At 40.5% G+C, this 72,089-nt stretch overlaps 3 protein-coding genes across 3 annotated transcripts; 2 read left to right on the top strand and 1 right to left on the bottom strand.

The window, feature by feature from the left end:
- Nucleotides 1-28,645: 28,645 nt before the first annotated feature.
- Nucleotides 28,646-28,957, top strand: LOC306868591 (histone H4; the record flags this gene model as incomplete). Its single annotated transcript, XM_079414844.1, has 1 exon — nucleotides 28,646-28,957. The coding sequence occupies one exon, from the start codon at nucleotides 28,646-28,648 to the stop codon at nucleotides 28,955-28,957; it is 312 nt and encodes a 103-aa protein (XP_079270970.1).
- A 134-nt stretch (nucleotides 28,958-29,091) lies between these two features.
- On the top strand, nucleotides 29,092-30,169 carry LOC306868590 (histone H2B-like). The gene has a single exon (XM_079414843.1). It carries the CDS (start codon nucleotides 29,752-29,754, stop codon nucleotides 30,124-30,126), a length of 375 nt encoding a protein of 124 aa, XP_079270969.1. The 5' UTR covers nucleotides 29,092-29,751; the 3' UTR covers nucleotides 30,127-30,169.
- Nucleotides 30,170-31,027: 858 nt separating this feature from the next.
- LOC306867956 (filamin-C-like) lies at nucleotides 31,028-53,832 on the bottom strand (the record flags this gene model as incomplete). The annotated part of the gene is made up of 47 exons (XM_079413914.1): nucleotides 31,028-31,560; nucleotides 31,653-31,865; nucleotides 32,089-32,307; nucleotides 32,420-32,596; nucleotides 32,717-32,849; nucleotides 33,583-33,698; nucleotides 33,796-33,933; nucleotides 34,040-34,309; nucleotides 34,403-34,639; nucleotides 34,775-34,897; nucleotides 34,999-35,151; nucleotides 35,813-36,016; nucleotides 36,099-36,260; nucleotides 36,367-36,540; nucleotides 36,680-36,808; nucleotides 37,562-37,702; nucleotides 37,795-37,894; nucleotides 38,110-38,354; nucleotides 38,507-38,530; nucleotides 38,625-38,814; nucleotides 38,899-39,055; nucleotides 39,155-39,278; nucleotides 39,397-39,564; nucleotides 39,718-39,878; nucleotides 40,005-40,167; nucleotides 40,999-41,175; nucleotides 41,260-41,857; nucleotides 44,958-45,220; nucleotides 45,311-45,428; nucleotides 45,536-45,705; nucleotides 45,781-45,871; nucleotides 45,951-46,111; nucleotides 46,189-46,312; nucleotides 46,441-46,584; nucleotides 46,800-46,913; nucleotides 47,009-47,202; nucleotides 47,284-47,420; nucleotides 47,526-47,652; nucleotides 47,760-47,897; nucleotides 48,765-48,965; nucleotides 49,048-49,210; nucleotides 49,310-49,387; nucleotides 49,495-49,613; nucleotides 49,856-50,006; nucleotides 50,555-50,652; nucleotides 51,721-51,969; nucleotides 53,460-53,832. The coding sequence occupies 47 exons, from the start codon at nucleotides 53,830-53,832 to the stop codon at nucleotides 31,373-31,375; spliced, it is 8,097 nt and encodes a 2,698-aa protein (XP_079270040.1). The 3' UTR covers nucleotides 31,028-31,372.
- Nucleotides 53,833-72,089: the final 18,257 nt, after the last annotated feature.

Genomic DNA, 72,089 nt, shown 5'->3' with positions numbered 1-72,089 from the left:
CTCACTTGTTTCATTTCTATAAGTTTTTAACATTATTAAAGCCCTTTATTCCAAACATACCACAAGCCAGTCAGTGTATTCAGGCGTAATGTATTGTAAGTTGCTTCAGAGGCATAAGACATTTTAAGTATTACATACAGCAATAATAAAACAGTGTGTTGACATAAAAAAGGTAATTTACTTTTGGTACTTAAAGGGGTAGTTCACCCAGAAATGAAAATGATCCTGCTATTTACTCACCCTCAAGCCATAGGTGTATATGACTTTCTTCTTTCAGACGAATCCAATCGGAGGTCTATTGAAAATTGCCCTGGCCCTTCTAACCTGGCCATTGCAGTCAGCAGGTGTTTGTGTTTCACAGGCCAAAACACGTCAAATAATGTGTGTGAATCCATAAAAAAAAAACATCCCTCACAGTCTCTGGGGGATGAATAAATAAATTGTGTGTTTGTTGGGTCTGTGTGCTGTGCACACGTCAGACTGTTACCTAAAACTGTGCTTTATGCTGGGCAGTATTTATTCATTTATATCCTCAGTTGTTCAAATCGCAGTAACCGAATACGGTTTTAATGATAATTAAAATATGAAACGGTAATGGTAACCATGGGGAAATTTATCATGATTTATTGTCAAATTCCCGTGGGCTCACCACCTACAGGAGGGACCGTAAGGGGCCGGTGCAAAGAGGATCAGGCAGCAGTCGAAGGCGGGGGCCTCGACGACCCGATCCCTGGACACAGAAGCTAGCTCTAGGGACGTGGAATGTCACCTCGCTGGCGGGGAAGGAGCCTGAGATTGTGCGGGAGGTTGAGAGGTTCCGACTAGAGATAGTCGGGATCACCTCTACGCACGGCTTGGGCTCTGGAACCACACTCCTCGAGAGAGGATGGACTCTTCACCACTCTGGAGTTGCCCATGGTGAGAGGCGGCGGGCTGGTGTGGGTTTGCTTATAGCCCCCCAGCTCAGCCACCATGTGTTGGAGTTCACCCCGGTGAACGAGAGGGTCGTTTCCCTGCGCCTACGGGTAGGGGATAGGTCTCTCACTGTTGTGTGTGCCTACGGGGCCGAACGGCAGTGCAGAGTACCCGGCCTTCTTGGGGTCTCTGGGAGGGGTGCTGGAAAGTGCTCCAACCAGGGACTCTGTCGTTCTACTGGGGGACTTCAATGCCCACGTGGGTAGCGACAGTGACACCTGGAGGGGCGTGATTGGGAGGAACGGCCCCCCTGATCTGAACCCGAGTGGTGTTCAGTTATTGGACTTCTATGCTAGTTACAGTTTGTCCATAACGAACACCATGTTCAAGCATAAGGGTGTCCATCAGTGTACGTGGCACCAGGACACCCTAGGCCGTAGGTCGATGATCGACTTTGTGGTCCTTTCATCTGACCTGCGGCCGTATGTCTTGGACACTCGGGTAAAGAGAGGGGCGGAGCTGTCAACTGATCACCACCTGGTGGTGAGTTGGATCCGATGGCGGGGGAGGAAGCTGGACAGACTCGGCAGACCCAAGCGTACTGTGAGGGTCTGCTGGGAACGTTTGGCCGAGTCTCCTGTCAGAGAGATCTTCAACTCCCACCTCCGGCAGAGCTTCGACCGGATCCCGAGGGAGGCTGGAGATATTGAGTCCGAGTGGACCATGTTCTCCACCTCCATTGTCGAAGTGGCCACTCGGAGCTGTGGTCGTAAGGTCTCCGGTGCCTGTCGAGGCGGCAATCCCCGAACCAGGTGGTGGACACCGGAAGAAAGGGATGCCGTCAAGCTGAAGAAGGAGTCCTATCGGGCCTGGCTGGCTTGTGGGACTCCTGAGGCAGCTGACGGGTACCGACAGGCCAAGCGAACTGCAGCCCGAGTGAAAAACTCGGGCCTGGGAGGAGTTCGGTGAGGCCATGGAGAAGGACTATCGGCTGGCCTCGAAGAGATTCTGGCAAACCGTCCGGCGCCTCAGGAGAGGGAAGCAGTGCCCTACCAATGCTGTTTACAGTAGAGGTGGGGAGCTGCTGACCTCGACTGGGGATATCGTTGGACGGTGGAAGGAATACTTCGAGGATCTCCTCAATCCCGCCGTCACGTCTTCCATTGAGGAAGCAGAGGCTAAGGGCTCAGAGGTGAACTCGTCCATCACCCAAGCTGAAGTCACCGAGGTAGTCAAGAAACTCCTCGGTGGCAGGGCACCGGGGGTGGATGAGATCCGCCCTGAGTACCTCAAGTCTCTGGATGTTGTGGGGCTGTCTTGGCTGACACGCCTCTGCAACATCGTGTGGCGGTTGGGGACAGTGCCTCTGGGGTGGCAGACCGGGGTGGTGGTCCCTCTTTTTAAGAAGGGGGACCGGAGGGTGTGTTCCAACTACAGGGGGATCACACTTCTCAGCCTCCCTGGGAAAGTTAATGCCAGGGTACTGGAGAGGCGAATACGGCCGATAGTAGAACCTCGAATTCAGGAGGAACAGTGTGGTTTTCGTCCGGGCCGTGGAACACTGGACCAGCTCTATACCCTCTACAGGGTGCCGGAGGGTTCATGGGAGTTTGCCCAACCAGTCCACATGTGTTTTGTGGATTTGGAGAAGGCATTCGACTGTGTCCCTCGCGGCGGCCTGTGGAGGGTGCTCCGGGAGTATGGGGTCCGGGGTCCTTTACTAAGGGCTGTCCGGTCCCTGTATGACCGAAGCAGGAGCTTGGTTCGCATTGCCGGCAGTAAGTCAGACTTGTTCCCGGTGCATGTTGGACTCCGGCAGGGCTGCCCTTTGTCGCCGGTTCTGTTCATAAGTTTTATGGACAGAATTTCTAGGCGCAGCCAGGGGCCGGAGAGTGTCAGGTTTGGTGACCACACGATTTCGTCTCTGCTTTTTGCAGATGACGTTGTCGTGTTGGCTTCATCAAGCCAGGACCTTCAGCAGGCACTGGGACGGTTTGCAGCCGAGTGTGAAGCGGCTGGGATGAGAATCAGCACCTCCAAATCCGAGGCCATGGTCCTCAGTCGGAAAAGGGTGGTTTGCCCACTTCAGGTTGGGGGAGAGTTCCTGCCTCAAGTGGAGGAGTTTAAGTATCTTGGGGTTTTGTTCACGAGTGAGGGAAGGATGGAACGGGAGATTGACAGACGGATCGGTGCATCTTCTGCAGTAATGCGGTCAATGTACCGGTCTGTCGTGGTGAAGAAAGAGCTGAGCCGCAAGGCGAAGCTCTCGATTTACCGGTCAATCTACGTTCCTACTCTCACCTATGGTCATGAGCTTTGGGTCATAACCGAAAGGACAAGATCCCGGATACAGGCAGCTGAAATGAGCTTTCTCCGCAGGGTGGCTGGGCGATCCCTTAGAGATAGGGTGAGAAGCTCGGTCACTCGGGAGGAGCTCAGAGTAGAGCCGCTGCTCCTTCACATTTAGAGGGGTCAGCTGAGGTGGCTCAGACATCTGTTCCGGATGCCTCCTGGACGCCTTCCCGGGAAGGTGTTCCGGGCGCGTCCCACTGGGAGGAGACCCCGGGGAAGACTTAGGACATGCTGGAGAGACTATGTCTCCCGGCTGGCCTGGGAACGCCTCGGTGTCCCCCCGGAAGAGCTGGAGGAAGTGTCTAGGGAGAGGGAAGTCTGGGCATCTCTGCTTAGACTGCTGACCCCGCGACCCGGCCCCGGATAAGCGGAAAAAGATGGATGGATGGATGGATTATTGTCAAACCTATGTTGTGCCGAATTCTGACCCCCACCAGAATGTCTTTATATTTCTTAAAAACATTCAGTAAAGACGAGACGTAAACACTCTAATGCAGTGTTTCATTTATAGTCTGAAACGGCCTCATAGTACTAACTTACCAGTCGTAGACGTGCAAGAATCCAGCTATCTCTGTAGCCAAAGCTATCGCTACTGTAGCTATAGCTATAAGCTGAATAAAAAGAAACGTGAAGTAAACACATGATTTTGATTCACATGAACATTTGATTCTGAATAATGCAGTGCTAATTGATAGCATTTATGACACTTGGCAATAGAATAGGCTATAAAATATATCTTCTGCCTTATTCTGTTATAAAAATGGGGAGGGGTCAAGTCAAGTCATCTTTATTTATATAGCGCTTTTTACAATGCAAATTGTGTCAAAGCAACTGCACAATATCAAAAAAGGAAAATAATGTGTCAATAAGTTTAAATAGTGTCTTTGCAATGAGGTCGACGATATCGCTGGAAATGAAGCGTCCCCAACTAAGCAAGCCAGAGGCGACAGCGGCAAGGAACCAAAACTCCATCGGTGACAGAATGGAGAAAAAACCTTGGGAGAAACCAGGCTCAGTCGGGGGGCCAATTCTCCTCTGGCCAAACAAACCAGCAGTTCAATTCCAAACTGCAGCAAGTCAGATTGTAAGGGCTCCGCTGGTTCCAGTGGTCTTTTCCGATGGCTGTCTAAGTGGCGGGGTCCTCAATGGGGATCTGTCTCTGGCTCTCATCCAGGTGTCTGGCCTCCGCCTACGATCAGGGACACATACGTCATCTCCCGGCGCTGGTCCTCCATCTCAGGTGTTCGGTCATCTCAGATCATGTAATGGTTGGATCCAGACTGAAGTTCTGTAATTCCTAGCTACCACGGGATGTTAATCCCATGGCAGAAACGGAGAGACAAGCAGAGACATGATTAGCGTAGCTGCTGTTCCATCTAAGCAAAAATGAATGTTCAACCCAAGCTAAAGAATAATAATAATGTATGTCTGATCAGATATAACTGCAGTACAAGATTATAAGATGCATTATGTGAATGCTTGGCTAAAGAGATGTGTCTTTAATCTAGATTTAAACAGAGAGAGTGTATCTGAACCCCGAATGTTATCAGGAAGGCTATTCCAGAGTTTGGGAGCCAAATGTGAAAAAGCTCTACCTCCTTTAGTGGACTTTGCTATCCTAGGTACTACCAAAAGTCCAGAGTTTTGCGACCTTAGAGAGCGGGTTGGATTATAGCGTGGTAGAAGACAAGTTAGGTACGCAGGTGCTAAACCATTTAGGGCCTATAGGCAAGTAATAATAATTTGTAAATGATACAGAACTTAATAGGTAGCCAGGGCAGAGATTGTAAAATTGGGGTAATATGATCATATTTTCTTGACCTGGTAAGAACTCTAGCCGCTGCATTTTGGACTATCTGTAGCTTGTTTATTGAAGATGCAGGACAACCACCTAGCAGTGCATTACAATAGTCCAGTCTAGAGGTCATGAATGCATGAACTAGCTGTTCTGCATCAGAAACAGGTAGCATGCTTCGAAGCTTAGCAATGTTCCTGAGATGGAAGAATGCTGTTTTTGTAACATGGGAAATATGATTTTCAAAGGACAAATTGCTGTCTAAAATAACACCCAGATTTTTGCCTTTAGAGGACGTTACAGTGCATCCGTCTAGTTGCAAATTATAATCCACGAGATTCTGTGTAATGTTTTTTGATCCAATAAGTAATATCTCTGTCTTATCTGAATTTAGTAGGAGGAAATTATTGGTCATCCAATCTTTTACACTTTTTACACAATCTATTAGCTTAGATAATTGAGAAGTTTAATCTGGTCTTGTTGAGATATATAATTGAGTATCATCAGCATAGCAATGAAAACTTATCCCGTGTTTTCGAATAATATTTCCAAGGCGCAACATGTAAATTGAAAATAGCAGAGGACCTAGGACAGATCCTTGTGGTACCCCATACTTTACTGGTGATAAATGAGATGACTCCCCATTTAAATGAACAAAGTGGTAGTGATCGGACAGGTAGGATCTAAACCATCTTAAAGCCTGTCCTTGAATACCAATATAGTTTTGTAATTGATCTATGAGTATATTATGGTCTATAGTGTCAAACGCAGCACTAAGATCAAGTAATACTAGCAATGAGGTGCAGCCTTGATCTGAAGCAAGTAGTAAGTCATTCGTAATTTTAACAAGTGCAGTTTCTGTACTATGATTGGGCCTGAAACCTGACTGAAATTCTTCATAGAGATTTTTTTTGCAAAAAGGAGCATAATTGAGTAGACACAACTTCTTCTAGAATTTTAGACATAAACGGAAGATTTGAAATGGGTCTGTACTTTGCCAGTTCATTTGAATCTAGTTGTGGTTTCTTAATAAGAGGCTTAATAACCGCCACCTTGAATGGTTTTGGGACGTGACCTAAATATAACGATGAGCTAATAATATTGAGAAGCGTTTTTTCTGCTACGGGTAACAACTCTTTCAGTAATTTAGTAGGTACAGGATCTAATAAACACGTTGTTGGTTTAGATAACAAGCATATCTATAAGATATTCTTCATCCTGCCTCCTTTTCATCATGGTTTTATAAATTATATGAATGAGGATGATGAAGTAAGTTTTGTGGGAAAAAAAAATATCCATGAATGAAATAAACATAAACAGATGCACTGATAAGTTTATTTAGCTCTTCCTGTCTTATAGTTGTAAAGCACTGCAGTTTTTCTTTGGGTGCGATGAATGAAGCTGAAATACTAGACGCAGTAGAATCTACAATTGATATTGTATTTCTGATGTTATCTATTTTATCAGTAAAGAAATTCATAAAATCATTACTATTAAACTGTGGGGGAATATTTAGATCGGGTGGCGTCTGTTTATTTGTTAGTCTAGCCACTGTGCTAAATAAGAACCTTGGATTGTTTTGGTTATTATCTATGAGTTTGCGGATATGCTCTACCCTGGCAGCTTTTACAGCCTGTCTATAGCTGGACATACTGTTTTTCCACGCAATTCTAAAAACTTCTAATTTAGTTTTTCTCCATTTGCGCTCAAGAATACGAGTTTCTTTCTTGAGAGAATGGGTATAACTGTTGTACCATGGCGCAGTACGTTTTCTCTAACCTTTTTCAATTTGAGGGGGGCAACAGCTTCTAATGTATTAGAGAAGATAGTGCCCATGTTGCTAGTCATTTCGTCTAGTTCATGTGTATTTATGGGTACACAGAGCAGTTGAGATAAATCAGGCAGGTTATTTGTGAATCTGTCTTTGGTGGCTGGAACAATAGTTCTGCCCGGACGATAACGCGGAGCCATATAACTAATATCAGTAATAGGCAGCATGCACGATACAAGGAAATGATCAGTAACATCATCATTTTGAGGTACGATATCTATATCGGTAAGATCAAGTCTATGCGATATAATTAAATCTAGCGTATGATTAAAACGATGAGCGGGCCCGGTGACGTTTTGCTTGACTCCAAGAGAGTTTATTAGGTCAGTAAACGCAAGTCCTAACGCATCATTTGTATTATCAACGTGAATGTTAAAATCTCCGACAATTAGCAGCTTATCAACATTAACTAGTAGATCTGAGAGGATAATGTTATATGGCATAATGTTATTGCATTGAAAGTCGAGCGAGATCACGGAATAAAAAGGCGAAAAAGGCAAGGCCCTGTGTGTGTGTGTGTGTGTGTGTGATCTCAGTCTGGGTGTGTATATATATATAAAAACAGTATGTCCAGCTATAGACAGGCTCTAAAAGCTGCCAGGGTAGAGCATATCCGCAAACTCATAGATAATAACCAAAACAATCCAAGGTTCCTATTTAGCACAGTGGCTAGATTAACAAATAAACAGACACCACCCGATCTAAATATCCCCCCACAGTTTAATAGTAATGATTTATATATAAATCTGCAAATTCTTTTAGGAAATCTGTATATGGCCCTGGCGGTCTATACACAGTAGCCAGAGCAAGAGATAGGAGAGATTTCTTTTGCATATCTAACAGTGTAACATTAAGCAGAAGTAGTTCGAATGAGTTAAACCTCCTGTATCCTGTTTTCTGAGAAACATTGAGAATATCACTATATATTGTTGCCACACAGCCGCCACGACCAGTCGGGGCTCATGTTTATAACAGTAGCTTGGTGGAGTAGACTCATTTAGACCAAAATATTCATTTGGTTTCAGCCAGGTTTCAGTCAGGCAGAGTACATCAAAATGATTATCTGTGATCATTTCATTTACAATAACTGCTTTGGGTGCGAGTGATCTAATATTTAGGAGCCCAAGTTTTAAAAATTGTTTTTGTTCATTTATTTTGCGTTTTTCTGGTTTAATCACGGTCAGATTTTTTCTAGATCCTGCATTAAATTTATATGTTGACCTCGCTATTCGGGGAACAGACACAGTCTGTATAGATTGGACAACGCAAGTACTTCTATCTTTTAAGTGGGTAGAACAAAAGTCATCATAGCAGTTATTTGAGAATTGGCTTACTAGTCAGATGGAGCGTAGCGTCCTGGAGATGTTGTCCGACAGGAGTTCCGCTCCGACTCTGCTGGGGTGCAGGCCATCAGTACGGAAGAGCCTAGGACGCTCCCAGAAAAGATTCCAATTATTAACAAAGAGCAGTTTCTGTTCTTTACACCATGACGATAACCATTCGTTTAAAGCAAACAGTCTACTGAACCTTTAGTTTCCTTGTCGATACGTGGGAAGCGGTCCTGACACGATGATCGTCGCCGCGGGCGATGTGCTGTGTACCGTCTCGATCAGGCTCCTGTAGTCCCTCTTCAGTGTCTCCGTCTGCCGCAGCTTGATGTTGTTGGCCCCCGCGTGCAGCACGACAGCACCGATGTTCTCGTTGCCCTTCAGGATCGCGGGTATCTGCGCAGAAACATTGAGAACACGAGCACCGGAGAAACAGTGAGTGTGCACTTTACCTTCAGCTGACGTAGCACGGACGTGCCGGACGATGGAGCTTCCCACAACCACAGCATCGCGTTCCGTCTCGCGGAGGGGGGCGAAGCGGTTCCGGGTGGAGATGAAGGACATCTGGGAAGATCGCGTTCTGGGTGCACAGGATCTGTGCAGAGAAACACACAGAGTAGAGGTGGTGGGTATGTTAGAAGCGTGTACTTTACCTTCAGCTAGCGTAGCACGGACGTGCCGGACAATGGAGTCTCCGACGATCACAACATCGCGTTCTGTCTCGCGGAGGGGGGCGAATTGGTTCCTTGTGGAGATCTTGAAGACGGGGGGGGGGAGAAGTCGTCACCCGAGGCCTGGCTCGCATCCTCCGCTGCTGCAGCACCCAGGGTCCGTGGTGTCCCGGCGCCGGAGTGAAGGACATCTGGGAAGATCGCGTCCTGGGTGCACAGGGTCTGTGCAGAGAAACACACGGAGTAGAGGTGGTGGGAGTGTTAGCAGCATGCTGTATACCTACCCCGGATTTGTGAGCGTCAGCCCGGGATGTTTCCAGCGCGGCTCTCCGCTGTCTCAGCTGGGCCTGCTTCTCCACTAGGTCGCGGATCTGCTTCTCCACGGCTTCCAGCTCCAGCTGCACCGAATGCAGCTCGAACGTGTCCTCACCTGCACTCAAAGGTAGACACAAATCCGCCATTTAAGCAAGTAACAGTGAAACGATAGTAATGTGTGTGAATAGAGGATTTGCAATGTAAGCGAGATTAGCGGCAGCCACGCTGCCGATGCTAACGGGCTATAAGCTAATAGCAGACTCGAGAATCAGAATAAAACTAGTGATAACAAGGCGCTCTGATTGGTTTTGTTCTAGAACACTATAGTGGATATATTCACACGTTATAGAAAAAACCGTTTGAATAAGGCAGTCGAAGCCCCACTGTCGTCGTTAGAGCAGGTTCAGTGGCAAAAGGTTCCGTATGGCGTACTATCTAACAACCCGACCATACGTGCCAACCCGTTTGACTAAGGCTGTCAAGCCCCACTGTCGTCGTTAAAGCAGGTTCAGTGGCAAACGGTTCCGTATGGCGTACTATCTAACAACCCGACCATACGCGCCAACCCGTTTGACTAAGGCTGTCAAAGCCCCACTGTCGTCGATAAAGCAGGTTCAGTGGCAAACGGTTCCGTATGGCATAATGTTATTGCATTGAAAGTCGAGCGAGATCACGGAATAAAAAGGCGAAAAAGGCAAGGCCCTGTGTGTGTGTGTGTGTGTGTGTGTGTGTGTGATCTCAGTCTGGGTGTGTATATATATAGGCTAAATTATGGAATTACATTTGTGGCCATTAAAATTAATATCAATTTTCAAGAAACTTATGTAAATATAAATTAAAACGGAATAAGTTAAGTTAAGTTGTGACATATTGTCAAGTATGGTGACCCATACTCGAAATTGGTGCTCTGCGTTTAACCCATCCAAGTGCACACACACAGCAGTGAGTAGTGAACAAATGCACACACACACACACACACACACACACACACACACACACACACACACACACACCCGGAGCAGTGGGCAGCCATGCTGCAGCGCCCGGGGAGCAATTGGGGGTTCGGTGCCTTGCTCAAGGGCACCTCAGTCGTGGTATTGAGGGTGGAGAGAGCGCTGTACATTCACTCCCCCCACCTACAATCCCTGCCGGCTCGAACCCGCAACCTTTCGATTACGAGTCCGACTCTCTAACCATTAGGCCACGACTTCCCCCAAATGTCTATGTAAATGTTTCCAACTGTTTTCTCCTCTTTCATTCGCTGATCTGTATTTACAAACGCACTTCCAGAGATTTAATTTACTCTTCTGAAGTTTTCGTTTATGCTTCTGAAGTTTCCGTTCGCTATTCTGGCACAAATCTCTCGTGGGGGCGGGGCTAACAACAGTGTGTTCTCATTGGCTAATGAGTTTTTGATTGACAGCTTTTTGACCTGGAAGTGAAGGCGTCAGTATTTTTGCGCCTGTGTGGATGTGAGTGTCTGTTAGCGGCTTCCTATTTCATTTTAATGATATAAAGTTAGGAGTTTTGTTTTTGAATTCAATATGTATTCATCTGTTGCCAGTACTCTGTCAACATAAGCTTTCAGGAGCACAAGAGATCAAACGGGAGAGAAAAAGAAGGTAATATTGAGGTTTAATTATTAAAATACAGTATATACTAATGGAAACATTGTATAATGTCCAATGTTCTCGTAGGATATTTGTTTATTACTCTTGATTATTTGTAGGGTCTAATTAGGTTGAGCTGTTACATTTGAAACATAACACTATCATATTTACGTTGAAGATCAGTCGTGCCGCTGCATTCTGAATCATTTGTAGAGGTTTGATTGTGTTTGATGGCAGTCCAGCCAGAAGAGCATTGCAGTAGTCCAGTCTAGAAACAACAAGGGCCTGGACAAGAAGTTGCGCAGCATGCTTTGTCAGAAAGGGCCTGATCTTTCTGATGTTGTGTAGTGCAAACCTGCAGGATCGAGCAGTCTTTGTAATGTGCTCTTTGAAGGTCAGCTGGTCATCAAAGATTACACCAAGATTTCTGACCGAAGTTGATGTGGTAATCATTGATGAGCCTAACTGAATCGTGAAGTCATGCTGTAGAGTCGGAGTGGCAGGGAAGACCAGAAGTTCCGTCTTTGCCAGGTTGAGCTGTAGGTGATGTTCTTTCATCCATGCCGAGATGTCCGCCAGGCAGCCTGAGATCCGTGCAGCTACCGTTGGGTCATCTGGTTGAAAAGAGAGATAGAGCTGTGTGTCATCGGCGTAGCAGTGATAGGAGAAGCCATGTGCATGTATGATGGGACCCAGCGATGTAGTGTATGTGGAGAAGAGGAGGGGACCAAGAACCGATCCCTGAGGAACTCCAGTGACCAGTTGATGTGGTTTGGATACCTCCCCTCCCCATGCCACCCTGAAAGACCTACCGGTGAGATAGGATTCAAACCAGCGAAGTGGAATTCCAGTGATGCCCAGTGATGAGAGTGCAGACAGGAGAATCTGATGATTGACAGTGTCAAAAGCAGCAGAGAGATCCAGCAGAATGAGGACTGACGATTTGGAATCAGCCTTTGCAGTTCGCAGGGCTTCAGTGACTGAGAGTAGCGCAGTCTCTGTTGAATGGCCACTCCTGAAACCTGACTGTTTAGCATCCAGTTTGTTGTACTGTGAAAGAATCCGTGAGAGCTGGTTGAAGACAACTCGTTCGAGTGTTTTCCCTACGAATGGAAGGAGAGAGACAGGTCTGTAGTTATCTAAAAGAGAAGTGTTTAATGTAGGTTTTTTGATCAGTGGGGTTACCTGAGCCTGCTTGACATCTGATATATTCAGATGTCAAGAAAGTCTCATTCAAGCCAGGAAATCAAACTCATTTTATTACATATTCCACACAAAAAATGTTCTTGCTGTCAACTGTTGATCATTTTTAGTTATTTTATTTAGTTAACATTATCATCTAACATTTAAAATGGAGACGGTGGGAATGTTTCACCATATCTCAAGCTTAGCCAAGACCGTGGCAGGTAAGTTGCACTGGTTTGCTGTGTCCTTAATTGCCAGATTTCAACTTTAAGTGCAGGTGTTAAGTTACTTAATGTAATGATACCATTATATTTTATACATTATTATATTTATGATATCATTATACATAATGATATTTTGTAAAACTACAAAATACACACACACACACACACACACAGCAGTTCAAATGCTGACATCTTATAAAAGTGCGATTTTATATAGTTTATCGTCTTGACCATGGTGATCATCATACATAGACAAGTTTGCAACACAGATTTTTTTAGCCAGTTAAGCATAAAAATAAATCTGTGAATAAAAAAAATAAATACAGCATTGTACAGCTCGATGTTCAGTAGCAGCTTTCACAGCTGAACAGTGCTCTGTTTGGCCGGTCCCAGTCCTTCGGATGCAGCCTCTGATATAATTAGCAACAATTTGTTAATATTTTGACAATGCATGTTGTTAGTTTCATTTTCAAAATAATCAGTGTTGAACTGTAAGGAAGTACATTTGTTAAGTATTCTCATTCAAATGTGAAGTACTATTTTTTATTTATTTTTTCTCACATGACAGCAACACTAAAAATCACAGCGTCATCACGAAAGCTGTCCCAATTCAGGATGCACCCTCCAAAGACCGCAATCGCACTTCAAATATGCACTTTGGAGTCCACGCACTTCAGTTTGGGGCACAGCTAGAATGGGTCTGCCTCCTGAACAACACTAGTTTTTTTCAGAGTTTGGGCACTACATAGGAAAAGGATCTGCCACCCGCGATTGATTTTGATATTCTAGGTATTATCAAATGGCCAGATTGTTGCAATCGTAGAGGTGCTAAACCATTAAGGGCCTTATAGGTAATTAGCAAGATTTTAAACCTATACGATGTTTGAAGCCACTGCAGTGTTGACAGAGCCGGGCTAATATGGCCATACTTCCTGGTTCTAGTAAGAACTATAGCTGTTGCATTTTGGACCAGCTGGAGTTTATTTATTAAGCACACAGAGCAACCACCCAATAAAGCAGTGGTCTCAAACTCAATTCCTGGAGGGCCACAGCTCTGCAGAGTTTAGCTTCAACAAGCTCCAAATCACACCTGCTTGGAAGTTTCTAGTAATCTTGAAGAACTTGATTATCTGGATCAGGTGTGTTTCATTAGGGTTGGTGCTAAACAGTGCAGAGCTGTGGCCCTCCAGGAATTGAGTTTGAGACCAATGCGATAAAGCAGGGGTGTATTCCAGAAAGCAGGTTATGTGACATGCCCGAGTATGTTTGAGGATAAGCGAGCGGATAACCTCAACTTTCGCTTCCAAAATCAGAGGTTACTTTAAGGGTATGTAAGTAACCATAGTAATTTGCTCTCTGAAGATAACCTGTAAAACATTTTATTATAGCTTTTCATGTGACAACACTGAAGAAATTACACTTTGCAACAATGTAAAGTAGTGAGTGTACAGCTTGTATAACAGTGTAAATTTGCTGTCCCCTCAAAATAACTCAACACACAGCCATTAATGTATAAACTGCTGGCCACAAAAGTGAGTACACCCCTAAGTGAAAATGTTCAAATTCGGCCCAATTAGCCATTTTTTCTCCCCGGTGTCATGTGACTTTGTTAGTGTTACAAGGTCTCAGGTGTGAATGGGGAGCAGGTGTGTTAAATTTTGTGTTATCGCTCTCACTCTCTCATACTGGTCACTGGAAGTTCAACATGGCACCTCATGGCAAAGAACTCTGAGGCTCTGAAAAAAATAATTGTTGCTCTACATAAAGATGGCATAGGCTATAAGAAGATTGCAAGATACTGAAACTGAGCTGCAGCATGGTGGCCAAGACCATACAGCGGTTTAACCCTTTAAAACCGGCTGTGTCGTCGCCGACACACTAAACCAAGCATGTTACCGTAATTCTTCAACCGTTTGCACCATCACAATAATTCAAATTGCTCCTGACAGTAAACAATATGCGCTTTTCGGCAATATATTGCTTATTACGGTAATGTCTTGCGCTCCATCGACAAATGTCGGCTGATTTCCGGGACAGCGGGGAGGGAGAATTTGAATGGAGAGATAGGGAGCGCGGAGTTTTGGATTGCATAAAATAATAAACGAAACAAACAAAAACATGGTGAAGGTGGAGTAAACAGCACAGGAGTCGATTGGGATGATTTTTGATGAGACGAGACTTTGGGAGCAGTCTGAGTGAGACTTTTTCACATGTAGTGTGTGCATCGCTATAATGAGTCCGTGCGTGTAAATGTATGGGTGTATGCATGTACACGCATGTGCATGCATGTGTAAATGTATGCGTGTATGAACAAAAAAGCCTCCTGAATGAAAACTGTGCAACCCAGTGTCCCAAAACTACTTGTATATATGTAATATAGTTGAATTTTGAAGTAAGAAGTGTTGGATTATTTCGATCACGATTTTTCTCTTTTTTTTATAAATAAAAAACAGAAAATGTTGTACTGTTGTTTTTTATTTTTGTCTATTTAAATTCTGTTTACAAACTCAACACACGACATTAATGGTCAAAAACTGTACTTTTTTGAAAGCCGTCTGTTTTCTGAAAAAAATGACACCTTGCACTTGAAAATAGCACATTCTGTTAGAATTTTACAGTCAAATAAACAAAATATGTAAAAATTACCTATTTTACCCTTAGGTTTTAAAGGGTTAACAGGACAGGTTCCACTCAGAACAGGCCTCGCCATGGTCGACCAAAGAAGTTGAGTGCACGTGCTCTGCATTATATCCAGAGGTTGTGTTTGGGAAATAGACGTATGAGTGCTGCCAGCATTGCTGCAGAGGTTGAAGGGGTGGGGGGTAAGCCTGTCAGTGCTCAGACCATACGCCGCACACTGCATCAAATTGGTCTGCATGGCTGTCATCCCAGAAGAAAGCCTCTTCTAAAGATGATGCACAAGAAAGCCCGCAAACAGTTTGCTGAAGACAAGCAAACTAAGGACATGGATTACTGGAACCATGTCCTGTGGTCTGATGAGACCAAAATATACTTATTTGGTTCAGATGGTGTCAAGCGTGTTTGGTGCCATCCAGGTGAGCAGTACAAAGTCAAGTGTGTCTTGCCTACAGTCAAGCATGGTGGTGGGAGTGTCATGGTCTGGGGCTGCATGAGTGCTGCCGGCACTGGGGAGCTACAGTTCATTAAGGGAACCATGAATGCCAACATGTACTGTGACATACTGAAGCAGAGACTGGGCCGCAGGGCAGTATTCCAACATAATAACGAGCATGTCTCCAGACCTAAACCCTATTGAGCACCTGTGGGGCATCCTCAAACAGAAGGTGGAGGAGCGCAAGGTCTCTAACATCCACCAGCTCTGTGATGTTGTCATGGAGGAATGGAAGAAGAGTCCAGTGGCAACCTGTGAAGCTCTGGTGAACTCCATGCCCAAGAGGGTTAAGACAGTGCTGGAAAATCCTGGTGGCCACACAAAATATTGACACTTTAGGCCCAATTTGGACATTTCACTTAGGGGTGTATTCACTTTTGTGGCCAGCGGTTTAGAAATTAATGTTTGTTGAGTTATTTTGAGGGGACAGCAAATGTACACTGTTATACTGTGTGTCTGTGTGTCTGTGTGTGTGTGTGTGTGTGTGTGTGTGTGTTAGTTAGTTAGTTAGTTAGTTAGTTAGTTAGTTAGTTAGTTAGTTAGTTAGTTAGTTAAATGCAGGGCACAAGTTCTGAGTATGGGTAACATGTCACAAAAAAAAAAAAAGTCAGTCTCACAAGGCCTGCCGTTTTGACTCTCACCGCACTGTGATGTCACACTTCGGAGGGCTGGGCCAAATGGTTTGATTGGCAGCCCTGCATTGATATAGTCTCCTCCCTCAGTGGTTGTTGGTTAAAGGTGCCATAGAATGCATTTGATACAGCATTTTAAATTGTTCTCTGATATCTACACAGAAGGTATGTGGCTTAGGTAAGGGCAAAAAATCTCCAGAAACGATTTTACATGTCCATTTACAACCCTAGGATTTCTCCCTAGAATGAAACGGTCTGTTATTGGCTTATTTGGCAGGGTCATAAATAATAATGAGCTCTGCTCTGATTGGCTGTTTCACAGCGCTGCTCAATGTTGAGCTCTGCTCTGATTGGCTGTTTCACAGTACAACTCATCAGCAAGAAGGAAGCACAGGGAGGAAAATATATATTTAAATACTTTCTCTCGCAGTTATATCGTCGGGTAATTATACTGTATATAAAACGCAGGCATCAGGGAGCCGTTATTAATATGCGAGGCATTGAAACTGCTTTTGAACGATCCATCGATCGCGTTATAGTTTCACTTTCAAGAGACGCGATCACACAAACTATGTTTACATTATGGAGCAACAGTACTTACCACACATTTCACAAGATCAGATGCTTGTCAGTGGTGCTCAGGATCTGTAAGTCATTCGCCATCATCCTCATCTCTCCTTACTGAGAGTGAAATCTTATGTACTGTAACAGGCTACCGCTAGCAAGGAGCTAACCATGTCCCTTTAGTGGCTCGCGTTATTTGCTTTCTGTGCCTTTCTGAATACAGACACCAACCCATCCCTGCACTTCACACCCCCTGCACGGCCTGGAACATAACATTTATTGTGTTATTTTCGCTGTTGTCCGCGCTTGTTTATTTACAATACCTGCAGAGCTTCTGATGGTTCGGCCGGCTTAGAACAAGGGCGGGTTTATGCAAATGTTGGGGGCGTAGTGATCCCGACTGTTGCATCACAGTCGGTGTTATGTTCTGATTCGCCTGTTTTTCAGTGGTCTTTTTTAATCACGAGATTTACATATGAAGGAGAAAACTATGGTGTTTGAGGCTCACTGTATGTCATTTCCATGTACAGAACTGTTATTATTTAAATATGCCAGGGTAGAGACAGTTTTTCATTCTATGGCACCTTTAAGCTTTCCTCCATTTTCTCTGTGCTTGAGCAGCTGTAACATCAATGTCTCGCCAGCAATCCGAGTGCTCTGTGTTTGGATGTAAGACTGAACATAAGAGTCTTCATTTTCTCCCAAAATCCGAGCTGCTTAGGACGCTGTGGATTACTTTCATTTTTCAAGGTAATGCGCCTCAAAATCTACCTAAATACGTGTATCACTCCAGATACCTTTGTGAATGTCATGTCGTTATAGTGCTTAGCGTTTTAACCGTATTTGTGTGCGTACATTAAGTATTTTTAACTCATCTGTGCCGCACTTGTGAGATTAGTTCGCACCGATCATAGTGTGTGAAAGCACCAAAAATAAAAAAAGGTTTACTGGATTTAAATGGAACAAATACAATTTCTTACAAAGAGTTGCTGAACAGTGAATCAAGGGTTGCTTTATGAACACGGAGAGTGATCGTAACGAGTTGCATCACATTTCCAAATGTGTTTTCATAGATTATTCATAGCGTGAGCACTTACAAACTCAAGCTGATTGGAAATTATGAATTTGTAATAAATAATAGATACAAATGACAGCCAGATTTTGGTCAAGTTGTTTATTTTCACTTAGCAGCTTTCACAATAGTGTTGTTTCAAGCTGAAAACCATAAAATTGTGCTTCATTTTAGATTCGTTTTGAAGGGCAGATATGGCAGTTCATAACGCAGCAAGCGTTTCGCATTCCAATATGTTTTTAACTGTAAAATATAAATTTGAACCTCTACCTCCACTATTGCCCATTCTCTACTGTAGTGTCCGTGTTCCAAAGTCCCAGAATGCCGTGCGTTGCTGACGTCACGTTCCCATTCTCTATATTGCCACACCTCAAGACATCGATCAGATGATATTTTTCGAGGTATTTGTCCGTTTTTTGTACTTAAAATGTTATTGTGAGTAGGATTAATTTCTTCTGCATCTCATCCATTTCCTCCGATGCTAATTCCAAAATGTCATTTTAGACCTAGTAACGAGGCTTAAGCCATTTATAGTAGACTAATGCAGTTAAATACTTAGTTATTAGAGAGAGCAAGAGAAAGAGAGCATGTGATTTACCAACACGTTTTCACTCCCAACTCGTCACATATGAAGCTTAGTCAGGACCACTTGGCATCGCTTTTTGACATGCAGGTCCTCTGTTGTTCACCTTCAATTCAGCCACTCTGCATTGCTATGGGAAATACCTTTTTCTCGAATACTACTAAAACCTTATTGAATCACGCCAGTGAAACTGGCCAATGGTGTTCAATCGTGCGAAATATCATCGGGAATCCCACTCTATATAAGGCAGTGCTTGTACGTCATCCATTCAGAATCTTTTTCTTCAGCCAACATTCTACTAGAAGCAGAAAACCTATCAACAAGAAAGAACTACTCACCGTGATACACGCTGCAGCAGACACACCTTTTCGTCCCCTGCTGTGTTCTGGTGAGCTTCAGAAGCAAAGATGACTCGCAATTGTCTCTCCTGTGCGGAGCCAATCGAACTCTCTGATGGCCACGATTCGTTCATCTTCTGTCTGGGTCGCACCCACGCAGAGGCGGCGCTTGGGCGGGGTCGGACTCCTCCACTGCGGGGATATGAGTCTCCGGACTCTCCGGCTCCATGTGGCCATCGTCCAAGGCGATGAACTCGCCCAACTAGCTCTGCCTCTGCAGCCTCTTTCGAGCCAAGGAGGAAAGTCCCACTAGTTTCTGATGCGGATCTGTCAGGATCAGGTGACGAGCCCGCCTCGGCTCAGTGCCCACATGCTCCTCACCCCCCTGCTGCAGATCCCCTTCCAGTGCGCTTCATGAACGCTGATCTGCGCCCCTCCCCCGACGCTCAAGATGAGGTGTCTTTTGGTGCCATGGAGGGCACTGAAGAGGAGGATGATGCCATTTCGGTGGCAGCGTCTGCAAGAGAGGAGTGGTCCAACAGCCCGCTGAATTACACTGCACCCCCACGGCAGCGACGCGGGGGACCTCCATCACAGTGATGCCGAGCTCCTAAGCATCCTGTCCAAGGCAGTGGATGAGCTCGGGTTGGAGTGGGTGCCTCCTGCCGAGCCGGCCAGAAGCCGTCTGGACAAGTGGTACTTCCAGTCGGATCGCGGCCGCAAAGACACCCCGCGGAGACCCGGCCCCTTGTTCCCTGAGGTGCACGATGAGATAAAGTCGTGCATAGAGCTGACCAAGTGGGGTATGTCAAACTTCCCCCTGTGGAAACAGCCATTGCTGCCCATCTCTGTCCGTCAGCCGCGGCGAACTGGAGAGTGAGAAACAACGCGTCTCTCCCCTCTAAACTTTGCCGCGCCACGGCAAACTTCGCCGGCAAGGCTTTCTCCGCGGTGGGCCAGACAGCTTCAGCACTGCACGTGATGGCGATACTCCAGGTATATCAGGCCAAGTTGCTCAAGTCTCTGGATGAGGACGGGTTCGACCTTAAAGTGTTAAAAGAGCTCTGACGCTCCACGGATCTGGCCCTCAGAGCAACTAAGGTGACATCTTGAGCGATCGGCCGCAATATGGAGATATGCAGACCACCGGCACCAGAATCAAAGCAGCATTCCTGATGCTGTCTCTCGGTGGAGGAAAGCTGCACCCAGCGCCAAAGACGAGCCACTGAAGAAGTCCGCTCGCTCCGCTGTGTGTGCTCACCACGCCCCCCTGCCTGTTGCGGGTGGCGAGAGCAATTGTCATGTTTGTGTTTTGACTGTTCCACTATGCAGTGCAATAAAGTCGAAAAAAAACCCAAAACTCACCTCAATATCAGGGCAATTTTCCTCCCCTCTCCCCCATCACTCACTCTCACAGTTGTGTGGTATTAAACTCCCCACCCCTTAATGGCGAGTTATCCCTCACGGTTTGCAGTCCACCTCGCCCGCTGTCACAGTTCACAGAAGCGTGGCAGGCCCTGCCAGGGGTATCAGAGTGGGTTATGAAATCAATAAAGTACAGCTACACGCTAAAGTACGGCTAAAGTACAGTTCCTCCGCAGACCGCTCAAAGCACTCATTCAAAATGATTACGCTGAGACACATCCTCTCACATATCAGGCCGGGAGATTGGTTTATCTCCGTGGATAAAAAGGATGCTTATTTTCACATTCAGGTAGCCCCCCCGCCACAGGCGATTCGAGGGGATAGCATACCAATTCACGGTCCTGCCGTTCGACTTATCCCTGGCCCCTCGCACGTTTACAAAATGCATGGATGCTTCTCTCTCTCCTCTGAATCAGAGCGGAATGTGCATCCTGAACACTGTCGGCTGGCGAGAGACCTCCTTCTGTGGGCAGATCGACACCTCCTCTCCATCTGGGCAGTATATGTCCCCGGCCGCCTGAACTACGGTACGGATTTACTGTCGAGGAGCGGGGTAATCCACGGGGAGTGGAGATTACACCCTCTGACAGTCAAAATGATTTGGAGTGTATTCGGCAGGGCGGAGGTGGATCTCTTTGCATCACCGGAGAACACTCACTGCCCGCTGTTTTATTCACTGACACACTCTCCCCTTGGAGTGGATGCACTAGCTCACAGCTGGCCGAAATGACGCAAGTATGCTTTTCCTCCAGTGAAACTTCTGCCTCGTGTGCTTTGCAAAATCAGAGAGGAAAAGGAATCTGTTCTGTTAGTGGCACCAAAATGGCCCATTCAGCCGTGGTTCCCAGAACTGTTGGAGATGCTGGTAGCCCTCCCGTGGACTATCCCACTGAAGGGAGACCTCTCTCAAGCACAAGGAACGATATGGCACCCAAATCCGGAGTCATGGAGCCTTCATGTCTGGCCACTCGACGGAGCGTGCCAGTAACAGATGCACTTCCTCAGCGCGTGCTGAACACTATCTCTGAGGCTAGGGCTCCTTCCACGAGGCGTCTTTACGCACATAAATGGAGAGTTTTTTCAAGTTGGTGCGTATCGCGGGGCGAAAACCCAATCAACTGCCCAATACTAATAATTCTTGCCTTCCTCCAAGAGCGAATTGATAGTGGTCGTATGCCATCCACATTGAAAGTGTACGTGGCCGCCCTTTGTTTACTGTGTTGAGACTTGCTGAAATCGCGTTTGGTCTCATACTGTAACCAGGGCTCGCAAAATCGCTAGCCCGACGTCCCGGGGCTATTGTGTTTTCCAGTAGGGCTACCAAAACGTATCACTGCCCTGCCTGATGGGCTACCTTAAATACAGGGCTCACACGCAATGTTCCCTCTAAGCTGAGCGTGCGCGGGACCACGCTCTTCTTCCACCGCGGCCGCGCAGAAGAAATAACGTGCCTCGCACACACAAAACTGAGTTGGGAAGCCATTTGATTGAATGCCGCCAGTAAAAGGGAAAGAATAGCAATGCTCGGGCAAACCGCTATAGAGCTGATGTCACGGTTTACAGGTTTCATAGAAAGAGAACGATGTGCACCAAATGAGTCGCTGTAGAAACTGAATACTTCAATGGTTGCGGTGCGCTCAACACGAGAGTCAATGCAAACGCAATGACATGTGAAATAAAACGTCCTCATGTATTAAAGAAGAGTGGCTTGATTAAGTGCTGGAAATAGCGGAGGATGGGCAAAGAATGGTAACAAAACTCTGAAACGTACAGTCACACACAAGAGTATTGTACAAGCTGTATACTTCATAACGATGTTTAGACAGCTATAGAAGAATTCATATGGTCACGTTTTTTTTTATATATTTAACTTACAGATCTCAGCTTAAGTTTTGCTTCAGTTTGTATTCTATTCTATTCCATTCTATAAATTTAAATAGTTTGTTTTGAGCATATATTATGTTAGGGCTATATTATAAACCTGATAAATAATTGACCTTGTTTTTGAGTCTCTTGCTCATCAAGGCTGTATTCATTTCAAAAATACAGAAAAAAACAGTGATATAGTGAAATATTATTGCAATTTCTAATATTGGTTTCCTATTTTAATACCTATGCTTTAAAATAGCATTTATCCCTGTGATCTAAGCTAAATTTTCAGCATCATTACTCCAGTCTTCAGTGTCCCATGAGCCTTCAGAAATCATAATAATATGCTGATTTATTATCAGTGTTGAAACTGTTCAGCTGCTTAATATTTTTTTTGGAACCTGTGTTACTTTTTTCTTTGATTCTTTGATTAATAAAACGTTTAAAAGAACAGCATTTATTAAAAATATAAATATTTTCTAACAATAGAAGTCTTTACGATCGTCAGACACTCCTGGGCATTCGCAGTTGCTGCGTGGATGTTTTTGACGCGAAATTAGGAAATTTTCGCAGACAACACATACAGGAGCACTTTAAGAGACATTCCAGATTTTCTTCGCCGCTGGCCATTGGATGTTATCCCGAGGAAGCGTCGGAGAAGGCGTGGGAATAATTGTGACATTAAAGACTCACCTGCGAGCTGGCTTTTTACTCAGCTCTACGTCTCAGCCACGGATTAAGGATCTGATCCGCGTCGCGGTTTGGCATTCGCTGGTCCCGTCATCTCGTTGGCTTATATATACTCGGACTGATCTCCCTGCTCCTCCCGATCCTTCGGCTCGACTGCTACAGGATTCTGACTCACGGATTATTATTCGACCTCGCCCTGAGGGAGTAAACACTGCTAATCTTCATCCTCTGAGGAAAGCCTCGGCCTCACGCAGCTCTCTACACTCTCCAAAAATGGCGCTGATCAGCACACACTCCCTGGTTAATAAGACATTTATTCTAAATGATTTTATCTCGTTTTACAGTTTGGACTTCCTGTTTATCACTGAAACCTGGATGAAGGTAGGAGATCTGAGCCCTTATTCAGAACTTGTCCCAACAGACTATTGTTTTTATAATTCTCCACGTCCTGTTGGTAGGGGTGGAGGGTTAGCTGTCATTGCTAAAGAAAGATTTGCTGTCAACTGCTACCCTCCATCAATCCCACAAGCTTTGAAGTTCAGCTACTTGACTGGACTCAACCTATTGTGTTAGCTCTAATATATCGACCACCACATCTGATGAAAGGTTTTATTGAAGAATTTTTAGGGGAGTTTTAAGAGTTTGTAGGGGATCTTTCACTACACATGATCGGATTCTTCTTTTAGGAGATTTTAATGTCCATGTATGCTGTCCTTCGAAACAACTAGCGGTGGAGTTTTTGAATGTCATTGACTCTTTTAATCTGAAAAAACCTACACATAATCAAGGTCACACTTTGGACTTAATATTGTCTTTTGGTCTGTCTATAATTGATACTGAAGTGATCAAATCTCCTATTTCTGATCATTTTCCTATCATGTTCAAAATGTCTCTCCCCGCAATCCCTCATAAAACTGCCTCTGATATAAGACAAGTCCGAGTGTATGCACGATTCTGCGATGCCTTTGCTGAACGCTACAATGAAAACAGTTCTTCCGCCAAGTCTCTCTATTTTTCTAATTTGATCGAGAAACATCCTCAAACTCCTAGAGTTCTTTTTCTGTTATAAATTCGGTACTAAATCCTTCTGTACAGACTTTCCAAAATCCTACCAGTGCATTATGTGAAGATTTCTTGAATCATTTTGGGGACAAAATTACTAATCTGAGAGCTCAAATACAAGTGACCAATGATGAAATGATGACGTTAATGAGTCCATCGGCCTCTTGGACCACTTTTAATTCTATCTCCCTGCAATCTTTAAAGGAAGTAATCACAAAACGAAAACCCTCCCCAAGCCCCCATGATATTATACACCATCGCTACTTGAAGCAAATAATTGATATTGTAGGATCAGGGCTTGTATCTCTACTCAATAAATGTCTGCAATCAGGGTTCACCCCTGATAGTTTAAAAATGGCCACAGTCACCCCTGTGCTAAAGAAACCCTCACTGGATGCTTCTATTTGAGCAAATTTTCGGCCTGTTTCTGTTCTACCTTTCATCTCTAAGGTGATGGAAAAAATTGTCTCTTTACAACTCCAGTCGTTTTTAACTAATAATCACATCTATGAGACTTTTCAATCAGGCTTTAAATCACTGGATAGTACTGAAACTGCCCTTGTAAGAGTTCTTAATGAATGAATGAATGAATGAATGGGTCTGGGAGGGGCGGTTTTAAATTGGTTCAAATCTTTCCTAACAAATAGAACTTAAAATAGGAAATTTATCTTCCTCTTTACGCAAGCTAACCTGTGGTGTACCTCAGGGGTCTGTTCTTGCACCTACTCTCTTTTCTCTCTATCTACTTCCCTTGGGGTCCATCTTTAGGAAACACAGCGTTTCTTTCCATTGTTACGCTGATGATATGCAAATCTATCTGCCTTTGACCACGGAAAAAAACCTTGTTCTTAATAGTTTATCAGCGTGTCTGGATGACGTAAAATCATGGCTCTCAAAAAATGTCCTTTTTCTAAATTCAGATAAATCGGAAGTTATTATTTTTGGCCCCTCTGAAACTAGAACACAAAATATACCTAATCTTGAGTTCTTAAATTTTGCTATTTCATCCCAAGTGCGAAATCTGGGTGTGGAAATCGACAACGGCTTGAAATTTGACAGACAAATCAGCTCTGTAGTAGGCTCTAGTTTTTTTTTTTTTTATCTTCGCTCTCTCTCTAAAATTAAAACCTTTCTTTCTAACGCCTCTTTAGAGGTTGCTATCACATGCCTTTATTACATCTCGGCTGGATTACTGCAACTCTCTATATTACGGTGTTTCAAAGACTCAAATTTCCAGTTTACAAGTCGTTCAAAATGCAGCAGCTAGATTCCTGAAGGGATGTAAAAAATTTGATCATGTTACACCCCTTCTGAGATCTCACATTGGTTACCTGTTCAGTATAGAATTGAATGTAAAATTGTATTACTTGTCTACAAATCTTTAAATAATCTTGCACCATCTTATCTGACGGATTTACTCCACCCATACACTCCTAAGCGAGGATTTAGATCGGGAAACAAATTCCTCCTTCAGATTCCCAGAACCCGCTTGAAAAAAAAGGGAAATAGAGCCTTTGAAGTGGCTGGCCCCACTCTCTGGAATAATCTCCCGACCCAAATTAAAATTTGGTAGAGTTTAAATCTGCTCTCAAAACTCATCTGTTTGTCTGGGCTTTTAACATGTAATTGATCCTGTTTTTATTGTTTCTAAGTGATTATTGCTTGTGTTTCTTTCTTGTGTATCTATATTGTAATTATTGTACAGCACTTTGGATCGGCTGGCGGCCGTTAGTAAATGTGCTTTAGAAATAAACGGAACTTGAACTTGAACTTTACTATCTATTTTATCCATTTAACACATAAAGTTTATTTAACTTTCTTTAAACTTTTTTTAAAGTAAAAAATTTCTGACCCCAAACTTTTGAATAGTTTATATTGTAACACAAAATCTCTATTTTGACTAAACACTATTCTTTTTAACTTTTTATTTTTTTTAAATATCACAGGTCCCAAAAAATAAAGTATAATAAAAAAAATAAAAAGCAGTACAACTGTTTCCAACATTGATTAAAAATCAGCATATTTGAATGATTCCTAAAGGATCATGTGACACTCAAAATACTGCTTTGCTTCACAGGAGTTAATTAACAGGAGCTGCAAACCCGCATTAAACCCCAAAGGCTCTTTTAAGAGCCACCAAAATCACTCTGAACGAGAGAATTTCCGCTGTAATGCTGAATATAACGAGTAGAAAGTAACAGTACCTTAATCCATTAAGAAATGTTGTCTGGGTTTTAGTTTCCCGTTAAGAATACACAGACAGACAAAACTTTAAAAACACTGGTTTCCAATGACACACTTAAATCAGTTCAATTTAAATATTGCTTTATTGGCATGACTAAAAAATACAATATTGCCAAAGCTTGAAATATATATAGAGAAATATAATGAAAATATCAAAATAATAGAATAAACTATAAACTCAAGTAAACAGTGTAACAAATAAGAACTTGTGTGAACCTTTCATGCCACAGTGTTTAACATATAAACACACACAGGCTGAGCAACCCGGTCTCATCCCAAGTCATAAGGTTGCATTATTGCATATATGTAGAGGTGTGATTTTTGAATGTAAACAGTCAAAATAGTGACTTACCCAACCCCTGCCCCTAAACCTACCATCTGTGAAGAAAACGCAAGATATAGGAGGCAGATGCAAGTACTGGCATAATTTATTTAAAGATGATTAATATACGCTAAGTGTTTCCTATTTAAAAAAATTACCTTCCCTTCATGTCGAAAAGTGACGCGAAAGGGGTACCTTGAGCGTCAAAAAGCGACGCAAAAACCAAGCGTCAATATGTGACGAGTTGGGATGTGACTGTGGCTGTGTCCAAATTCAGGGTCTGCATCCTTCGGAGTACTCATTTGAAGGATGTTACGTCACAGCGCCGCGACGAAGGCTGTCCAAATTCGTAGGATCCTTCAAATGCGGCCCACAAATACGTCCTCCTTTTCCCCGAATTGGAAGGATGGGTGTGGTGGATCCTTTCCCGTCCTACCTATCCCATAATTCTTTTCGGCAGAGATGGCGGACGAAGCGAGCGGTAGCGGAGTGGGAGAGGAGTTTCTCTGACAAAACAAGCTAAAGTTTATGCTTCGGCTCAATGAATTTGTAGGAGAAATTAGTAGAATACTTAAAAACTGTCTTGTAGTCTGATATAAAAAACTCTCCGACAACGAGCAAAGAAAGGATTTAATTTATTTAATTGCTTTATTTCTTCCAAAAGAATTAAAATGAGGAGAATAACTCTTTGTTTGTCCATTTTCCCGCTTCTTGCTTGGAGCTGTCACGGTTGCTAGGCGACAGGATATGAGCAACGGGTAAGGGAGGGAACTGAAAGAAGGGTAGGCTGTCCAAATTCACAAACACCGACTTCCGGGTTTTGCAGACGTCGGAGAATCCCTCCTCCTTCAACCGGGTAGGAAGGATCCTAAGGAGGATGCAGACCCTGAATTTGGACACAGCCTGTGTTAGGCTGAGGGTCACTGTGGTAGACATAATGCATATATTACACACATTCACCTGCTGTCTCTCGTGATGATGGTTAATGATATGAAAGTCAAAGCATCTGCCAAATGCATTCATGTAAATACTTTGTAGACATTATCTTATAAATCATCTTTATCAAATTTGAAACCTTTTGAAACACAAATGTTCATAGGAGAAACAGGACACACTTGTCACTTCTTCGATTTTATGGCAGGTAGCACCAACATTAAGGTGCATTATCACCACCTACTGTAATGGAGTGTGGACCAGAATTTACCCATTTCATTAAAAAAAAAAATCTCTTAATCAGCTCTGTTCTCTTGAGATAAAGAAATAAACTCTCTAGTCCATAAGTAACTATATTTTTAAGCTTTAATTCATCCATACCCATCTTTCTAAGTTCAGTTTTCACTATTTCTCGTTCATTAGTATACTTTTGACAAATGCAAATAACATGTTCTACCGATTCTTCTACTACACAGTGCTCACATAATCCTGTTGGATGTTTATTTATTATTTTTAAGGTTTTATTCAGCATAGTATGTCCAATCCTTAAACTTGTTCAAATATTTTCCTCTTTGGTGCTTCTTTTAGTTATCCTCACTACTCGTTGTATTTCATAATGATGACGTCCTGTATTTACTGTATACCATTTATTTTGCCACTCCTTCGTTGTATATGCTTTAATTACTGCTTTTGCTTCATATTTACTAAGTTAAATATTCATGACCTCCTCATTTTCCAAAGCCTGTTTTGCTAACCTATCAACCGTTTCAGTACCTTTTATCCCCCTATGAGCCGATATCCACATAAATATTATCATGATGTTCATATTCTTAAATACAGCTTTTCATATATCTAATTTACTATATCCTGTCGACTGTGCGCTGTGAATGATTTCAATGACTTTAATGCCAAACATGAATCTGTACAAAGTATAACCTTTTTGATTTGAGTCTCTTCTATCCACTGTAGTGCTGCTATCGCCATCATCTCTACGCTGTACACTGATAAATGATCTGATGTTCTCCTATTAACAGAAGTGTTTAAGGATGGAATACTGAAAGCAAAACCTGTTCTCCCTGTATTAGGATCTTTATATCCATCAGTATATATACTGGGACAAATGCTTGATATACAGTTTGTAGTCTATCTTCCACAACAGCTACAATGTTTCCAGATTCTTTCATTAACGCTAGCATATCAAAATCTATGAGTACTGCAGGAAACAACCAAGGGAAAGTTATTGATAATGGTACTGTAGAGATGTATCTTTTCTGACTTAAAATAATTTCTCTAGCTTCTTTGTCACTATTCCATGCAAAACACCTCTGTTTACAGACATTGTTAGATCAAGGTTGGGGCTTATAAACCATATTCCTTCCTGCATATTCCTAACTAGAGGGGGCGGAGCACACGTCATGTGACAGGGGGTGGGGCACACGTCATGTGACGCAGGGTGGGTTTCAGTTAGGTCCTGTAAGCAAATGTAAAAGGCCTCCCGTGAAATTGAGTGTCACACATTCGTCTTAGTAGTTTATAAAGAAGCATTGTAATCATGTCTGGAAGAGGTAAAGGAGGTAAAGGACTCGGGAAAGGAGGCGCTAAGCGGCACCGGAAGGTTCTGCGGGATAACATCCAGGGTATCACCAAACCCGCCATCCGTCGTCTCGCTCGCCGCGGCGGAGTCAAGCGTATCTCCGGTCTGATCTACGAGGAGACCCGCGGTGTGCTGAAGGTGTTCCTGGAGAACGTGATCCGCGATGCCGTTACCTACACCGAGCACGCCAAGAGAAAGACCGTCACCGCCATGGACGTCGTGTACGCTCTGAAACGACAGGGACGCACTCTGTACGGCTTCGGAGGATAAACACGTCCGTGTTGTCAGAAACACACAAAGGCTCTTTTAAGAGCCACCCACACTATCACATAAAGAGTTGAAGTAATGTTGGTGTTTTATGCTTTCAGTGAAAACTTAACAAGAGTCCGGTGGAATATTTTTATAAACCCGAAATTAGTCTTTAGTTTGTGGCTTGTAAGCATATAAAGCCTATTGCTATGTTTTAGAGCCGGTGATTGATTGTCAAAATAGGAGTTGGAGAAATTTTCTTCAAAAGTGCACAGAATGAGAGCGTGTTTATTTTTGTATTGTATGCAGTTTTTATTCGCTTGTTCAGCGTTTTCTTTGAACCGAAGTGTTTTAAAAACTAAAGGGAAAACAATCAGATGGCAATGATATTTAAGTTAGAGCAGAAGTGAAACTGGCAGGACAGCAGAGGAAAAATAAAGTATCGAGTCCTCATTGCTCTTTCTACTCTGAATGGGTTTATTAAGGGGCATGAAAACTTTGCTATTTGAGACCCATTTGCTTTCTTGTAAAAAAAAAAAAAAAAAAAAAGCGGGAATTGAAACGAAACTTATATCAGCTGATGTTGTTCAAACACGGAGCGGTGGGTGGGGCTATCTAGTCACCGCCTGTGATTGGCCCTCGTTCCGCTCGTGATACTTCGAGTTGTCCAATCACGTTCGAGTTTATGGGTGTGGTCTATGGAAACACGCAATCAGAAGACTCCGTAGTATCTTCTTGAAAATTAGCATAGGCGAGTCAATAAATGCATCTGTGCGGCTCATTATAACCATCGATTCGTCTGCATCATCTTCATCATGCCTGAACCAGCAAAGTCCGCGCCTAAGAAGGGCTCGAAGAAGGCCGTCACTAAGACCGCCGCTAAAGGAGGAAAGAAGCGCAGAAAGTCCAGGAAGGAGAGCTACGCTATCTACGTGTATAAAGTGCTGAAGCAGGTTCATCCTGACACCGGGATCTCTTCTAAGGCGATGGGGATCATGAACTCTTTCGTCAACGACATCTTCGAGCGCATCGCCGGTGAATCGTCTCGTCTCGCTCACTACAACAAGCGCTCCACCATCACATCGAGAGAGATCCAGACCGCCGTGCGTCTGCTGCTGCCCGGAGAGCTGGCCAAACACGCCGTGTCTGAGGGCACCAAGGCCGTCACCAAGTACACCAGCTCCAAGTAGAGCTCCGCTCCGACACACAAAGGCTCTTTTAAGAGCCACCCATCTCATCACTGCAAGAGTTTTTATAATGTCCTTGTTGAAAAAAAAAAAAAAACTATTTGCAATGGTTTACTGGTTATTATGGGGATTTGGGGTTTAAATTAATCTTTGGGGTCTACCAAACTGGTTTTGTTACCTTTTGGTCAAAAACTAAGCTAATTTTAGTACAAAATGTGTGTATAATGTATGTTTCTTTATTACAGTTGTTAAAACTGGTCAAGGATTCATGAACTAGAAATTTGAGCGTACCACATTATTTTCAATGGGTTATATTTGGGGCCCCCTGGTCTAGATTTAGTGTTTCAGAGTCCTAAAAATTGCCAAGAAGATTTTTCCAGGTTGAGAGCCATATATTGGATTACCTATGTTTATATATGACAAACTGGGTTCACCCAATATCACATTCAATATGATACATGAAGACAGAAATGTACATTTGAAATTGAATGCAGAGCAGCAAAGGATGTCATGATAGTAAACCAGTTATCTGTCCTGAAAGACTAGTCTTTATACAGTATACATGTATACCATAAACATTTAGCTAATACAAACCTAAAATGATCTTTTCAGGAATAAAACAAATTCACCTGAGAATGCATAGTGACTATTATACATTAATATTAATACATTAAACTGAACACATTATATGCCTGAATACATGACAAATACATTAAATATTTGTTGCTTTGTGAACAGAAAAAATCAACACACTGAATTTTATTCTTTATTTACGTTTTCAAATGCATATTAAATAATTGGTTAAGATAACAAAATTGCATTCTATAAAGCGTATAAAAGCACCGGATACATCTATACACCGTTGAAAGCATCAGAACACAAAATCACATTGCTATGATTTCCCCTGACCAACAAAAGTGCCCGTCACATTTTTTGGTGATTATACAAAAGAGGCGTTCATTGACATTTAACTGTTCCTTTATTCTTTTTTATTAATTAAAACTCTTCTCTCTTTTAATGATAAATGGTACATTGTGGCATTCAAAACAGTATTAAAATGCATTTGCGTCAAACAGGTTAACATTAAATAAAAGGCAGCACCTTCTAAGATCAGCCTCTGTCGTAAAGCCTTCCTCAGCGAGAAAGTTAATATATATATTGGGTTTTTTTTCATCTAAATTTAGCAACTGTTGTTCAATCCATTAGTTTTGTTTTTTTCTTGATTAGGAAATCTAGAGGTATAAGCTGTTTAGGGAGCACTCACATGGAAAGGACTTCCTGGTATAGTTTCATCCCCCCATTTGACAATAACAACATAGTTTCCTTTCTCCTTCACTGAGTAGGTTACATTGTAAAGCTTGTTTCCCATGTGTTTAACAGCCACATCTTCACATGGAGTTCTGGGACCATGCACGCCAACCATTAGCATGTTTGTTCCTGAAAGGAAATAAAAAAGCAAAATAAATATCCTGTATAACTATTTTGTTGGTGCTAAAACCATTATCGGCTTTATTTTTGTTTTATTTTACCTGCTTTACTACAGTCAACAGAAAAGGTGTTCTTCTGACCCACGAAGGCTTTGGAGAGGCCGGCACCTTGACATACAACCTTACTGGCATCTGAAGTTGACTTGGAGCTGGACAGAGTGCTGAAAGCTCCTGCCATCTTTGAGGTTTTGGTAACCGTCTCCACAATGACTGATGAAGTTTCATGTAGACTGTGGCCTCCAGACAGACGCATACCTACAGCAAAAGACAGACGTGTTAAAATCCACGGCCTCTTGCAATTAAACTAATATTATATACCTGAAAAAAATACACTGGAAGTCTGATGATTTAGTTAAGGCAAAATTGTTCCTGGTTTAGTTTACAGGATTTGGGGTATATTATTGATTGCCAACAAAAAAGTCAAGGGATATTCCTTTACATTTAAGAAGGAAGTTTAATCAACTGGTGTTCGTCTTACCTGTAACCTTTGCTTTGAAGGGACTGCCAACAATATGCTGTGGCCCACCATATCTGATGCATATAAGGTAGTTTCCTGGTGCCATAGGCGTATAAGAGACTTTGTAACCTTCTAGGCACTCGGTACAGTCCATTTTGACCTTTGAGGGACCGTCAATGGTAACAGATAAGGCACCTGAACCAGCCTTGCATGTGCTTACGACAAACTCAGAGGGGACCCCTACAGAAAGGTAAGAACACAACATTACATTTGGATCAGCTAGTAGTGTAGTACTGACTGAGCAAGAAAACGTTATACTAAAGCAAATTTATACTAAATCCTGGACCAGTACCTGTGCGTCCACCCTCAAGTCCTGGACCGAAGGCAGTCACCATTCCCGGATCTCCCACGCTTTCTGTTTCTCCAACACGTACTTTGAATGGGCTTCCTGGTATATGGCTTCCATTGAACTTCACATCAATGCAATGAACACCATTCTCACGTGGAATGAAGCGAATTGCATTCTTGTCTATGAAAAGGAGGGAATCATGATGTTAGAACAATTAAGTGTTGCCTATTCAATGAAAGTTAAGTTGAGTGCATGACAGCAGTGTACTTAAAACAAAAAATCTACAGGTTTACAACTTACCGCTATCCAGTTCAGTCACATAACACTCCTCTACTACACCAGAGGGGGCGTGAACTTTTGCATCTATGACACCTCTCGCCCCATTCCTCTGAACCGCAAATGAGGCTTCCTGGTTAATCTTCAAATCCTTCTCCTGCACGTGATAAGAGGAATGAAAGTTTGATTTCCCACTCAAATGCACAGCAATACATTCATGCACAGAGAGAGAGACAGACAGAGAGGTAGATAAATAGATAGAACACTTAATCCCTGCTCAACAAAGTAATAGCATGGCCCTGGATATACATGGAGTCCAATTACAGCTCATGGACAAAGATAACTCAGCCATGACTCAAAGAGCAAAAAGAGTTGTGGCAAGCTTGTATTGTACTGTTGCAGTAGTTACTACCATCATTTGTTATATGTGACTCTGGACTCTCACAAAACCAGTCATAAGGTTCAATTTATTGAAATTAATAATAAGCTTTCCATTGATGTATGGTTTGTTAGAATAGGACAATATTTGTCTGAGATACAACTATTTGAAAATCTGGAATCTGAGGGTGCAAAAAAATCAAAATATTGAGAAAATCACCTTTAAAGTTTTCCTAATTAAGTTCTTAGAAAAGCATATTACTAATCAAAAATTAAGTTTTGATGGTAGGAAATGTAAAAAATATCTTCATGGAACATGATCTTAATATCCTAATGATTTTTGGCATAAAAGAAAAATCTATAATTTTGACCCATACAATGTATTGTTGGCTATTGCTACAAATATACCCCAGCGACATGACTGCTTTGTGCTCCAGGGACACATTCGATCTAAGCATTCCTGTTTGTTCTCTAAGGTATAGAGCGGTTGTGCTTAGCTGTGGAGCTTATACCTGAAGACTTGTAACAGTAAGTCGACGTGCATCATCAGACAATGTAGCAACAGGAACAACGAAGGGGCTATCTGGGATATGCTCGTTATTGAACTTGATGGAAACTTCATAGTCACCTGAGAGAAGAAATGGAGAATGGGAGCGCAATGATTTCAACTGGATTTGCAAAATAAGTATAATTCAAATCATAGCAAGTTCTGTTGTAAGCCTCACCTGGCTCCTGCACAATGTAAATAACACCACAGGATCCATCTTTTCTGTCTTCAAAGGAGATTTCAGCCTTACTTGGACCCTCAACAGCAATGGACAGACCACCTGCTCCAGCCTCTCTAGTCCAAATGCTGAATTCAGCTGTCACAGAGTAATGAAAAGAGAGATGCAGACGATGAGAGGAAAATCTATGACAGTATTTATCCTTACAAAAAATCAGAAGAAAACAAAACTGTTTAAAACATACCAGGAACTTTTGCGACAGCTCTCTCTAGGCCTGTGCCTCCAGCCCGGACCTTGTGAGAGCCTCCTTCCCCTAGGGGCCCAACAGTGAACTGGAAGGGGCTTCCAGGGACATGCTCACCCCTGTATTTGACGTTGACTGTGTGAGAACCCATTTCAGAAGGTACGAAGCGGACTCTGTAGGTACTGTTCCCGCTATCAACAACCTCTGCATCGGCTACATTTCCACCAGGGCTGGTCACCTGAGCTGTCATTGCCTGAATGCCTGTGTCAGCTGGAAATGGGAAAAACCAATGAAGGTAAGCAATAAAACAAAAGCTAGGGGTGTTTTAGGGAGGGAGGGAGCTTAATAATGGTTTATCCTTACCCTCTTGCCTTACTGCACCAAAGCTACCCAGTCGTTCTCTTCCCAGGAAGGACTCAAAAACATCTCTGAAAGGGTCACTGCCAAGCTGTGTACTCTCTTCTACGTGTACCTCCCGCTTAGTCTCACCTCCGTGGGTCTTGCTGATTTCTGTGCGTTCTGTACGTGTGTAAGTGTGGCTACTGCGTGTGAAGGTACGAGTTAAGCGCTCCTGTGCTGACAACATCTGAAACCAGTTTCCTGTGTAGAAATGCATCGGAGAAATTTTAAGTTGTTGAAACTTTAGTTGTTTAAAAAGTGTTAACTCTGTCACTGTTTATTGTATTCCATTTAAATCCATTCCATATAAAAATCATATATAACGCTTGTTTTTACCTGGGATTTTGAGGTTTAGGTCACATGCACTGCCTACTGAGGCAACAGAGGCAGCTTGCCTTTTTCTTGTTATACTCTCCTTCATCCTTCCTTCTCCTGTTACCTTCACTGTAAAAGGGCTTCCTACGAAGTGGGATGAACAAACAAATTGTTATAAATCTCTACTATTGTCAACTGCCGGTCTACATGAGTATATAATTGTAAAGAAACACTGGGAAAGTAACCTGGTATGTGTTTGTCTGTAAACTTGATGTTGATGATGTAGTTGCCTGGTTCAGTGGGGCAATATGTCACTTTACATGTTCCATCTTCCATATCCTCACAATTGATATCCACTTTACTTGGACCCTCAATTGACAATCCAAGTCCTCCATATCCTTTAAAACCAAGATGGTGTGAAAATCATTTAAATTAGGGGTATTGCATTAGGTTTAAATTTGAAATCAGTGTTGGGGGGTAATGCATTACAAGCGATGCGAGTTACATAATCAGATTACTTTTTTTAAGTAACTAGTAAAGTAACGTATTCTTTTTTTAATTTACATGAAAATATCTTTAAGTATTTAATCCCATTTTATTAACCAATGTCTTTGCTGCTGACCTTCAATGATCAAGTTCAACCATACTATTATGGCATACTTTAGATAAACAGTGTTGAACTTTATTCTTTTGCATCCTATTCTTAATGCAATCCAGAAGAGCAGCACAGCTGAAAGGCTTGTTTGGCTGCACCCTCTACTGTACAGATGTGAATTTACATTTTCTGCTGCTGAGATTTATTCTTTCACTTTTGGTGTGAAAGGACTTTTACATTTGCCAAAATATAACTTTGTTTTACATTAAAAATAAACAAGCAACCCCAGCCCAGATGAGGAAAAAGTTACTTAACACATTACTTTTCATGAAAAGTAACGCAATTAGTTACTTTTTAGCAAGTAACGCAATATTGTAATGCATTACTTTTAAAAGTAACGTCCCCAACACAGTTTGAAATCATGCGTAAACAACTGTAAGTGCAAAAGAACTGCAACAACATACCAGCATTTCTAGTGTCCACAAAGAATTCGGCCACTTCAAAGGTATGTGCTTCAACGAGACCTTTACCAAAAGCCTTGACCCTGCTGGCCTCCCCGATTTCAGATGGCCCTACCATAATCTTAAAAGGGCTGTTGTTCACGTGTGTCCCACTCTTCCTCACACTGACCTCATGCTCCCCCACTTCCTTTGGGGTGAACGAGAGACCTGGTGAGGCAAGGAGAGCAGAGATTATTTAATGCAAATGCAGTATATGCAGAAAGTATTTTATAGCCTTTTATGTGCTTACCAATGTGCTGGTTGGGCAATCTCTTCAGCAGGCATGGTTCATCCTTTCCTGATGGAGCTTTAATACTAGCTGTTAGATAGCTCAGGTCTGTTTCTGTGATCTTCAGTGAGACATCTGCTGCCGTGCCAATGTTCATCTGAGACCTTCGGAGTGAATCGTCACCTACATGGACATGACACATTAACAGAGAGGATGGTAAGTCACCATACGCAAGAGTTTGGCTATTTTTGCCAGGTCAGATTTTTAAAAACTCAAGTGCTTGTCATACCAGTGATCTTTGCTGTGAAGGGGCTGCCAGGAATATGACTGTTATCAAATTTGACGATGATGTTGTAATCGCCAGGTACAGTGGGCAAGTAGGACACAGTGCAGGTGCCATCTTTATTGTCCTTACAACTGATTTCTGCTTTAGATGGACCCTCTACAGCAAGGGACAATCCACCTGTGAAGGGCAAACAAAATGAAGTAATTGTTACGTTTTTTGTTTGTTTGTTTTTTTTTTTTGGGGGGGGGGGGTGTTTTGTTTTGTTTGTATTAATATATTTACATTTAATTTGATGCAAAACAAAACCTTTATGTACCTTGTCCAGCATTCCTGGTAACAACAGTAAAAGTGGCTGGTTTATTGACTGTCCCATGGCACAGACCAGGTCCATAGGCTGTGACCATTCCACTGTTCATTACATCTACATAGAACTGCAAAGGACTTCCTGTGAACATAATTGCATTCAAGTCATGATTCTGTAACAAGCCTTGTGCAATTTATCATTCCATGGATGTTAAATGAAAATTACAGTGGTATTAATATGTCAATTTGAACATTTAAGCTTCATAAAAGTATTTCATGTCATTAACAAGTGAAACTCTCTGCACGTATTGTGTGTTTGCAAATGCCAATATTATCAAATAAAAGTTCTGTCATGACAACTCTCCTAGGCATAGTCATGGTAATGTACATGGCAATGTTAATGTTTTTGGTCTTGGCGGAATAGATCTGCTACGCTGCTGCTGCTGCGACAGAGCAAGTACTGAGACTTGCTACTGCCAATACGTCCACAACATGCTGCTGTGAGCATGTAGGAAATGCTGCGGCTGCACATATAACATATATGAAATAACCCTCATATAGCATAAATGAATACCCCATAGCAGATCTATACAGGTGGAGCTGGGGAGGTGGAGGGATTCTGAAGCACGCTGCAACTGCTACAGCAAGCACTAGCCAAGTATTTGAATGTTGAGCAGTGAGCTCACTGGCTGCTGATACAAAAAGAACCAATCAGCTGCGGCATGTGATAATAATGTCACTATTGTCAGATTGAGTTTCACCTGTCGGACTGCACCATCTAGAGTTTCATGCCAGAACTTTGTATTTATATATTTTTTATATATTTTAACTTTGGATTGTGTGTCCAAAAACTTTTTTGGGCCATTTTGCAGATAATTCCAAAATGGAGTCCAACCTGGGATATGGTTGCCATCATACTTTATATCCATTTCATGCAGGCCTCTCTCTGTAGGCTGAAATTGCACGGTGAGTGTTCCATCTTTGTTGTCCCTGATGAAAGGACGAGCTGTCTTACCAGAAGGCATACGCACTTCCCCTGCAAACAAAACAAACATGGTGCACTTCAGAAAACAGTACATAAGAGTAGTGACATTTTCTGCTCTGAATGAATATGATTAAAGATGTTACCCCTGAGCTCTCCTTGCTGGACAGTGAATGGGATAACTAAGTTCAGCGGCTGAAACATGGGCTTTGTGTCATCTCTTGGTACAACAGGCTGATCTGTAGCCTGAGATAACATAAGAAAGACAATCAACAAACCACAATGTTTCAAACAGTGTGCTGTTGTCTTTCCACCACTTCAACACTGAATATTTTAACCATGTCATTTAAATCCCTTTCTGTTGTAATGTCCCTGGTATCAGTATCAGTAGCTCTATCTATCATGGCGTTATCATGACAGTGATACACAGTCTGATACACCTGTTCAGTAATATCACTCACCATGACTTGAAAAGGGCTTTTAGGAATGTGTTGCCCACCAAAGCGGATCGTGATGACATATTTTCCCGGCTCGGGTGCAGTATAATATATGTCGAAGGTGCCATCTGGATTTTCTGTAACATCCATATCCAGCTCCATGCCATTAGGGGTCAGAACCGTACATGTCACCTTCCCTTTTCCAGCAGCTTTGGCATCCACAGTGATGAATGTCTCTTCTGCGAACTTAATATTGGGCCCAAGGCTTTCTGCTCAAATAAAAACATTGTTAAAACCAAACAATTAAACCTTGGAAACGTATTACTTGGTGTAATGGTAGAACATTTATAATGGCAGAAAATATTCCACCATTATACAATAATTAATTAAACTATCTTAAATTAATTTCCTGATTTCTTACCAACACTATGTCCTCCAATAGACACTGAAAATAAAAAGCAAGCAAACATATTTTTAGTAAAACCAGAGTAGCCAAAAGAAATCACGAAACTTTGAAAGCACCAAAATGGAAAAAATACCTGTGAGCAGGCACTTGCTGGCATCACCAGTAGGAAAGGCTTGGACATTGTAAGGTGAGTTTGGGATGCTATCTCCACCGTACTTAATGGTTATGGTGTAGCGGCCAGTCATGTCTGGCACATAAGATACAGTGTAGGTTCCATCTCTATTATCTTGAATGCTAGCCTTTTTTGGCTTTCCCTCTGGATCCTAAATGCAACACAACGTTTAAATGTGCCGCTTTGGTAATATATGCCTTGTTTTGAGGTTTTTGTTATAAGAAGAGAGGCTTACAAGGATTTGAACTGTCAGAAGGCCTTTTCCTGCATCACGAGCATCAATGGTAAACTCCACCGGAAGACTGGCAGCCACTCCTTTAGTGTCCAGACCGGGTCCGCTAGCACGCACCTTACTGGCATCATGTGTGGGGGCTGAATTGACTTTGAATGGACTGTTAACAACCACAAAGTGAAAGAGACATGAAATGATTATGTTTGTATTACTGACATGCGGTGACTAAAATCTAAAATGCATGACTTTATGATCTTACCTGTTAGGTACTTCGTGGTTGGCGTATTTGACAGACACGGTGTGTGGACCCTCCTGTGCAGGGGTGTAGTTGACAGTATGTGTTCCATCCCGGTTGTTTTTAACAACTACAGGCTCCAGGGTTCCTGTAAGACGAACATGTTCACGATTTCGAAGGGAAAGCTCATTGTTCAGCGGTAAGTATTGAGCATAGGGTTTTCTACAGTAAATCTCCAGTACAATGGAGGGCTTTTTGTTATGTACCTTTTGGTCCGTACAACTGCACCAGTAGAGGAGCCACTCCTGCTTTGCTGCTGTCCACAGTGAAGGTTTGTGGAACATGTGCGGTAACTCTGTTAGCGAGTCCAGGACCTGAGCACTTCACCTTACTGACATCCACCACATCCTTGACCTGCACCCGGAATGGACTGCCTGAGAACAGCAGAAGAAGAACACAGCTCTCAACCCAAATACAATAAAGCAGTAGCAATAAAGCAGCTATAGAACTATACAGTTACTAACTATACAAGATAATCCAGTAATAGTTGAAGTATATATAGGTATTTAGATATTTAGATATTTTACCTGGAATAGGCTGGCCTCCATAATTGATATTAATATCATAGTCTCCAGCAGTGAAAGGCATGTATTCAACACTGCAACTACCGTCTTTGTTATCCTTACAGAACATTTTGGCTTCTGATGCTCCTTCGATGGTCAAGCCCAAACCACCGGTCCCAGCACCCCTTAAAATCATAAGCATGGATGTACGATGAGACATAAATAACTCAAATATCATCCATCTTTAAAGCAAATATGAGTTTCTCTTCAGGCACCAATGATTATATATGCATACAGTATAGACCCCATACCTTGTCTCCACTGTGAAGCAGTTGGGTTTGTTAACTAGCCCACCTTCTAGGCCTGGACCATAGGCTCGAACACGTGTTGGGTCACAACCTTCGACAACTGACACCTTAAAGGGGCTCTTAGGAACAGCAACGTCATCATAAAAGACCTCGATCATGTGCAAACCTACACAAAGCAAAGAATTACTTTAATTTGAAGAATTCTGGTTCATGTCAATCCTACTTCACAGGAAATAGCTGTGTTAAACATGTTTTTCTATAGTTATAGTATAGTTAATATTCAGAGTTTTATAGCATTTAGCTTTTGCTATCTGCTCTGTTTTAACTGTGAACTGCAGCTGTCGCTGGTATAAATACAAGCTGTATTTCTGTACAACTGTGTGGTGGGCCCTAGACAGGCACACAACTATTTAATGATCTCTTTTTACAATGCATTTCCTATTTATAAACTCTCCCTGCATCTGTCATATGCTCTCATTCAGTTCCCCTGCTAAGCACTGAAAGCTTCTAAAAACATGCCATGGTCTGTTTTTATATGTACCCAATCCCAGATTTATTATATATATACATGCATCTCTTTCTGATAGGATTCCTTCACCATCTACTACATATCTAATGTGAAAACCTACAACTTGCATTCACTTGTATTAATATATAAAATAATTGGTCACACTTTAGTTTGGGGACCAGGTCTCACTACTAATTTATGTGCTGCTCATTAATAGTTAGTAAGGCAATTGTTAAGTTTAGGTATCGGGTAAGTTTAAGGGATCTAAAATATGGTCAAGAGTAAAATAGTCATGTACAATATGGTGCAGAATAAGCCATTAATATGTGCTTTATAAGTAACTAATAAACAGTCAATATGCTGGTAATATGAATGATAATAAGCAACTAGTCAATAGTGAGAATTGGTCCCTAAACTGAAGTGTTGCCAAATAATTCAAACACTTTTTTGAAGGCCTTCACTCATTTGTTCAGTGTTTCTGTGACGTACCATCCTCAAAAGCAGTGTATTCCACTCTGTATGTGCTGTCGCCCTTGTCAGTGATATATGCATCTGTGTTTGCGCCTGATGGGTTGATAATGCGAATCTTAACATGATTTCCTCCTTTGGTCTTAGTCTGGGCCCGGGCATCCACAATGAAGTGTGTGGTCACCTCCTTAAGGACCCCTTGAGTGACAGAATAACAGGACAATAAGGTATAACTGATAAATGTAAAGACAGAAAGCTATCATTAAGGATTTTAAATACTACCTCTGGGTTCAACTCCTGGTCCGTACACTTTAATCCCACTTGTGTCCACAGATGGCTCCACCTGAACACGTATGGGGCTCTTGGGCACCTGCTGACCTCCATATTTAATGGTGATGGTGTGTATGCCATGAAAGAGAGGGGTGTAGGTGACAGAAAATGTTCCATCTTTGTTCTTTTGAATACAAACTTCAGCTTGAGCCCCTGAATCTGACATAATCTCAATGGTGAGTTCAGCCTCTCCGGCTCTACTGCAGTCCACTGTGAAAGTGGCCACCTCACCAGCTTTAGCCCGCTCCAGTCCGGGTCCACTCACTATAACTTTGCCAGCATCCAGAGCTGGCTTGACAACAGCTTTAAAAGGGGAGCCAGGGATATGAGCTTCCCCATATAGGATGTTGATGTTGTAGTCACCAGCCTCTGTGGGCAGGTAGACAACAGAGCAGGTTCCATCACCTTTGTCCTGGCACTCAATCTTAGCCTCACAGGGGCCTTCCAGTGTTAGACCCAGACCACCAGCACCAGCCCCTTTTGTGTCAATAGTGAACCGTGCAGGCTGACCCACAACACCACCCTTAAGTCCTGGTCCAAAGGCACGAACCTAGTAGGAAATCCAGTAACGTAAAATTATAGAGCTCATATAATATTGCAAAGAAACTAGAGATGCACCGATTGCAATTTTTTTGGACGAACTGATTTAAACTAATTTAGAAAGGGAACTGAAGAATTTTTTTTTTCCGATTTTCTTTCTAAGAACTAATTGACAGCATATACTAATAAAAATCTATACTTTTGTTCAATACAAAAATGTTTTCACATAATAAAAGAAATGATTAAACAGTACAATTCCCAAAATCTGGACTAAGTTACAGATGTTCTCTCACTTAAACAACTCTACTTAAAAGGTAGAAATAAAACCTCCAGTAGGTGGCGCCAAAATACTGTTTTAATGAGTCATTCATTCAACCAATTCCTTCAAACGGCTGATTAATTCAGAAATTAGGCAAATGACTATCTTTATGAATGGGTTACTGAATCATTGACTAGATTTGTTCAAAATTGTGGATTCATTCATTAACGAAACATTCTGCTGTGGCTTTGATTGGAACTATTTTCATAATCTGTGCGCACACTTTCACAATCCATGCCCACGGGTTTGTAAACTGTACTCACGGTAGAGTTCCCACGTAGGCCACATATTAACAAATCTTTACATTGTTTTATTGTGTATTATTAAGTGGAATACATCAAATGGTCTTAACTGCTTACTGTAGCGGGTACAAGGTGGAATACAACGATTTAATAAGAATGATGTGCGTCAAAATCTTTATTTGTGAGAATCTTTTTTATTATTGTCTTAAAAAACATTGTTATGACTGAATTTTGACTAATTGCTTTGTTCCTCTTTTATAAATCCTTTTGGATTAAAGCTTCTTCTAGACGCATATGTAGCCTAAATGTAATAATAACAATAGCCTAGTAATAACAATAAAATAATAATAATAATAATATTATTATATTAATTTATAACTATAAATGAGTGCACTTAAGATATGAATGCTTTAATTTTTTTAAATAACCTTTTACAGATTTGGAAATGTGTTTGTGTAACATTCATGCTTAACATGAATTTATTATACTAAGCTTTTTCCTCCAGACTTAGATGCATGCAACAAGCTTCACTGGTTAATGCTGTTTTTAAATAACTAGGCCTATTATCACATTGCATTCAGCCAGGATGCAATTTAATAAAAAATATAGCATGTACATTATTTGTTTTGTATTGTGTTTTAACTTCTCCTCTCGAAACTCTATTGTTTTTTTCAGAAAATTCAGGAAATTCTCCATTTTGAAAAATAAAGTTTACAAAGCCATTTGCACCGCGCTTTTCCATCACTTAGCCTAATATTTTATTTTGGTGCATTTTTAGCGTTTATTTTACATTTATCACTAAAAGGATAAAACACAGGTGACAGTGTTTTATCCTGGTGATTAATGTAAAAATAAACTATGAAAAATAAAGTTTAAACACAATGCAATGCATCCTGCACCTAAACAGGTGGCCTGAACCTGCCGGCAAAGACTGGCTGTGTATTGGCAAGAATCTGGCGATACGATACGATACACGATACAGGGGTTGCGATACGATATATTGCGATACTGTAAGCAAGGCGATATATTGGGATATTTCTTATTTTAGGAATAGGATATATATATTTTTAGGAAAGCTGTCATTAAGGACACACCACCATATGCAAACCTTAGCATATGGTTTTAAATAAATAAAAATAGTTTAACCAGAACACACTGCAGAACACACTGGGATCTGCATTTGCAATAATCAGTCCCTGTAACATTCAACATTACTGAACCACTTTTTGTGCAGGACGAGTAAAGGGGGAAATATTCAAGTGCTTGCACGATTCTTCAGTTAAATGTATGTATAAAATGTATTTTATAAAAAGATAAAAATATATATTTATAGACTGTACTTTAAAGTTTCACAGTTTAAGTTTATAATTAAATGTCATAACATTTGATCTGAACCAAAAATGACATCTGCTTAATACCAATGAAAAATAAAGTGCTTGCAGGATTCCTAAAGAAAACAAAACAATTGTAAAACAATCAAATAAATACAGATGTTAAACATTCTCTGAACTTTTCAACTTGGATTTCTCAGGTTTTTCAGTTTGTATTTATGTTCCGCGTGGAATCGCCGAGACCGCGACGCGCCGCCCGCCGCGCAAAGGCTCTTCAACACGGGACGCGGCAAGCAGCAGAACCGAGGTTGCGCTCGCGCCTCGGTCCCGGGGCGGACATTACCACAAAAGCCCAAATGGCGCCACACTTCAGCTTTGTACACCGAAACGAGTACTGGATCAATTCTTTCATCCTCCATTACTGCCAGCGAAATATATTAACGCTAACATTAGTGGAGTGCCCTGATGCTAGTATTTCCTGTCACTGTTTAAGTTCAGAGATGAAGACTGATGTCTAGTGGTCGGGATATGAACTCAGAACGAAACAACTGCCATGAATCTTGTATGATTTCTTTCTTCTTTTTTTTAAATATCGATATTCTGTTTTGGAGAATCGATACAGTATCGCCAAACAAAATATCGCGATACTCGCGTGTATCGATATTTTCTTACACCCCTACTGGGGGTGGGGCCACAAATCCGTGAGTTTACAAACCCGTGGGAATGGATTGTGAAAGCGTGCGCACTGATTATGAATTTGTGGGTACGGACTGAAAAACCAAAGGTACGGTTTACAAAATCTGAAAGCATGGATTGGAAATTTGTGGGTATGGTTTATTAATCCGTGGGCACAATCTGTTAAACCAAGGGAACAGTTTAAGAATTTGTGAGTACGGTTTATAAACTGAAGGAACGAATTGCAAAACCATTGCCACAGATTGTTTTTTTGTTGTTGTTGATTGACGTCCTGGGCTCCATAATAACTTTCTGTGTTGCTCATTAGTTTTGATTTCTGCACGAGTCTCTCTCTCATTCAGGCTGCGCAAGCCTCAACTGCAAAACATGTTTACACGTGGATGTGAGCGTAAGTGCGATGTCAAAACGGACCGTCCTGTCACCGGTCCGATCATGCGGAAAATTGGCTAATTCCAGTCCCCTGGTGGTCAATCTGTGCATCTCTAAAAGAAACCTATTATTTCCAATAAGCTCTTATCTTACCTTTGAGGGATCAGCAGGCATGAGTCCCTCTACAGCGAAGGGACTTTCTGGAACGGGGTTCCCATCATAGCTGATGTCCACCTTGTAATGACCCTCTTCGGGTGGGATGTATTTCACACAGGTGGCCTCTTTGGTCTTGTCTGATTCCAATTTACAAGGTATTGTTCTACCAGAGGGTGAGGTTATGGTCACATTTACCTTACCCTGTCCACCTGCCCCTTTCGTGCTAACAATAAACTCCTGGTCCTTTCCAACTTCCACTTCTGCAACACAAATAGCAGTTTAGTAAGCATTGGAGCAGTATGCATTTATGGTTGATAGCTGAGGTTTAACTGTTGAGTTAAAGTGCTTACTTTCATTAAGGCCTTGAACTTTGACTTTGCCAAGATCGAGTGGAGGGGCAACTGTGATCATGAAAGGGCTTTTAGGAATGGGATCTCCGCCATGTGTGACCATGATAGCCATCTCGCCCTATTTTGCAGAAGATTAGGCATTTGGTAAGATGTAACATTTCCCATCGTAATAACATTCGCGTTCAAAGTAAAACCAAAATGGAATAGATGTTAGTGACCCCTGACCTGATGGAGAGCAGTGTACTTCACAGTGTAGGAGTAGTCGTGATTATCAATGATCTCAAAATCTTTAACAGCGTTTCCTTTGGCAGAAGTTTTGAACTGCACCTCTGGTTTAGCCTTTCCTGCTCCCTTCGTGAAGATGGTGAAATGGGTTGGAATATCGACTTGAACACCTGTAATACAGGGCTTTGTCAATTAAAACTCATTTCTCTGGGTCTTAAGGTGTTAATGTTGTAGCTTACACCCACCTGTCTTGTTCAGTCCAGGACCTTCAGCACTGACTTTGCCAGCATCATGAGAAGGATCCACCTTGACTTTGAATGGGCTAGTGGGGATTTCCTGTGTTAAGCAGAGAAGAGTTTGAGATGTTCACTTAGCCTTAGTGTACAATTGGTTTTTGGCAAGAAGGCTGCTTTACCTGATCTGCAAAGAGCACCATGATGGTGTAACGGCCAGGGCCAGGGGGCATGTATTTGACAGTGAAGGTGTCATTATCATTTTTAATGATGTCAAAATCGATATCTGCCTCTGCTGGACCCATCACTCCTGGGGCACATTTGATCCCAATGCTGATATCACCTAAGATATAGTCAGAATGGTTAGCAACATTTACACTGTGTCATATAAAGAGAAAAAAATAAGCTTGTTTTGCAAACCTTGGCCAGCTTCACTGCAGTCAACAGTGAAGTAGGTGGGCTCATTCGCCTTCAGGCCAGTTTTCTCAACTCCAGGCCCAAAGACCTTCACTTTGTCAGGGTGACAGCCTTCACCAACAAGAACCTTTAAAAGACAGAGTTTTAAGCAATAATGAGCAAACAACAAGTTTAAATCTCAAACAATGACTCATCTAATGGTGTTGCTCCATCACAGCATAATACAAACTAAAATACTACACTGGGAATACTCACTCTAAAGGGACTCTTGGGTACATTGACCTCCCCCCAGGTAATTATGATGGTGTGCTTCACTGGTTTGGTAGGAACATACGTACAAACAAAAGTGCCATCTCCCTTATCAGTAATCTGAATGTCAATCACACAGCCTTCAGCATCCTAGAAGAAAAGCCCAGTAGGTCACCATTTAGCCAGTTTGCAGACACAAAATGATTCCTTTTCAATGATTCATTGGTTTGATTGGTACATGTTATGAGTCTTTGTCCTCTGTTATCTTGTAACACTGATTCTACTTACAGGACTGATGTTTAGCCTTAGTTTAGCCTGCCATCATTTCCAAAGGAAAACATTGAGACTATTACACATGGACACACCTGAGCATAGATCTTCAGACTGCCTTTGCCAGCTTGTCGAGCGTCAACAGTGAATTGTGTTGATTTGTTGACAATAACTCCCGTAGGCTCCAAGCCTGGCCCGAATGCTTTGACCTGCACATGAGATCCTTCAGATCAATAACACTGACAGCAAAAATTAAGAAAATAAGAGGTGACTGTCATTGAGCAGTTTTTCACATGTTATTCACCTTCTCAGGGAAGACATCATTAGCTGCTGGAAGTATATGGGCCATGAAGGGGCTGTCTTTGATATCTTCATCATCACAGATGACATGAACCGCATAATCTCCGGGTTCAGTGGGCCAGTAACGCACATCACAGGAACCGTCACCTTTATCATCACACTCTATCTTTGCTTGAGAGGGGCCCTCAACAGAAAACCCTTTAAAGAAAGTGATGTCATGTAAAAATTTGTTGTATGCATACAAGAAAGTTATGTTCTTCCTCATCTAGAATTACCTACCTAGAGATCCTACTTCTGTACCAATAGCCTCAACAACAAAGTCAGCTGACTTGCCAACCATTCCAGTCTTCAAGCCAGGACCCCAAGCCCGCACCTTCTGAGGTCCAGCTTCCTTGCTGACCTCCACTATAAATGGGCTAAAATAAACACAATACATAAATATAGTGCTGGAAACTTTGACGTAAAAATTTGAGTGTATTTGTATTGTAATGGATATACTAGGTTATCATATTAGCTCCCACCTTTGAGGAATAGGTTGGCCTCCCCATGTGATGTTTACATTATATTTTCCAGGCTTAACGGGACAATAATCACACTTGTACACTCCATCACCAACATCTCGTACTTTCACAGGCACCTCTACTCCTCCTGAAAACATTCACATTCAACATTTTCTAAACACAGGCATATTAAATGATGAGCAAACAAACTAAGAATTACACCCTTGAAAAGCAGCAAATTTAAAAATGACTCACCAGGCCCTTTCACTGAGACCTTCAGTTCTCCAGTTCCTGCTCCTTTGGTAAAGACAGTGAAATCTGCCACCTCCTTTACCCGAACACCCTTAGGCTGCAGTCCCCGGCCAGTGGCACGACAAGCATTTGCATTGCTGGCTGATGGGGAAAATACAAAGCAAACAGATTATAAAATGTCCAAAACGTCTCCAAATGCACAGACCGAAGCAGTGTTAGTAAGAGCAAGCGAGGTGCTGTGCTTCTGATGAGTTGCTTTGATGACGAACTGGAACACTGCAATGCTGCTTTGTTCAGTTGTCACAGATCCTCATACAAAGCAAGTCAAATATGATAAATGGAAATATGCAGTACACAGAACATCCATAAAATACAATATCAGCTTTTATAATGCCAGATTATTGGTCATTGATGACTGGAAAGGTCATCTTATAAACAGCCAAACCGACAATGTTACATTCAAGCCCAAAATACTCTGCTCTATTACAAGCTGTATAAAAATATATTAAAAAGCAGTTTTTTTACATGGCATTCAAATATCCTGCACTTCACGACTTCAGAATTTAGTGTAGTGTTGTATAAGTTCATGTAGTCAGTCTTTGCTGCTCTGCAATCCTCCAATACAAACACACTAACATTTATCTTATTCCTACTATGCCTCAAAGTGGGTGTTTTGACGCATGGCAGGAATCAAGCTGCTGCGACCAAGCAAGAAGCTAAGCTTAGATACTGTTGCCAGCAGAGGAATAAACAAAGAGATTTGGACCCAAGTCGAGCGGCAGCGCACCTTTCTTTGTAAGAGCGAGTACCTGCTTCGGAGCCCCAGACGAAGGTTTAGGGTGTGCTACAAAATAAACAATTGTTTTTTGGGTTGTGGGGAGATTTTTTGTCTGTTTTTGATTGTTGCCCATGTACTGTTCCAATATGACGGACACATTTAAAGATATTTGAGGAATATCTTAATAAGACAGCAAGATATGTAAGAAAGGAAAGTTAACAGATGCTCACCCTCAGAGACTTGCACTTTAAAGGGGCTGTTGAGTATTGGCTGCCCAGCAAAGCTCACATGGATGGTGTGCAGCCCTTCTTGCAGAGGTTTGTAGGTGCAACGGAAGATGTTATCACCCTTGTTTTCCAGAAGAACTTCCACAGTGTTGTTTTTATTCTGAGGGTCAACAATGACCACACTAACATCTCCTGCCCCAGCACCTGAAAATGGTGAGACAGGATCTTGAGTTCACCTTCATATAGAAAAGGCTCGTCTAAGACAAGACAAGTGCGTTCTGCTCACCTGCAGTGCAGATGTCAAAATAAGTAGGCTTATGGGCCACATTGCCCACTGGCTCCAGACCTGGACCTCGAGCCTGAACTTTTTTGGGATCACCCAGAGCCTTTGCCACGTTCACCATGAAGGGGCTCTTATCAATGTCCTGACCAGCAAAGAGTACTTTCACCTGTGATATATAAGAATAAATAAACAACCATGCCACTGGAAGCAAACCGGATTACTTGCTAAAATGGACACTGAACCATGTTCTTGTACTAATGCTTACCTTGTGGGGCCCCTCAACTTTGGGCAGATAGGTGACAGAGAATGATCTTTGCTTGTCATTGTTGGGGACAACTTTAGCCTAACAAAATTAAAATATGAATTCTAGTTTAAAATGTGATTGATGGTTTGTTTCACATTGATGCGATAATTACAGAGCATTAGAAATGAACATCTGTCTTGTCTCACCTCCTCAGTGTGACCCTCTGGGTCCTCTACATACACGATCACTTCACCAAGTCCTGCCTCCAGTGTTTCCACAGTGAAAACAGCTGGCTTCAAAACCATGTTCCCCTGAGGCTCAATACCTGTTTTCGTGAAAAAAAAAAAATCAATACAGATAAAACTGTCACACACAAGCTTGCAAGACTGCATGCAAACAAAGTATCCAAAGTGCAAAAATAAAGGCTAAATAACTGATATTTTAAAATTTAATAAACTTAATCATTTTTATGTTTAGCGCAAAAATGCTCTATGAGCTTGTGTTGACAGAGCACTTTTTGTGTTTCAAGACAACTGCACTTGGTTTATGAGCCTGTAGTTTGCTCACCTGGTCCATAGGCCTTGGCCTTTTTGGGGTGCAGCTGCCTTGGCTTGACAGGAGCTCCAGGCTTTAGTTTAGCTTTGGGAAACTGAGAGAGGTACGTCATCACTGAATGCTCATCCACATCTGGATCCACGATTTCCTCTGGAGCTATCACCTATAGATCAAAGATTTATTATAGTATTGCATGTATAGTGGTCCTTATTCAGTAATCATTGCTTTTAAGTTGCATATGTATTTGCTCAGAAAACCACTACATTAAATTTCCACTGGAGAAGTAACTAGTGAACTAGTCGTAAGGCCCATTTATGATGAGAATCATAAACATTGCATTTTCTTTTCACAATCACGTCTGTTCTACCATCACAAGGTAGTGGCAATCTCTTCAGATAGCCTACTATATTTATCTACAGAGTGCTGAGGTTTGAGAGCAGCCTTCAACAAGTCAAGGACAGGATTTACAAGGACCCAGACCCCTCCCACATCCCCTCAACAGTCAGCAGGGAATTCAGCACCAAGAATTTATGACACATACCCTACACCATGCGTGGCATCTCACACTTATCCCTTGAGGATAATGGAGCAGGCAGCACTGTGTGTCAAATTGCTGGAACCTCTAACATTTTACACAACCCCATGCCTTCCTTGTAGCTGAAGTAGAGTAAAAATTGTATTGGCTGAACATGTGGAGTTTATGTTGTTCACCTGAGGCACGCCGAGCCAGTCATCGGCCTGTTGCATGGCCTCACGAGCATTTGCAACGGGCTTGTTGGGGTCCCATGCTTGCCAGTCAGGGCACAGACCTACACAAAGAGTTAAAATTATATGAGTGTATAATTGAAGTTCTTCTAAAGATTTAGGCCTCAGAAAATACATAAAAAATTGAAATCAAATATGACATCCGGCCTCCCATAAACCTGGTCGGTTGTTTAGAAATTGTTTGTAAAATATGTCTAAAGAGACTTATGATGTTACCTAAATATATAATGATAACAGTTATGCTGTGATTTGTCAAAAGCCAGCAGCACCCTGTATGGTCATGACTGTCTCGCAGGGACTGTTTCATTTCAGCTACACCGAAGTAAACATTTTAGTTCATTACCCCTCTCCTCACTAGCAAAGAGCAAAGAGTTGCTCAGAAAACAGGTCATGTTATTTTAAAACTGGTTTAGATGCACTAAATATATGAAGCTCTCATTCTCTGTTGTATTGTATAATGTATCCATTCTTATAATACAGGTTTTACTTTTACTATTTTATTTTACTATTTGTTCTTGCTAATGGCAAAAATGGGCTGAGCTCTCTAAAAGGAAAGAGAAGAAGAGGTTATAAATATCCTCACATTATCACTATTACTCCTCACAGCATTACTACTCAATTTATTACATAACTTACTGTATATACTTTACTGATTTTATATAGGCACTGGCACTGTAAATTATATTTATTAAATTAATAATATTGTGTTCTCGCCATAAGTTCTTGACATAAGTTCAGAAAATTAAACACAAATGAACAATGAAATATGGTCTAAAAATGCTGGGTAAAATACAACCCAGCGATGGGTAAAATATAGACAAACCCAGCGATTGAGTTGTTTTCAGCCAACAGTTGGGTTAAATGTTTAACCCAACCTTCTGGGAAGTAAACCAACCGCTAGTTGAAAACAACCCAATTGCTGGGTTTGTCCATATTTTACCCAGCGCTGGGTTGTATTTAACCCAGCATTATAGTGAATCTAAACTACCTTATTAGTAAGAACCCAAAATCTTGGTACAGCCTTAAAAAAAAAATTGTTGCATTTCCTCACCCAATCATAACTGCCCAAAATCAAACCATACAAACTTGGTTATGTCAGAATGTGAACTTACCAGGGGCACAGTTGTCCACGAGGGCACCGAGGGCCTTGCCATCCCTCCAGTCCTTGTTAAAGTTGTTAATAGGCAGCTCCGGTACCTTGTTCTGAATCCAGCCCAGCAGCCTTTGTTTGGGAGTGAGTTTCTTAACCTCTTCATCGTCCTCATCATCCCACATGGGCATGGAGATGGAGTAATGGAGAATGAGTGTCCAGATGAGACCCAGAATCAGCTTCAGGTTCCCATCTACAATGGCTTTGCTGTCTGCACAGATCCAAGACAATCAAAAGGAAACCGAGTGAGCGAATGGACTAACAGCTGGCATTATCATGGTACTTTTACAGTACACCATTATATTCAATGACAACCACATTCAAACAACATTGTACTTCAAAGAATATAAAAGTGCACAAAATAGTTATTTGAATGAATAGTAGTCCTGTCTCAGTTTACTTTAGTGTCTCTGATATCCAGACGCAGGTTGTTAGGAGTCAGGTCTCCCCTAAACACATTCACACCACTGGTTTACAGCGAGTGGTTTTCTGTACAAGCAGCTCTAAACATTAATCACAATGAGGTAACTTCATTGCAATTTACTCAGCATTCATTAATACTCTATTATCATATGCCTGGACAGATCTGATACAACCTTTCACCTTTACTCAGCAAACGAGCTGTAGCCCCTCATAACTATTTTCCATCTCACTGACACATGGAGGTCCAATGTGAGCTACATGCTGCTGATATACTGCTCCCAGACTCTGACAGCTCATCTTTAAGAGCGTGAGGTAAAGTAGTGAGCTTTTGACCGCTGATAAGGTTTATGAGCAGGCTTGTGTGTTTGTGACAGGTTTAGCAGTCATGCTTACAGTGCAGATACAAAACACATTAGTGTGTGATAACTTCACGTCTATTAATAAGCTATTAATAAACAATGAGTTATGAATAAATCAGAAGTCATAAGATAACAATCAGAAGTCATTTATAAGATGTTTTAATGTTAAATAGATTGGTTACTGAAGTACTTTCAAACGTAAAAAGGGGAAAGTTGTTATATTAAGGAGCTTTTATACCTAAAAAAACAAACTTGAACTCACTTAAAAACGACTTGCACTTCTGGTCTGGTATAGCCTAAAATAATGCTGTTTTATTTGGTCATAATTAGTGAATAAAATTAGCTAATATAAAGGTTTCAGATTTTTAGTCTACATTTATTATTATCATTATCATTATTATTATTATTAATATGTGACCCTGGAGCACAAAACCAGTCTTAAATCGCTGGGGTATATTTGTAGCAATAGCCAACAATACATTGTATGGGTCAAAATTATCCATTTGTCTTTTATGCCAAAAATCATTAGGATATTAAAGATCATGTTCCATGAATATATTTTGGAAATTTCTAACCGTAAATATATCCAAACTTAATTTTTGATTAGTAATATGCATTACTAAGAACTTCATTTGGACAACTTTAAAGGTGATTTTCTCAATATTTAGATTTTTTTACACCCTCGGATTCCAGATTTTCAGGTGTATCTCAGCCAAATATTGTCCTATCATAACTAACCATAAATCAATTATTCAGCTTTCAGATGATGTATAAATCTCAATTTAAAAAAACTGACACTTAAGGCTTGTTTTGTGGTCCAGGGTCACATATTATTATATGAGTTATTATTATCATCAGGTTTTTAGAGTCAAAACAAAAAAAAAGCATCAGGCTTATTCCTGTTTAATGCGGATCTTACCTATTGAGACTAGTTTGATTCGCTCCCGGTCCAGAAACTCCAGCGCCACCGACACGTTCTCCAGCTTCATTTGTCTGAAGTTTGGTCTGACATTATGCTTTCTGTACATTTTCTTCTGGCTGAGGACCTCCAGGAGCGAGATGAGCTTGAGGCCATCGCCCAGGTCTCTCTGGAGGTCAGTGAGGCCCTTATTGACGCATTTGAGATGTTCATTGCACCATCTGGTGAAGGTGTTCTGCTGGATCTTCTTCCACGGCGCGTCCTCGGCCAGCTCTTTCTCTGTCGCTGGCATCTCCTCCTCTTCCTCGTCCCCGAAGTCTGTGTCCTGGTAGTACTGTGGCGGCAGATCCTCTAAATGTGTGTAATTGCTCATGATGAACTCTTGCTTTTATACTTGTGATGCTGGAAACTCGCAGCTCGTGGCTTTCGCGGGAGAGTGCCAGAGGCGCGTTCGCTGTAAAGCAGATCAAAACCTGAAAAAAACAGACAGGCTTTCACGGAAACTTGTGAAAAGTGATCTTCTGTCGGGACGATGATGGATTATCCGATTCACGGTTTACACGGCGGCCGGTCCCCGTTTTTTAATTCTCAGCTCCCTGACGAATGTAGTCGCGACTTCTTAATGGACACTTTGAGTTTGAAGAAGATGACTTTTTGAAAAATGAAGATGTGCTGCTCCACAGTTCTCTGTTTGAAATGAGGAGAGAGTGAATGAAGGGGGTTTAAATGCACCCAGGACCCCAGGGATTACATCACACTGATGTCATGCTGTATACTGGAGTATGACGAGCTGTTTTCTAATTCTGCGATTGGCCAATGGAGACGCACTTATTTCTGGACTGTGGGGGTAAGTGGGCGTGGCCTCTCATTTGTAAACTGTGCGGTCACCGGCTCTGAATGACAAAGTCGCGGCAAAAATAGAGGGTGACGCCGGGGCAACACTTTACATTATAGCGTCCATGACACATAGGCTCTTACATGTTATTATAAATTATTAGTACCCTTACCAAAAAAGTAGTATTCTTCAAGTTTACTGAGTATACTTACAGTTTTTTCTGAATGCTTAAGCGCTAATCGTGATTCTTGTAGCACAATTTCTAAAACTATTAATACGTATAGCAAAACCACTCACTGAGTTTGCAAAACTAAAAGCACAAACACTGCTTTGCACTCAGTTTGCAATTTTGTAACACACACTTTGCAAAACTGTAGGCACAATTCACTGCACAACACTCTTTTTGCAGAACTTTAAACACAACTCACTGCTTACACTCAATTACCAAATTTCCAACACACTCCTAGCAAAATTATACACATGTATGGCTATCATTAACACTATTTTGCCAACTGTCTGGCACACTTTCACATGTGAAAACTGTTTTAGATAATTACTTCACTTTGCAATCAGCCTAAGCACTATAAGTAAGCCACAGGTAAGCTGTCTGTGTGGAGTACAATGGAAGGAGCAGTAAGAGTGAGAAGAGTGAGAATCAGAGGAGGCCGAAGAGGCCGAGGGAGAGGACGTGGAGGTGAAGAAGCAAGAGGGTTAGAGGACGTTAGAGGAAGAGGAGAAGGAGGAGCAAGAAGAGGACGAGGAGGGGAAAGAGGAAGGGTAAGAAGAGTAAGAAATAGAATAACTGATGACATCAGAGCTACAATAGTGGACCATGTCATCAACCATGGGATGACCCTGAGGGAAGCTGGCCAACGGGTTCAGCCTAATTTGAGCCGCTACACTGTGGCAAGCATCATTAGGACATTTCGAAATGAGAATCGGTAAGTACTTTGTAGCACTGCCATACTCTAATGAGAAACACAACAGTACCATACATGCAAAAATACTGAAATTGTTACTTTACAGAATTGCTAGACGTCCAGATGTTGGGGGCAGAGGAAGAATGTTCATTCCAGAGCAAGAGACCCATATAGTGAACATGGTGATTGCCAATAATGCAATAAGACTGCGCGAAATACAGCAGCGCATAATTGATAATGACACCATCTTTCAAAATATACACAGTGTAAGCATTTCTGCACTAAGTTGTGTACTTGTGTACACAGAATAAGAATGAAGCAAATTTACAGAGTTCCTTTCGAGAGAAACACAGAACGTGTAAAGCAACTGCGATATGACTATGTGCAGGTAAGCTATAGTGTCATTGGTTCTGAATTGGGAAGTGCATACTGTAGTGCTGAGCATGGGCCTGATGTGTTACATTTGTTTTGTCTTGTCCAGAGAGTGATGGAACTAGAAGCAGATGCCATGGGACATGAGCTACTTTTTGTAGATGAGGCCGGTTTTAACCTCAGTAAAACCAGGAGACGTGGCAGGAACATTATTGGACACCGTGCCATCATCAATGTCCCAGGACAACGTGGTGGTAACATAACCATGTGTGCAGCTATAAGCCAAAATGGTGTTGTTCACCATCATGCAACCATAGGCCCATACAACACTGCACACATTATTGCATTCCTGGACACCTTACATGACATGCTCACTGTTCAGAGACCAGAGCATACCCGATATGTCATCATATGGGACAATGTTAGTTTCCATTGGGCTGCTTTGGTCTGCAACTGGTTTACAGACCACCCATCCTTCATGGCACTCAACCTCCCTCCATACTCTCCATTCTTAAATCCCATCGAGGAGTTCTTCTCTGCCTGGCGCTGGAAAGTGTACGACCGTCATCCTCATCAACAGGTAGCCCTTTTACAGGCAATGGAGGAGGCATGTGGAGATATTGACCAGGCATCATGTCAGGCCTGGATACGGCATTCAAGGAGATATTTTCCCCGGTGCCTTGGACTGGAGGATATCGCATGCGATGTGGACGAAATTTTGTGGCCGGATCCAGAAAGACGACATGATGTAGGCTGATTGTCTTTTTTTTTGTTGTTGTGAAATTACTACTTTGTGTTCTGACTTTGTCTTGGTTTTGATGAGTGTGAATAAACACCAATACTTGAAGTTTGGATCCTTGTATGTTTACATGACACTATGACAAAAGTATGACCTCAAATTGACATCTGTACACAGAGAAAGCAAAAGCCAGATGTGTTTTGTATTCATACCATCAGTGTGTAGTTGGCACATTGTGTGCTTAGTAGATGATGGCTTGTGTTTACTGTTTGATACGAAAACACCATTTTTACGAAGGTGTGAAGAGTTAATCTAGCTGTGTTCGCTTTTGCAAGAGAACTACAATGTTTTGATAATTGGGTGAAAGGTTTTCTTATTTGTGTGTAGAGTTTTGCAAAAATAGCCAATAGTTACAAAAAATGTGCTTAAGCAATCAGAAAAAACTGTAAGTAAAGTTCAAGTATATTTTCAGTATGCTTTATGTATTAAGTATACAAATATCAGTGTACTAGTAGTATACTTATAAGTGTACTATTTCAATACTCCATGGGACTAAATTGACCCCCTTTCTAGTATATAAAAGTATACACAACTAGTTTACATCAATGTTCTTAGCTTGTACTGCAGCTAACTAAAAGTGAACTTATGTAAACTGTTTACTAATTTACTATAGTTTACTGTTTACTAATTTACTATAGTTTACTAATTAAATATTTGTAGTAGCATTTTAGTACACTTTGAAGTATAGTCTCAGTAAACTACGAGTTTAGTAGTTTTATACTGCAAGTATACTTGTAAGTTTTATGATGTAAGTAAACTTTACATCATACTTTAAGTGCACTACTATGTCCCTATTTAATTTGTACATATTTTGTTATATGAATATCTGAACATACAAAACATCAAAAGAAAGAACAGGGTATCTGCTTGTAAACAGAAACATTGTATTCTAGCTTCCTGCACGCTACCCACACTCTAGCTTTTACCCACTCTTGAATGTGGGTAAATTTCATAAGAAATAAAGAAATAATCATTTGAATTGGATTCAGAATGATAATCAGAGTCAATCAACACCCCAAAGCATGACAGTCATTATTACCTCTTCACTGGTCAACATTTCATTTCTTAACGTTACACAGTTTTGATGCTGTTTTATGTCTGATGATCGTGTCAGGTTACATGTGGAAGTATCTGTTGTTTCTTTTCTTCTTCGCTTGTTTTTTGGAGATTCTGTACTGAATATGGAGGACCAAACCTGCATAAATTAAATATGAATAAATGAATAAATAAATATATTAATATATGTGTGTGTGTGTGTGTGTGTGTGTGTGTGTTCACTGCTGTGTGTGTGTGTGTGTGTGTGTGTGTGTGTGTGTTCACTGCTGTGTGTGTGTGTGTGTGTTCACTGCTGTGTGTGTGTGTGTGTGTGTGTGTTCACTGCTGTGTGTGTGAGTGTTCACTGCTGTGTGTGTGTGTGTGTGTGTGTTCACTGCTGTGTGTGTGTGTGTTCACGGTGTGTGTGTGTGTGTGTGTGTGTGTGTGTGTGTGTGTGTGTGTGTGTGTGTGTTCACTGCTGTGTGTGTGTGTGTGTGTGTGTGTGTGTGTGTTCACGGTGTGTGTGTGTGTGTGTGTGTGTGTGTGTGTGTGTGTGTGTTCACTGCTGTGTGTGTGTGTGTTCACTGCTGTGTGTGTGTGTGTGTGTTCACTGCTGTGTGTGTGTGTGTGTGTTCACTGCTGTGTGTGTGTGTGTGTGTTCACGGTGTGTGTGTGTGCACGTTGGATGGGTTAAATGCAGAGCACGAATCCCGAGTATGGGTCACTATACTTGGCAGTATGTCACTTCATACACACTGAGTAGCATATACAATAACTTTGTGCTTAATCTTTTCACAGCACTTTACAAATTTACATAATCTGTGTAGTGTGGCTGACACACCTTTAAATTATACTCCATTATTATATTATATTGCAATTAAATCATGCTTCTTTTATTTTATTCAACTTTTATTCAAAATATAGTCATTGCCAGCCCTGCATACAACAGGTGATGAACCTGCATGTGAAATATTAGAAATCTTGTTCATAATCAGTTCTCATAATAATAAATAAATAAATACTTTATTTCAAGGTGTATTTGTTGCATGTTACATGTACTTACTATTAATAATAATTAATTATGCATAATAACATGCGAGCAAGCCTAAGCCAAACCCCAACTCTAACCATATAGTAAGTGCATGTAGTTAATTAATATTACTCAGTACTTAAATGTATAGTTACAGTTAAACAAGGGCAGCTTAAAATATTAAGTGCTTTTATAAAGACCTTGGGCTCCTACAAAATCATAAGAGTTCAAACTGTGACTGGTTTCGTGTGTCACATGACATAAAACGCTTTCACATTTGAATCCAGTCACAGCATGGCATGTGCTCTTGTGCTTCTTGGTAATGTGAGAGCAGGCGATAGTAATCTGTTTGGGGACACGAGTGTCAATACGTTGCGAAAACAAGTATTTTAAGGAAATCAATTATATGTTTTCTTAGAACAAAAATCATACATGTATCAGATTTCTTGCTTCATCTTGACGTGTTCTAGAATGTGCTCTGATTCTAAATGTCTTGAGTTGCAATAGTGTTTGGCAAAGATTGTGTTCACCAATGTTTATTTTGGGCTGTTCCCATCTTTGCAGAGCAATGACCAGACAAAATGACTCAGCATGGCCATTTAAGATAAATGTTTATGGCTTTCTGACACATCAGTGACACATCAAATGATTAACCTGTGTTTCACACGGGCATCAAAATATCAGGTTTATACCCCAGATTCCATGGATGATAAAATATTATCTTGTAAGAGACAATAAAGCATGTGCATATCTAATATTTTAAATATCAGCTTACTAAAGTATTGAGCTTGGGTCCAGCCTTTACCGAAAAAATCTTTGCATTTTAAAAACACTGCCTTCCAAATTTTGGAAATATCCTAGTCATTAAAGTGACTTTCAGTTATCATTGAAGACCAAGCGATAATCATTTAATTTTTTTATTATGTCATAATGGCATACATGTCACAGATAGACATGCCTCTTTTGTAGCCTGGTTAAGATTAAACTCATTTTTGGAGGTGGTTCAGAACAATTTTAAAAGGTTTTAGTGACTGATTGCTAAATAAGGTAAGAAGAACACACAAACAGTTGTACTTTTCAAAATTGTATTGACAACATTGAGTGATCACTGACAAGATAGGCAGGGCAAAGTAAGCAAACCCTTAAATTTATTAACTTAGATTTTCCTTCATCACTCTCACAAATCTGTTGAACTGCTGTCTCCTGTAAAATATCTTGATACTCTGATACCGAAGTGTCCAGATCCCGAAGCAGCAAAGCAGCATTAAACCGTGACCATGCTTCATTTGGGATCAGGTTTTGATAGCTTTGTGAAACATCCAGGTGGTCTTGCCAAATATTTTTTTTTTTTCTGACAGTGGATACATGAACAAACAATTCTGCAGTTATTTTCTTAGAGTGATCTTTGCAGGAGAGAGAATGAACAATCCTGAATTGTCCACATTTGTAGACAGGGTCTAGGACTGATGAGCACCCAGGTCTTAGTGATGCTATTATAGCATTTTCCAGCGTTAAGCATTTCAGTAAAGTGTTATTTAAGCTTTTAGCATCCAGAGTCACACTACCTCTGGGGAGAGGCAGGGAAGGTGTAGGTCTCTTTCTTGGTTTCATGTTGAAAGGGTGTTTGTTGTGAATATTTAGATCTGGTCACTTCATTCATACATTCTTTGTTTAGCTCACGGGAAGCATTTAAAAACAACATGACCATCTGGGAAATCTACTGACCTTCAGATAAAAGTTAAAAAAACATATTTCCAATATTTGGAGGGGACTTACAAGTTTAAAAAGTTATTGTTAAGCGTTAGCCTATTACGTTTATGTTGAAATTTTATTAATTTAATTTTACTCTTTGTGTGTTATTTACTAGTAGTAGTCACATTGTGTTATTATTCTTGCAGCTGTAGTTTAGAGATATAATAAGTAGCTCTTCTTTGCTGAAAAAAAAAAAAACCTTTAACAACTTTTTGCTGGTCTGAGCAGGTTTTCCAACTTGATGAGGTTGATCTCCACAATTAGTGCTCTTCTTCTTCCTGACCTAATGTTTCACTTGATACTAGCAGTAGTATAAAAGAAGAGCCTTAGTCAACATACCTAGCAGCATGGAAGTTTGGCTTTGATATAGTATGACAACTTATGACACTAAATTCTGAGTATATAAATAAATCAGTGTAGTGAAGTGTGCGGTGTCATCCAGGAAGTCCAACTCATATTTCTCTTGAACTTTGAACACATTTATGAATGTTATCCCTCACTTTCTAACACTCCTGCTGTTATTTTTCTGAATAACCCAATAAATCTTAGAAAAGATTGATTTGATATTTGATATTTTTCAGCATGGTACACGTAATACTCAAATGAGGTGTTTTTAGGAAGTAGAAGTTTGCTTTAGAAGGTCTAGGTTAGAGATCTTTATTAGCTGCTGGAAAATTCTGACTTTAAAATATTTTTCATACTGTTCTCTAGTGTTAAATAGTGTTACCCAGTTTTTATATTCTTGACCTGTTGAAAAGAGATGGTCTTCATCCCTCCTGGGGTGGTGGTCCTGGGGTCTTCTCTCTAGAAATATGGCACATAGTGTTAGAGTTCGTACTTGACTAACTGGGGCCCAGGACAAGAAGCAGACAGACTGGCTAAACCGACCATCTGCTAGCCGCCTCACGTCACAGAAGTCAGTTCATTCTCAGCACATAGAGACTCCTTCACCCAGATATCACACTATAGAGACTGTGTCTGTCAAGTCAAGTCAAGTCAGCTTTATTTATATAGTGCTTTTACCAATACAGATTGAGTCAAAGCACTTAACAGTATCAAACTGGAGGATAGAGTGTCAGTAATGTATAATAATAAGATTAAACACTCAATTTTCAGTTAAAGGCATTTCATTATTGAGTTCAGAGATGTCACTGTCTAGCTCAGTTTAGTTTAAATAGTATCTGTGAAATCAAATTGATGATAATCGCTAGAAATGAAGTGTCCCCAACTGAGGAAGCCAGAGGCGACAGCGGTAAGGAACCAAAACTACTTCTGTGACAGAATGGAGAAAAAACCTTGGGAGAAACCAGACTCAGTCCAGTTCTCCTCTGACCAGGATATTATTGTTTATTTATTGTTTACTTATTGATTTAATTAAAATTATAAATGTATAAATGTATATTTATACATTTAAATGTCAAATGCAGAAATGCTAATTCATGTGTTTATGACCTCAAGGTTAGACTATTGTAATGCTTTACTGGGTGGTTGTTCTGCACGCTTGATCAACAAACTACAGCTGGTCCAAAATGCAGCAGCTAGAGTCCTTACTAGAACCAGGAAGTATGACCATATTAGCCCGGTTCTGTCAACACTGCACTGGTTCCCTATCAAACATCGTACAGATTTTAAAATCTTGTTAATTACTTATAAAGCCCTGAATGCTTAGCAGTATAGTCCTCTCTCTACGTCTGCTGTGTTGTCAAAACTCTGGCCGTTTGATAATCGAAGTTTGAAAATCGACTGCGGGCGGCAGATCCTTTTCCTATTTAGCACCCAAACTCTGGAACAATCTACCTAACACTGTTCGGGAGGCAGACACACTCTGTCAGTTTAAATCTAGATTAAAGACACATTTATTTAACCTGGCTTACCCATAACACACTAATACACTTCTATTATTCAAATCCGTTAAAGGATTGTTAGGCTGCATTAATTAGATCAACCGGAACCGGGAACACTCCTCATAACACACAATGTACTCGTTACATCGTAAGAAGAATGGCATCTACACTAATATTGGTCTGTTTCTTTCGTATTCTGTTTCTCAGTCCGTGTCTGGATCAGATGGTGGATCGGCATCAGGAGATGATGTCTCCCTGATCGTCGGCGGAGGCCGGACCCCTGGATGAGCCCCGGGGACATATCCCCAGTGAAGACCTCGACTTAAATACAATAGAACTAAAAATAAAACAAAATAACAAAAAATATAATAAAATACATAACTACATAATACTATTATTGTTATAAATGGCAACAATATTAAAATAGAAATATAATACATTTATACATTTAAATTTTTTATTAAAACAATAATATACTAATATGAAAACTGAATAAATACATTTTAAAATAATAAATAGTATTAAAAAAAAAATTATATATATATATATATATATAAAACTGAAATATATTAAATGAATTAAACTATAAATTTAAATTGTAATAAACAAACAAATATATATTATTAAAATAGACCGAGAAACAATAAATGCATTAAACTATTCATTACAATTATAGCAAGTGAATAAATCATATAAATGAAAAACTTCAAATAATGAATAAAACACAAATATAACAAATACATTAAATTATAAATTTAAATGCCCCATCGGGACACGACCACGGGAATCAGATAAGCCGTTTGCACAATCTGACATTGAACCGTGGTTTTTCGTCTGGTCAGAGGAGAACTGGCCCCCGACTGAGTCTGGTTTCTCCCAAGGTTTTTTCTCCATTCTGTCACAGAAGTAGTTTTGGTTCCTTGCCGCTGTCGCCTCTGTCTTGCTCAGTTGGGGACACTTCATTTCTAGTGATTATCATCAATTTGATTTCACAGATACTATTTAAACTAAACTGAGCTAGACAATGATATCTCTGAATTCAATAATGAAATACCTTTAACTGAAAATTGAGTGTTTAATCTTATTATTATACATTACTGACACTCTATCCTCCAATCTGATACTGTTAAGTGCTTTGACACAATCTTTAAAAGCGCTATATAAATAAAGGTGACTTATAAATATAGGTGAAGCAATGATCACAGAATTTAGAGTTCATGAGACATTGCAGGCTTATTTCAGTATGAAGGTTTTCTTCAACCACTGCCATTTTTATTTCAGGGTATGACAGCTAACTTTCAGATCTTCCAGATCGCTATTTAAAGAAAGTTCAGGAGAAAAGCCATGCACCGTTGTGCAACAGACTGATGCTCTTAAGTTGGAGTGCAGGTGGAAAAGTAAAAAAAAAAAAAAAAAAAAGGTATTTGAGGCTCTAAAGAGTTGTGAGGTCTGCATATTTCAGCCCACACTCATGGAACAAAAATAACAAAAACAATCCCAGGAATTTATTTACAACACAGCATATATAGGCTGTGTGTGCGTGTGTGTGTGTGTGTGTGTGTGTGTGTGTGTGCGTGTGCGTGTGTGTGTGCATGTTTATGTGGTTTATGAGGACACAAATTTGTATAATGACATGGGTATGACAGAGGTATTACAATATGAATGTGGTTTATGAGGACACTGCCTATGTCCCCGTAATTCAAAAGGCTTAAAAAACATACTAAATGGTGTTTTTTTTTTTTATCTAAAAATGCACAAAGTCTCCTGTGAGGGCTAAGTTTAGGTGTAGGGTTGGTGTAGGGCAATAGCACACACAGTTTGTTCAGTATAAAAACCATTACGCCTATGGAGAGTCCCCATAAACCACAAAAACCAACATGTGTGTGTGTGTGTGTGTGTGTGTGTGTGTGTGTGTGTGTGTGTGTGTGTGTGTTATTTAAATAAATAAATAAATAAATTATATATATATATATATATATATACACATAACCCAAATTCCGGAAATGTTGGGATGTTTTTTATATTTGAATAAAATGAAAACTAAAAGAATTTCAAATCACATGAGCCAATATTTTATTCACAATAGAACATAGAGAACATAAATGTTTAAACTGAGAAATTTTAAAATTTTATGCACAAAATGAGCTCATTTCAAATTTGATGACTGCTACAGGTCTCAAAATAGTTGAGACGGGGGCATGTTTACCATGGTGTAGCATATCCTCTTCTTTTCAAAACAGTTTGAAGACGTCTGGGCATCGAGGTTATGAGTTTCTGGAGTTTTGGTGTTGGAATTTGGTCCCATTCTTGCCTGATATAGGTGTCCAGTTGCTGAAGAGTTTGTGGTCGTCTTATACGTATTTTTTATTTACTGATCCACCAAATATTCTCTATGGGTGAAAGAGCTGGACTGCAGGCAGGCCAATTCAGCACCCGGACTCTTATACTATGAAGCCATGCTGTTGTAATAGCTGCAGTATGTGGTTTTGCATTGACCTGCTGAAATACACATAATCTGGAGGGGATCATATGTTGCTCTAAAACCTTTATATACCTTTCAGCATTCATAGTGCCTTCCAAAACATGCAAGCTGCCCATACCATATGCACTTATGCACCCTCATACCATCAGAGATGCTGGCTTTTCAACTGAACGCTGATAACACGCTGGAAGGTCTCCCTCCTCTTTAGCCCGGAGGAGACGTGATTTCCAACAAGAATGTCAAATTTGGACTCATCTGACCATAGAGCCATCTTAAATGAGCCTTGGCCCACAGGACACGACGGCACTTCTGGACCATGTTCACATATGGCTTCCTTTTTGCATGATAGAGCTTTAGTTGGCATCTGCAGATGGCACGGCAGATTGTGTTTACCGCCAGTGGTTTCTGGAAGTATTCCTGGGCCCATTTAGTAATATCAATGACAGAATCATGCCGATGAGTGATGCAGTGTCGTCTGAGAGCCCGAAGACCACAGGCATCCAACAAAGGTCTTCGGCCTTGTCCCTTAGGCACAGAGATTTCTCCAGTTTCTCTGAATCTTTTGATGATGTTATGCACTGTAGATGATGAGATTTGCAAAGCCTTTGCATTTTGACATTTTTTAAAGTTTTCCACACTCTTTCACAGATTGAAGAGCCTCTGCCTATCTTTAATTCTGAGAGACTTTGTCTCTCGTCTAAGACATCTCTTTTATAGCAAATCATGTACAGACCTGATGTCAATTAACTTAATTGGTTGCTAGATGTTCTCCCAGCTGAATCTTTTCAAAATGTATTGCTTTTTCATCCCTTTGTTGCCCTCGTGCCAACTTTTTTGAGACCTGTAGCAAGCATCAAATTTGAAATGAGCTCATTTAGTGGATAAAAGTATAAAATGTCTTTTAAACATTTGTTATGTTCTCTATGTTCTATTGTAAATAAAATATTGGCTCATATGATTTGAAAGTCTTTTAGTTTCCATTTTATTCAAATTTAAAAAACGTCCCAACATTTCCGGAAATTGGGTTGTATGTATGTATATATATACACATACATATATAAATATATATGCATGCATATACACAGTCATGGCCAAAAATATCTGCACCCTTGGTAAATATGACCAAAGAAGGCTGTGAAAATTCATCTGCATTGTTAATACTTTTGATCTTTTAATTAAAAAAAAAATCACAAAAATCTAGCCTTTCTTTGGATAATAAGAATTTAAAATGGGGGGGAAATATCATTATGAAATAAATGTTTTTCTCAAATACATATTGGACACAATTATTGGCACCCCTAGAAATTCTTATGAGAAAAATATCTCTGAAGTATATTCCCATTCATATTCACAATTTTGATCACTCCATTATGAACATGAAATTATCCAGCCATGGAATTTAAAATGTTCAATTCTTATTATCCAACGAAAGGTTAGATTTTTGTAATTGATCATATTTACCAAGGTTGCCGATATTTTTGGCCATGACTGTTTATATATATATATATATATATATATATATATATATATATCAGTTCAGTCAAATGATTAATATATATATATTATATATATATAAACGTAACATGTTTTACCTAAATATATACAAGCATGTTTGTTTGTTTATATATACATAATAAATTAAAAGTTATAAATAAGAAGTTATTAATAAATGTTATTAATAAACTTTTAATAACTTTTATAAAATAACTTTAAAAAAAGTTATAAATTTAAAATACATTTATTTCATACTAAGTATATTTCAAATTGATTAATATATTTACTGACATCGCTCAAGACTTACTGATATAAAAAGCATAATTAAACTTTATTTGGAGTACTATAGTGCCCAATGCACATTTCTTAATATTAAGCCTGAAATGTGTTTAATGCCACTATTGATGAGGATTGTGTGATCTTTGAACAATATCGGTCATTAAATGCAAGCAATGTAAGTGCACCTAAAGTATACTTGCAATAGTTACACTTTAGCACAAATATACTTCAGTATATCTTTCGATGGACCTCAACACAAAAAGTGCACAAAATTAGTTTAGTTTACCAACAGTACAAATGCAGGGTATTTTTATTAAGTACATAATGTATTTGTAGTATACTTATCATGAAATAAATGTATTTCAAATACATTTTAGTATATTTATTTTCCACACACAAACATTTAATCTAAACATTTAGTATTATTTATAAAAATATCACAGGAGATTTTGATAATGGACAAATGAAGTTATGCAAACAAGAAACATGTGTTTAAAGATGATTTATTTTTAAAAGTATCCACAGGGCAGAAAGTGCCCATATTTAAAGAAACACCCACAAATGCTTTGGAAGGGTGGAACTCGTTTGTCTTCATCAGATGTAGGGATACAGTGGATTTCAGTTCATTGCTCATTCAATACATTAAACACCATTAATGGTTCATCTATTTTACTCTTCAAAATATACAAATATTCTAGAATATTTTACAAATTGAAATACAGCTTTTGGTACCACTGTCACAACAGAATATAAATAATAATTCTATTTGTTCCTAGGCTTCAATCATCTCAGCTAATCTTTGCTCACTCAGATGTTAATGAATTAAAGAGATCACACGTATCAGATCAGTCATAATACATAATAAATAGAAGTCTGACTTAGATATTTAGCTTTTACACACATTTTATATCAATTCTACAGTTTTATAACCAAATCTAAATTCTATATATTTTATCATATAAATTCTAGAATTTTATAAACAAACAATGAAGGTCATTGGGAAAAAGTAAAAATATTACTTTCTTGATAAAAAGCCTTTGATAAAGAGTTCAAAATATTGATATAATTTTTGATCACCTGCTCAAAATAGTGTCCTTCTGTTGCAACGCATGAAAGAGATTTCAGATGACTTTAGAAAAGATTTGTTCAAGTTTAAACGATACAAACAATATTTCTAATCATTATTTCGCCGTTATCATGACCCTATTGGACTGGGCATCCGTAGAATTTGGGTCATGTGACTATGATCCAAATCACGTGAGTAAATGACCAGCTTCAGATAGACTGAAGCGGTTTCTAGGTCGTTGAACTAGTTAATAATTATCAGTTTACATTTACTTTTTACATCAGTGACCTCAAGTGTTTATGCACTATATGTTGACAAATTATGATAAAGGGGCACACAAGATCATTTTTTCCAGAACTGTATAGACACATTGTTGAATATTCTCATCAGTGTATAAATCTATATGCAATCCTCTGTATGACAATATAGTGTTGCCTCATGCTGAAACATGCATAAAAATATACAAAAAGACTAGATTAAAGCACTTATTGCAAACCAATAGCATTGTGTAAATTCACAAAATGTATATTGTATAATGTATAAAATCAATTTGAGCCTCCTTTACTGTATTTTTTGGCCTGTTGCAATTAATACATTTGTAATACTTAATCTCATATACTAGGAAGAAATATAATATTAACTTATAATATTAAAGATATTTACAAAAAGCCAGCACAAGGCAATAAGTAGCTAAATGGCGAATAAGTCAAAAACATTTGCTAAACTAATATGAAGTACGTGAGAAATATTATAGGAAAAATATAAGCGGGACCTTTTTGTCTTAGAAGGTAGTTATTATTGCAAAAACCCCATTAAGCTCCAGATGTTACTGTAGATGCTGTGATGAGTGTTGATCGTAGCGTGTGGGTTCACAGCTAAGGAAAACACAATCAGTCTGGCTAGTTATAATAAAGTATTTCCAGCATTCATGGCAATGTGCTGTCCACAAAATAAATGAATAACAATATGACATTGTGCAATTTAGTCAATTATTAGAAAGCATAACATTTCTGGTTTGTTTTTACAACAGATAACATAAAAAACATCATAAAGACAAAAAAATAATAATAATTACAGTGTTTCAAAGTTTAACGGTACCTTTTGCTCTCCACAATATAGTTCAGACCGCCAGCAGCAGCAGTCGTTTTTATTAGCATCATTCCTAGAAAGTAAGAAAGAAAGAGGTGATGACGGCGTGAGAGAAATGGCATGGAGAATAAGACCAAAAGTAATGACTAAATGAATGGTGCACTATATTAAAATGTATTTAATACTGAAGATGTATTCCTTACAATAGTTAATACAGTTCCTCAGCCATGCTAAAACACACAATACACGGTAAAAAATACAACTGCACATAAGTCTCAAATACAAAAAAAATGCTATTTTCTTGAAACGACATAAAAATCCTTGTCAGACCAACAAAATGACCCCAAATGTTGTCCCAACTAGTCAAACACAGTTGTCTGAACAAAGAATTTCATATTGTTGAAATATTAAGGCTTTGTGAGTTCCCAGCATGAATAAATGATGCCGTTACTGATATAGGATTATTGTTTTGCTGTTTGCTGATTACATTTAAACTGTTTTGTTGTTGTTTGATCATTATTGTTAGTTATTTGTTGTACTGTTAGGTAAAGAGCTCATCTTTTTAACATTTGTTGATGTTTGTGTGTCTAGTTTTGAGGCCTAGAGTATATTTAACCACTTTTGTCTATTTTCTGGATATATTAGTCTTGTAAGTTGTGTTACAAACAAAAATAAAGCTGTGTACTTCTTAGACTGATTTATCCATTAATGTGTATCATTTGTGTGCAGACATACATTTGATAATGTGGTGACTTTTAACCTTATTTTTTTCTTCCAAGAAACAAAACAAAATGACATCAACATTCAAGATAATAAGCAAAACTTGAAGCCTGCAGTTATAGTTTTATTTTATAACATTGTATAAATGCTAAGTAGAACAAAACATCTTTGTCCATAAAACTAACAGAGCAAAAAGTTCACAGAACATAATTTGAGACACATTGGAAGAGCTTTTAACTTACAAACCTGTGTTAGCTGAACAAAAAGAGACATGTGACTTTACTTGATCCAAAGTTGAGTAAACTCAAAAAAGCTGTGCAGCAAGTTGCCTTGAAATTGTCTAGGTCTGTGGCTCTGAGCATGTGAACTTAAAGGATCCTTTCATCCACTCGAACATTATCAGATCATGCTGTAATATGATCATCAGGTTTTGTCTATGCCAAAGAGCAAATTTGCCCTTAACCTTAGCGCATAACGTTTGTGGCGTGTAGTGTTGTGAAATGTGAAATGAAATCCAGAACAGCACAGAAAACAGGTGAAGTCATCAATCTATGGATGAGTGATGATTATAATAACGAGCGTACTTCTACTGTCATTAGGTGCGCACACAATCATGTCTAAATTAACATGCCCTGATGGTCCGTGTCCTTTGCAGCTGTCACATCCCGCCACTAATGTTTCATTGAAATCATCACTTGTTGATACATCGCTCTCTGCCACACAAACTCTCTGACCATGCCTTTAACTGAAAACGAGTGTTTAATCTTATTATTATACATTACTGACACTCTATCCTCTAATGTGATACTCTTAAGTGCTTTGACACAATCTGTATTGTTAAAAGCACTATATAAATAAAGCTGACTTGACTGCTGCCCGCTGTCTGTAAAGCAGAGGAACGAGACTCTCTTTGATTTGGAGGGCTGACCCTCTTTTAGTACAACAGCACTGAACTAAATTTACTGCTTAAAGCATGTGTTCTGTTTAAATTAATATGTTATTCAATATGGAAATTAAAAGAATTTGTCTAGCAATAAAATCCCAGATCGTAATTTCATATTTACATAATAAAACACTATATATTCAGATTTTATATTCAGGCATTTGAAACATATGTGACCATAGGCCATTGATTTTTGGCATAAAAGAAAAATCAATAATTTTGACCCATACAATGTATTTTTGGCTATTGCTACAAATATACCCCAGCGACTTAAGACTGCTTTTGTGTTCCAGGGTCACACATATATATATATATATATATATATATATAAAACAAAATGATTATTTATTTGCAGTGTAAGGTATCAAAGTGAATCAGAAAATAAATAAATCAGATCCTAGCACCAGCCCGTCTGAAGCAAGCCTAACCAACCAACTCTTTCACAGAACAGCTCGCAACATTAACACAACAGAACACATTAATAATCCCAACTCAGGAAGGAGATTGTCAATTTTGGGGCAAGTAACCAAGATTAATGGTCAAAAGAGCATGGCCATCACAAGCTAAAGACTTCCCCGGATTGGTTTCCTCCACCTAGAAGACAAGAACCAGACTGAGATTCCTTATGAGACCTTTTAACCTCTTTGGTCTTCACAAAACATGTCCTTACGTTCACAGAAAGGCACAGGACCTGTCTTTTACAGATGTAGATGCACCAAAACGATCTCAAAAGGACTTATAAGTGAATATCAGTCCATTGCTTAACTCCATGTCTACCATGTTGTAATCACTCATTGTGTAGGTCTTTTTAATAACTATTGAATAGCTTAAGGGTTCATATTCATGTTTAGGATGTGTGTGTTTGAATCTTCTTGCTTGAAACATTTCTTCCAATCAATTCTTTGTAAAAATGTATTATATTCTTGTTATAGAAATCATGTCCAAATTATACTCTGCAAGAGCGGGAAAATTTGGATCATGTGACTGATAAGATAACATGTTGATTTATTTATTGGGAGGAGAAACAGAGCAACACCCCAAGCTAATACGATGTCTAATTGGTCAAGACACCATTTGGGATGTGTCCAACAGCCATGTTTAAATACTCAGGACACCATCAAATTATGCTTTTTAGGTTTTGCTTTTAGCCATGATTTTGCCTTTTGCTTGTGAATCCATCCAGCATGCTTCGGTCTGCACGCCCGCTGCTACTTAGCCATGATGAGAAGAAAAACCATCTCGTTACATGCCTTTTATTCTTTTACTTTAGTTTCTTTTCCGTTGAGAGTTTTGTGTTCTGGGTTAAGTTTGCCGCAATGCTGTGTCTCCGAGTTCACCTGTTATCTGTCAGTGTTAATAGATTTGAAATGTACTTAGTATGAAATAAATGTATTTTAAATATATTACTTTTTTTACGAGGAAGCATAAGAGACTTCTCTTTAAAAAAATGCATTAGAAATCTTTTGAAAAGCAGTGTATGTGATATCCACTCCTACTTTGATATGATCAGTGTACCTCTTTAACATCAGCAGCTCTCTCCAGCTCTTCCCTGCAGCGCAGTAACTCCAGCTCCAGCTCGGCTCGCTCCTTCTGACTGGTCTCATACATTTCCCGCAGATTCTCTAGTTCATCCTTTAGTCCATCGCACTAACAGACATCATTGAGCAAAGTTTAGAATGCATGTTCTCATGAAAACGCTCGTATATGAATAATGGATGTACCTCTCTCTGCACGTGTGTGGCCTTCTCTTCTGTCTGCTTGAGCTGATCTCTCAGTGAGAGGATCTCTGAGAAACCTCCTGTCCAGCCGGTGGGGGTCACAGGTTTGCCATCAAACGATATGTTCTTCTGGATCCCAGCGTCCACCAGCCTGCAGCTGGAGCTCATATAAGAGCTGTCCGTTTCTGTCTCTGTGCCGCACTGCATGTGTTTTCCCGCTTCTGTCTCGTCCTGCTCTTCTTGAACAGTGAT

The sequence above is a fragment of the Barbus barbus genome, assembly GCF_936440315.1.
Source record: "Barbus barbus genome assembly, chromosome: 50".
Lineage (NCBI taxonomy): Eukaryota > Metazoa > Chordata > Actinopteri > Cypriniformes > Cyprinidae > Barbus > Barbus barbus.
The sequence above is the reverse complement of the archived record's forward strand: the minus strand, read 5'-3'. Positions and strand labels throughout refer to the sequence as shown.

What these genes read in the sequence shown, in the direction of transcription:
- LOC306868590 (XM_079414843.1), top strand. Translation starts at nt 29,752, where the DNA reads ATGCCTGAACCAGCAAAGTCCGCGCCTAAGAAGGGCTCGAAGAAGGCC.